Here is a 72089-nt window from a genome sequence, read left to right on the forward strand (position 1 = left end):
ACGAGAGTAAGTGAGTTGTTTTGTGATGTATAATTTTTTTTGGTCCATTTTCTTGAATTATTCAGTTTTTTTGAGTTGTCATTAGGTTTTAATTCTGATGAGTAAGATTCATTATCAATAATAATTTTTTTGGCCCTAGTGATCATCCAATTTTTATAACCTCTAGCTTGTAAGCGGGTCTCAATATTTTCTAGTTCTGCAGAATAGGAATCAGGGGTATTACAATTACGTTTTGCTCTGATAATTTCACCTAAGGGGATTGCTTTAATCGTATGTGCTGGATGATGACTAGTGGCATGTAAAATTGTATTCCCTGCTATTTGTTTTCTATATGTTTTGGTGGAAATTTTGGAGAACATTTTCCCTTCTAGGGTTAAATCCAAAAACTGGGTAATATTACGACTATGTTGGACTTTAAATTCAAGATTAAAGACGTTATTATTTAGGTAAAAAATAAAATCCTGTACGGCAGATTCATAGCCCGTCCATATGATTAACCTATCGTCTATGAATCTGCCGTACCATATTATGTCCTTTAGAAAGGGGTTCTGTGAATCGTAAATATATATTCCTTCCCACCAACTCATAGTCAAATTAGCCACAGAGGGTGAATATTTAGCTCCCATTGAGACTCCAGCACTCTGAACAAAAAACTTGCCATTAAAATAAAAATAATTGTTTAACATGAGAAATTGAACCACATTCATGATGTAATCAATAATATCCTTAGTCATATCAGAATATGTGGTCAAATGATGTTTAAGTGCCGATAAAGCCACTGCCACAAGAATGGATTGGTACAAAGACACTACATCTATAGTTAGCCAAGTGTATTGTGGAGACCAACAAATATTTTTCATGCTTTGTAAAACAGAAGAAGTAACTTTGAGATAACCAGGGACTCTACGTACCAGGGGTTGCAATATTCTATCCAACCATTCCCCCAATTGTTCACTGATAGAACCGATTCCAGATATGATCGGTCGCATGGGGGGGGGGGGTGAAATCCCTTTATGAGTTTTGGGCAGTGCATGCATAATTGGGGTTGTGGCTTCTGTTTCTTTAAGAAATTTCACCTCTCTGATATTAAAACAACCTAAGTGAAAACCCTCGTCTATGAGCCTGTCAAAATGGATTTTCAATCTATTTGTGGGGTCCGATGGTAGTGGCGAGTACAAGGTGGTGTCACTTAACATTTTCATTATCCACTCAATGTAATCCACAGTATTCATCACCACCACAGAACCCCCTTTATCTGAACATTTGATGGTAATATCCAGATTATCTTGTAATTGTTTCAATGCAAGTCTTGCTTCAACAGATAAGTTGTTATTAAATGCAATTTTTTGACATTTATCATTCTGAAGTGATAGATTACGAAGATCTCGTTCCATAGTAACTTGGAATTTATCCATGGCAGGACAACGGTCCTGTGCTGGATAAAATCTCTTGTTTTTGACTTTGGGATGGTTTTTCTCAATGATATTACAAATCTCTGCATTTGAGTCTCTGGCTAGATCGTTTAGACAAGAGAGAGTAACTTGATCCTCAAAGTTAAAAAATTCAAATGAGTTATTCTGATCCAAACTAGCAGTATCACCATCATTAATATTTGAATTATTTTCATTATAAAAATGTTTTCTCAAAACCAAATCTCTCACAAACTTATTGATATCACAAATTGTTGTAAATAAATCAAAATTACAAGTAGGGGAAAAATTTAACCCCAAAGAAAGAACTTTTTTTTGCTCATCATTAAGAGGAAAATTAGACAGATTAATAATGTCATACTTCCCTATGTCTTTCGACGTCGTGAATTGTGCTTGTGGAATACCCAGGGATCGATGTTTTCTCCCTCCTCTTCTCCTAGTTTTCTTTTTGAGAAAGTTCTGTTCCTGAGATAGTAGTTTTTTGACCTAGGGGTTTGGACTTGCTGACGGTTTCCTTGATCCAATTCTGAATCTTCAGTCTGGCTTGCTGATGTATCCGGCTCAGTTGAGCTAAATGAAACCCTGGTGGGTTGCAATTTATTCCAATTTTTATTAATGCAAGGAGTCCTCAAGATAGATCTTTGTGGATTTTCCCAACGGCCCCATTCATAAACTTGATTATTTGTATAATTGTATAGATCTCTATTGAATTTACTTTTTTTAATGTCCATAATTTTATTTTCAGCTTTATCAATAGATTTTTTCATGTTGGTTTCCAGTTCATCAATTTGTGCTTGTGTTGCATCCCTTAAATAACCCTGTTTCAATGTGTCCAGATCTTTTTGGACCTTTGTGAGTTCTTCCTCTTCATATTTTATTATAAGATTAATTAATTTAAGGGAGCAATCTGACAGTATTGTATTCCACTGTGTCACAAAGTCCTCTGAATAAACATCATTAGGGACTTTTTTCAATCTTAGACCTCTTGGAATGATTGTTCTGTCAGAATAATTTTTTAATGACGTTAAATTCCACCATAAGCGGTTTTCTTTTTCTGCTGACTTGATAATCTTGGCTACAGCACTTTCATTATCAGGATTTTTAGGGTTGTTATTCAACTTTGTAAATAATTCCCTGGCCCGCTCACTCCTTTGTTGGTGATAATCCATAATAAAGTTAAAAGTTTCTTTACCTTATAGAAGCGCTGATTGTATTAAAACCAAGAGGAGATTTTCTACACAGCGTTGTCTGGATGCATCAGAGATTTGCTGGTCGATAGGGGAGCACGGAAGGCAATGTAGAAACTTGTAATGGAATCCAGCTCACCCACGCCTGACCTCACCGCACCTCAGACACGGATCCGTCCCTGCCCCGGCCGCAGCAATGAGAAATGAAGGAAAGCAATCCAGCTGAGCAGCTGGATCGCTTTCCTTCATTTCTCATTGCTGCGGCCGGGGCAGGACCAGATCCGTGTCTGAGGTGCGGTGAGGTCAGGCGTGGGTGAGCTGGATTCCATTATTAGTATTCGTGCCTGATTAGGATATCAGTGAGTGCTTCGTAAGTACAAGCTTTCAGCCCCTTTTTAGGAGAATTTAGCAAGACACCATAGCTGCCACTAAGTCCTAGTTTAGTGATGGCAGGTATCTATGAGACACCCCTTCATCACTAAACTATAAGTGAAAGTAAATAAACTCAAACACCCCAAAAATCCGTTATTTGAAATAAAAGACAAAAAAGCCCCCTCTTTCACCACTTTATTAACCCCACCAATTACAGCCCTCAAGGTCCGACGTAATCGAAACGAGGTCCCACGACGCTTCCAGCTCTGCTACACCTGACACTCACATCGAGCGCCATAGACCATGACCGCTCACTGTGAGGGTCAGGCCACAAGTGAAGTGAGCCATGCGGGATCAGCTGTGACTTCACTCATGTGCTTTGCGGTGACAGGTGATGGACTCAGCTGTCACTGCACATCAGCTGACTGAAATCACTGCTGATCTTATACTCACCTTCTCCAGCGAGGCTGCCTACGGACGCTGGTCTCCTGCTTCCAGGCCAGCTCATGCATATGCAGTTCTGCACTCCACAGCCGACCCGGAAGTAGCAGAGCGCCAGAGACAGCCGCACGGGACACAGCATCGCGGGACACTTCAGCACCACGGACAGAAGGAGCGGGGACAGGTGAGTATCTCCCTGTGCTATTAAAATAACGCAGGGACATACCACAGCAAAACCACAGCAAATCCGCAGCAAACCGTGGTAAAACCGCATGCGGATTTCAGGTGCGGTTTGCTGCGTTTTTTTGCCGCAGGTGCGGTAATCTTTTAGAGGGTGCGGATTTTTCTTAAGAGAAATCCTTTTTCTAGTGAGCACATAGCCTAATAGATTAAGAGGAACAAAGCTACCTGTAACATGTGTCCAGTTGACCTGTATAAGCAAAGACCCGAATTCCAGTGAACTGTCACTTACTTGGCTGCTTGCTTAAGTTTTGATAAAAATCCGTTTTATCTGCTTAAGGTGTACTAGTTCTCAAAATGCTGTTGTGTATAACCTCACCCATATCACTGCTTGGCCGGTGTATACAATGAGCGTACACAAAAGCTGCCAATCAGGTGAGGTTCGGGGTTATACAGAGCTATTGGAGATGGGGGATATATGGTAGCAGGTTTACTAGTTCTTTAGTGATAATCCCCTAGCGATAATACTGTGATTTTATCAAAACTACAGCAAGCAACCCAGTAAATGACACATCATTGTAATCAGAGTCTCTGTCTGTCACGGGTAACAGACAGTTCTGTGGTTATCGGCGTTAGAAGGTCACAGCATTTGGCTGCGCAAAATAGCCCTGACTTTCTATTGTTCCTGCTGTCAGTATTCAGTGCACTCGTATCTCCTCTGCTGGGTTTTCATCCTTTTTTTTTAGGAACTAGTTGAGCTCCTCTTCCCTTCAGTTGCTAATAATATGTATTTCCTCTTGGGTTTAAATACTTTCATTTTCCCTGGACTTGTGGTGGGGATATTGTTACTTCACAAGCTCTGGAGGCAAGCAGGTGGCTTGCACACACCAGTAGGATTGTTGTTGCTTTTTACTGAACTTCTTACGGAGTCGTCTAGAGATAAGTTGTTTGTTGTTTCCCATTGTTTGTTATCCCTGTGTGTCCTTTAGTGCTTAGTGGGGTTGATGAAGAGCTCATCCCATCCGTTCCTTATTTAGACTATGTTCACACACTGCGTTATTTACCCGCATTTTTAGTGCGTTTTTGTTGCAGAAAGTTCTTGAGAAATTCTTGTAACCTTTCTGCAGACATTCCCCAGCAAAACCTATGGCAAAAAAAATTAGCTGTGTGCACACTGTGTTTTTTTCTTAAGCAAATTCAGTAGATTTTCTTAAGAAAAAGAATGAGCATGTCACTTCTTTTCTGCAGCTAACTGCGTTATTTCACTCCATTGACTAATGTAATGCAGAGTAAACACACACATGACACTCACACAGACACACACATATGACACTCACAGACAGACTCAGACATATAGAATACACATAGAAATCAAACGTACATATTAAAAATAAAAAAACAAAAAAAAATGCGTGTGCTCCGGCGTATTTTTACCATCCAGCCAGGAAAGCACACAGCGGCGGCCTGGTATTCTCAGGCTGGGGAGGGCGAGGGCCATGGTTAATGACTCCCCCCTCCCGCAACCGAGAATATCAGCCCGCAGCTGCCCCTTGACTGTCGCATCCATTATGCGACAGTCCCAGAGTGTCCCCGACACTTCCTGTTGCCGGGATGCGGTGGCAATCAGGGTAATAACGAGTTAACGGCAACCAATAGCTGCCGCTAAGTCCAAGAATAGTAATGGCAGTGTCTATGACACGCCATTACTAATCTGTAAGTGACATTAAAAACACACACACCCCCCGAAAAATTCCTTTATTTGGATTAAAAGACAAAAAGCCCCCTTTCTCCACTTTATTAAACCCCCGAACACAGCTCCGACGTAATCCACAGCGATGTCCCGTGGCGCTTCCAGCCCTGCTCCAGCCATGACTGACAGTTCTCCACGCACCCTCATTCAGTGAGCGAGTGTGAATGCGGCTCCCTGAGCGAGGCTGTGGAAACTCCAGGACATTTTTCCTGGCCGGTGATGTGAACACACTACCGGCCGCGAGAAGTGCAGTATGTCCACAAACATCATAAATAAAGCTGGAATATCTAGCCCTCTATTATGTATCTATCTATGTATCTATCTATCCCTCTATCTATCTATGTATGTATCTATGTATCTCTCGCTCTATTATCTATCTATTATCTCTAATTATCTCTATTATCTGTTAAAGTAGCTGTTAAAAGCATTAAAAAACGCAGGGACCAACCTGCAAAAAAACGCACCAAAACGCACCTGTGTTACTGGTGCGTTATTTTAACGCAGGTGCGCTAATCCTTCACTCTTAAGAAATTTCTTAAGAAAAATCATTTTTCTAGTGTGAACATAGCATATGGTTCCAGATCAGGGTCAGCATAGGGTGAGGTATCCGGCTCAGCGTGGTGAGGGAACTCAGGGCACAGCGGTAGGCTTAGTCAGAGGTTACCATCTCCCCTTTCCCTAGGCACATGGTTTCTTTCCCTTTCGCTTGCTACTTCACCGTTCATAGCGTAACACTGTCTTTACATTATTCTGATTTTTAATTAAGTAGTAAACACTTAGTGACCGAATCCAATTAAATTCACAAAACTCCAGCATAGGTATGATAAATGTTACTTCCTCTCCACCAAGAGATAGACCTCTTTTAGTTCTGGTCTCTTCTAAACCCATAATCTGAACTGTAATAAAGGTTTGTGGACAGAGACGAATGAACCTAAATAGTAAAGTTCGGGGATTGTACCAAATACAGACTTTATACAAAAAATCAGTGTTAGAGTTCGGAGTTCGGGTGCTTTATGTATCATAACCACTTCATCTAGCATCGCTGTGCTCAGGTACACGCGGTGCTCAGCACAGTGCTAGCTGCTTGCAGTGTTTGAATCGATTTCATGGGGGATAAAACCATCATTATAGGATGTATTGTGTAAAAGAAAAAAAAATTGGAAATGCTCTCTTTATGGCCGGTTGCATGTGGGCGGAGACCCAAACTGCCCAATCAGTGGCTTCCAATGGGGTTCTGGTCAAGTCCGGTTCCCGAACAGAACTTTATCTAAAGTCCGGCTGAAAAACCCGAACCCGAACTTCAACAGGTGCACTTATCTCTATTTGTGAGTAGCCGCATTAAAAAATAACCACTTGGATATCAGACATGTAAAATCCTTTCTTTGTTTATTACAACAATTATCCTTTATAAAGGGATCATTTTTTAAAATAAAGGGCCAAATTTATGAGCGGGCCACTCCTGATTCATTAAGTGGTCCATGCCTCTTCATGAATCTGGAGCGTTTGATGAGTGGCATGTGCCTCCTTGTGCCATGCTAGAAATATTACTCTCTTTAGGGACTGAAGTGAGATTTCTGGCATAGGGAATGCCACAGCTCATCATAAATCAAAGAAGTTGTGGTGTCACATCTCCGTCCCACCCAAACTCTGCCAATTTTGGAGTGAAAATGCCAAGAGCCGCAAATTGCTGGCACAACTTTCCAAATTTTTGGAATTCTTCAGAACTTAGTGACAATTTTTTTTGCCACAAAAGTTTTGAAGAATTGGGACCAGAGCGTCTTTACAACGTGCACATATCTAGGATGCAGTGCAATTCAATTCTCCCCTCACTATTTTTGTGAGCAATACCTACAGCTCTGCCTCAACTACAGAGGTCCGGAGGCAAAATCATCACATCTAAACAATAGAGAAAGCTAAGCATGAAGAATATATATATTACAAGTATTTATTAACAAAACAACAAGTTTTGAAATGCAATTAAATACAATGTGATAAACTTCAGAGTTCCTATCTCAATCTGGGGCTGCACTTTTTAGTAAATAAAGCAGTGGACAACCTAAAATTAGTGAATTATCTAAATATAATCCAGTATCAAAATGTTTCATGAATGTTCCTAAAGGCTCTCAAAAGGGCTAACAGTGTACCAGCTAAAAAAGAAAATGAATATTCACTGCTTCCCACGCCATAATCCCGCCCACCTCTAGGCAATGAAGCCAGCGCCAACCAAGAGGTGGGCGGTATTGTTAGCGTGGGGACCAGTGAATATTCCAGTAGCTGACGTCCGCATGTAACTAGGGGTGCATGGCAGTAATGTCATGCGCTGCGCCGCTTACATGCTGAAATCACTTGCCGGCATCAGAAGAGAACAACGTGCACATGAAGACCGGAGGGATGGTGAGTATAATAATTTATTTTCTTATGTGTGCAGCGTGATGGGGAAATATATACCAGAGTGGGCCCAAGTTGAGGGCCATATATACAAGGATGAGGACATATATACTAGGACAAGGGACATATATACCAGGATGGGGATCATATATACCAGGATGGGATAAAGATGGGCAACATATATACGAGGATGAAGGACATATACACAAGGATGAGAGACACATATACCTGGAAGGGGACCAGGATGGGGGACATTAGTACAGAATTGGGTCACTTTATCCCCGTAACAGTGTCAGCAGCAGATCAACCTCCTTAACAGTGCTTCATGACTACATTTTTTGCGTCAATCTTTTTCCCTATATTCCACCTTCAAAATCTAGGTGTGTCTTATGGTCCCAAAAATACGATAAGTTTAAAAAAAAAGGAAATGGTTCTTTCCCTCATCAAATCTTACTTGAGCAATAGTAACCAATTTTTTGATAAAACCCTTTGAATTATGGTACATCATGATGCCTTCTCCGATGTGACTCATCTGACAACGGGACCTGATTAGTCTTAACAACATTTGGCAAATTCTGAAAGCAAAAATGGCTGCTCCACTCTGTTGGTTTTCTGATGTCCGCAAGACTTGATTTACCAGTTCAACATTTCAATAATTCACAACATGAAAAAGGTTCCTTCCCTGTGTGGCTTCTTCACATGTTTAACAAGATCTGATTTATGAGAATAACATTTTCCACATTCAGAACATAAAAATGGTTTAATTTGTGTGATATTTTTGATGGTGAACAAGACTTAATTTCATATAAAACATTTACTGCATTCTGGGCATGAAAACGGCTTCTCCCCTGTGTGAGATTTTGATGTACAACAAGTTCTGATTTCCAATTAAAACATTTCCCACACTCTGAACATGAAAATGGCTTCTCCCGTGTGTGATTTTTCTGATATATAACAAGATGTGATCTCTGAATAATACATGTCCCACATTCTGAAAATGAAAATGTCTTCTCACCTGTGTGAGATCTTTCATGCCTAACAAGATCTTATTTCTGAATAAAACATTTCCCATATTCTGAACATGAAAATGGCTTCTCCCTTGTGTGACATTTTTGATGCCCAACAAGATCTGATTTCCGAATAAAACATTTTTCACACTCTAAACAAGAAAATGGCTTCTCCCCTGTGTGAGATCTTTGATGCACAACAAGTTCTGATTTCCAATTAAAACATTTCCCACACTCTGAACATGAAAATGGCTTCTCCCCTGTGTGATTTTTCTGATGTGTAACAAGATGTGATCTCTGAATAAAACATTTGCCACATTCTGAACATGAAAATGGCTTCTCCCCTGTGTGAATTCTTTGATGCTCAACAAGATCTGATTTCTGAATAAAACATTTCCCACACTCTAAACATGAAAATGGCTTCTCCCCTGTGTGAGTTTTCTGATGTGTAACAAGATGTGATCTCTGAATAAAACATTTCCCACATTCTGAACATAAAAAGGGCTTCTCCCCTGTGTGAATTCTTTGATGCTCAACAAGATCCGATTTCCAAATAAAACATTTCCCACATTCTGAACATGAAAATGGCTTTTCCCCTGTGTGAATTCTTTGATGATTAACAAAATTCGATTTCCAATTAAAACATTTCCCACATTCTGAACACGTAAATGGCTTCTCCCCTTTGTGAATTGTCTGATGTGTAGCAAGATGTGATTTCTGACTAAAACATTTACCACATTCTGAACATGAAAATGGTTTCTCCCCTGTGTGAATTTTCTGATGTCTCGTAAGGTTTGATTTCTGAATAAAACATTTCCTACATTTTGAACATGAAAATGGTTTCTCCCTTGTAGGAGTTGTTTCATGTTCCAGATCCCTTCTGTAACTTTTATTTTGCTTACAATTCTGTAATAAATCAGAATTTTGGTCTTGTTTGAAAAGATCAGATGATAGAGATTTCCGAAGAAGGACTGGAGGTATATCTGGGACAGCAGCATGCTCTTCATATGTAGCATGTGTGATACTTTCATCATCTGTTTTAAATTCTGAAGATATTAGATTTCCATCTAAACTCCCGATACAGTCATCTGCTAAAAAATAAACAAAATGTTATTATTTAATGATATTATTTTGAAAGTACATTTTTTTTAAACCATAACATCAGAAATTAAACAAATTATTCTGAATTTGTTGTCCAGTTTCGACATCTAAAGGGGGCTTTACACGGTAGCGATATCGCTAGCAATTTCTAGCGATAGCGACCGTGTAAGTACCCACCCCCGTCGCGCATGCGATTGTTTGTGATCGCTGCCATAGCAAACATTATCGCTACGCAGCGTCACACATACTTACATGGTCGGCGGCGTCGCTGTGACTGCCGAACAATCCCTCCTTCAAGGGGGAGGGACGTTCGGCATCACAGCGACGTCACCGCAACGTCACTAAGCGGCCGGCCAATCAAAGCAGAGGGGCGGAGATGAGCAGGACGTAACATCCCGCCCACCTCCTTCCTTCCGCATTGGGGCCGGCGGCAGGTAAGGAGATGGTCCTCGCTCCTGCGGTATCACACATAGCGATGTGTGCTGCCGCATGAGCGATGAACCACGACGCTAAACAACCCTTACCGATTTTTGACTTTGGGACGACCTCTCCATGGTGAACGATTTTCACCATTTTTGAGGTCGCCTAAGGTCGCTGGTAAGTATTACACGCTGCGATATCGTTAATGACGCCGGATGTGCGTCACTAACAACTTGACCCCGGCGACCAAACATTAACGATATCGTAGCGTGTAAAGCCCCCTTAAGAGTTACATCTTGGGTAATTGAGATCTCCCATTCCTAGCACCAGTTCTCTGGAATGTGCTATAGTAAATCTGATTGATTGTCAACAAGTGACTCCAGGATAATGAGGAACAGGGGGCTCCTATACTGTCCCTCATTATAGGGGACCCTAAGCTATTCTTAACCTATGGATTACCCCTGAAGATGGAGCTGCTGGAGTCCCGTGCCTTACTAGTCTCCTGACTAGATTTAATCTGTGATCCCCAAGGGAAGGAAGGGGAAGGAGTATGATGGAAATATAGAGTAAGACAGATGGGACACACAAACTCACAGAAATAAACAGTGAGAGACTAAGGAGAAAAGCAAGAGCAGAAAGGCAGCAACAAAAATACAACAAGGGTTAACACCACAACTGCTCACTGTAATAATGCATAACAACCACCGGTAAGTCTGGATTACAACCAGGGTCGGCTCCAGGTTTTTGTGGGCCCCGGGCGGAAGAGTCCCAGTGGGCCCCATAAACACGCAGACACACTCACACACACACACACACACACACACACACACACACATTTAAATACAAACTCACAAAAATACATATAAACAGACAAATCTATACATTCATATACACTGACATACATAGATACATATCATACATGCATACAGACAGACACACACAGCTCTGCTGCATACATACAGAGACACACACTGCTCTGCTGCATACATAAACACACACTGCTCTGCTGCATACATACAGACAGACACACACACTTTTCTGCTGCATACATACATACGGACAGACACACACACTGCTGCTGCATACATACAGACAGACACACATACTGCTCTGCTGCATACAGACAGACACACACATACTGCTCTGCTGCATACATACGGACAGACACACACACACACTGCTGCTGCATACTTACAGACAGACACACATACTGCTCTGCTGCATAAATACATACGGACAGACACACACACACACTGCTGCTGCATACATACATACAGACACACATACTGTTCTGCTGCATACATACATATAGACATACACACACATACTGCTCTGCTGCATACATACAGACAGACACACACATACTGCTCTGCATCATACAGTCATATGAAAAAGTTTGGGTACCCCTATTAATGTTAACCTTTTTTCTTTATAACAATTTGGGTTTTTGCAACAGCTATTTCAGTTTCATATATCTAATAACTGATGGACTGAGTAATATTTCTGGATTGAAATGAGGTTTATTGTACTAACAGAAAATGTGCAATCCGCATTTAAACAAAATTTGACCGGTGCTAAAGTATGGGCACCTTAACATAAAAGTGACATTAATATTTTGTAGATCCTCCTTTTGCAAAAATAACAGCCTCTAGTCGCTTCCTGTAGCTTTTAATGAGTTCCTGTATCCTGGATGAAGGTATATTTGACCATTTCTGTTTACAAAACAATTCCAGTTCAGTTAAGTTTGATGGTCACCGAGCATGGACAGCACGCTTCAAATCATCCCACAGATGTTCAATGATATTCAGGTCTGGGGACTGGGATGGCCATTCCAGAACATTGTAATTGTTCCTCTGCATGAATGCCTGAGTAGATTTGGAGCGGTGTTTTGGATCATTGTCTTGCTGAAATATCCATCCCCTGCGTAACTTCAACTTTGTCACTGATTCTTGCACATTATTGTCAAGAATCTGCTGATACTGAGTTGAATCCATGCGACCCTCAACTTTAACAAGATTCCCAATTCCGGCATTGGCCACACAGCCCCAAAGCATGATGGAACCTCCAACAAATTTTACTGTGGGTAGCAAGTGCTTTTCTTGGAATGCCGTGTTTTTTTGCCTCCATGCATAACGCCTTTTTGTATGACCAAACAACTCAATCTTTGTTTCATCAGTCCACAGGACCTTTTTCCAAAATGTAACTGGCTTGTCCAAATGTGCTTTTGCATACCTCAGGCGACTCTGTTTGTGGCGTGCTTGCAGAAACGGATTCTTTTGCATAACTCTCCCATACAGCTTCTCCTTGTGCAAAGTGCGCTGTATTTTTGACCGATGCACATTGACACCATCTGCAGCAAGATGATGCTGCAGGTCTTTGGAGGTGGTCTGTGGATTGTCCTTGACTGTTCTCACCATTCTTCTTCTCTGCCTTTCTGATATTTTTCTTGGCCTGCCACTTCTGGGCTTAACAAGAACTGTACCTGTGTTCTTCCATTTACTTACTATGTTCCTCACAGTGGAAACTGACAGTTTAAATCTCTGAGACAACTTTTTGTATCCTTCCCCTGAACAACTATGTTGAATAATCTTTGTTTTCAGATCATTTGAGAGTTGTTTTGAGGAGCCCATGATGCCACTCTTCATAGGAGATTCAAATAGGAGAACAACTTGCAAGTGGCCACCTTAAATACCTTTTCTCATGATTGGATACACCTGCCTATGAAGTTCAAAGCTCAATGAGGTTACAAAACCAATTCAGTGCTTTAGTAAGTCAGTAAAAAGTAGTTAGGAGTGTTCAAATCAAGAAATTGATAAGGATGCCCATACTTTTGAACCGGTCAAATTTTGTTTAAATGCGGATTGCACATTTTCTGTTAGTACAATAAACCTCATTTCAATCCAGAAATATTACTCCGTCCATCAGTTATTAAATATATGAAACTGAAATAGCTGTTGCAAAAACCCAAATTGTTATAAAGAAAAAAGGTTAACATTAATAGGGGTGCCCAAACTTTTTTTATATGACTGTACATACATACATACAGACACACACATACTGCTCTGCTGCATACATACATACATGCATGCAGGCATACATACATGACAGACACCTTGCTCTGCGGGGCTCACACACGCGGCTCCGGGGGCCAGCACATACGGCTTCGGGGAGGGGAGGGGGGGCAGGGCATACATTTCGTGGGGCAAAAGCCCATACAGTTCACCTGGGCCCATAAATCGGGTAGCGGGTAGGGCACATACAGATCGAGTGGGGGTGGAGGGGTGTCCCACATACCGCTCAGGTCACGGTGGAGAGGGGGCCCACACAGCGCCGGAGAGAAGCGCTGTTCTGGGGGTCGCTGGCTGGCACTGCGCCTCCATTTGTGGGACCGAGCAGGACGCTGTGCGGTAGCTCCGCCCACAGATGAAGGAGGACGCAGCGAACACTGTTGTCTGCGCGCCTTAAAGGGACGGCAGCCACAGTTTCCTACCGAGGACTGCGGTCCCCGGAATTCGGCCCGGGGGCAGCAGAACTGAAGAGGCCAAGTGGGCCCCCCCAGCTCTCAAGGGCCCCGGCATTTGCCCGGGTATGCTGGATGCTGACGCCGGCACTGATTACATTACCTCACCAGACCAGTATAGGTAAACTATAGCGGGCAATAATTAAATAGTCCAGCCATCATATACAGAACGGGAGCGAACAATAATTTCTCCTCTACAGCATGTAATCAAAGATATTAACAGGCAGCCCAGCAGAGAATAACTCTTGCTAGCCTGCCCAAGCCTGTGGTTCGACGCCTGCGTCTCCCTGCGCTGCTCACAGACATCAGAGAAGTTAACATGCAAAGTACCAGAATCTATAATTTCCACAGATCCTGACTGAAAACTTCTCCTTGAAACATTGATCCACAACAGACAAATTCAAAGAGGGTTTTTTTGAAGATGAAAATAAAGACAGATGCTGGAAATTTGTCACGCTCTCCGGGTCCCCTGCTCTGCTCCCCGGCTCACCTGCCACGCTCCCCGGCGTCCCTGCTTCTCTCCCCGATCTCCAGCCTCCATTGCCTGCGGTCTCCAGGCGGCCCGGTCCCCGCTCCCGGCGCCCGTCGGCTACTCAGCCCCAGCCCGGCTCTCCTGCTTCCTGCTCACCGCTCCCTGCCCTGGCTTCTGGCACCCGGGCCTCGCGCATGCGCATTAGGGCGCGCGCGCGGTCATTGACCCTTTCTTAAAGGGCCAGCGTCCACTGACAGGAAATTGAACACACAGGTACAGGGTATAAAGGGGTTTAGTGTCCAAGTGGGCGGGGCCTGTTCTTCGTGTTTCCTAAGCTAGGAGTCAGGTCTCCTTTGTCTCTGTGCCATACTTACCTATCTCTCTTCTAGAGCCGCTCCTGCCTCGCCATCCGGTCCTGCCGATTCCCGAACGCTGACTATCTGCCATCCCGTCAGTCCGTTCCATCTCTGATCCCTGTGGTGACCCGTCCTCTCGCTCCATCGGTTCCGGACTCTGCCTGACAACATCTCGGCCTCCGAACCTGAGCTCCGTCACCCGGACTACCATCAGTGACTCCGTGGTCCCAGGGACTTCTCCATTCCACTCTTGTGCACGGACTGTCCTGCTACCCGTAGTGCTCCGGCTACCGGACCCCTTGCCTTCATCAAGGAGTTCGGCCCAGTGGATCCACCTCCTGGGTCTGCCCGTCCACCTGGTCCTAACAGTAAGAACAGGCCATGGATCCCGCCCAAGCACTAGCGGCCTTGCAGGAGGAACTCACACGCCAGCGTGAGACCCAGACCCGCATGCTGAACTTCATGTCTTCTGTGGACGCCCGCCTGAACACGCTGCAAGCGTCGGTCACATCTTCGGCATCTCGAGCTTCCACTGGACAATCCACGGCCACAGCTCCCGTGGCAGCCTCCTCGGATGCTTCCAGACTTCGTTTGGCCTCACCACCCCGGTACGCCGGAGATCCCAAGACCTGCAGGGGATTCATAAACCAATGCTCCCTCCATTTCAAGCAGCTGCCGCACTTGTTTGCCTCCGACCAAGCCAAAGTCGCATTCATGATGTCCCATCTAGAGGGTGAGGCGCTGACCTGGATGAACCCCTTGTGGGAGAAGGAGGATCCGGTGACCACCAACATCCAGGAGTTCCTGCAGGCATTTCGTGGCACCTTTGACGAGCCTGGACGCGCCTCCGCGTCTGCCTCATCTCTCCTCCGGCTACGTCAGGGGACTCTGACGGTGGGTCAATATGCCATCCGTTTTCGCACCTTGGCTTCGGAACTCGGGTGGAACAATGAGGCTCTAACCGCCGCCTTCTGGGAAGGTCTCTCGGGTCGAATTAAAGATGAGCTGGCTGGTCGTGACGTGCCGTCCACCCTTGATGCCCTGATTGCCCTAGCGACTCGAGTGGATCTTCGTTTTCAGGAACGATCCAAAGAGGTGTCCCGTGAGAGACGTCCAATACGGCATTCCTCTCCTCCGCAGAAGCCCGCCGTACTTCAGTCAACGTCATCTGGTGTCTCCGTCCACGAGCCCATGCAGATCGACCGTTTGCGGCAGTCTGAACAACGCCGAGCAGAATGGCTCGCCAAGGGCCTCTGCTTCTACTGCGGAGAGGGCACACACCTTCTACGCTCCTGTCCAGAGAGGCCGGGAAACTCCAAAGCCTAGGGTTGGTAGGAGAGGCCACCCTAGGTGCTGGGACTCTCTCAGACCCGGTTACGTGGACAGTTCAAGTGACAACGGGAGAGACGCGGTTCACGGCCGAGGCATACCTCGATTCCGGGGCAGCAGGCAATTTCATCCAGCAGGCCACGGTGGACAAGTACCAGGTGCCTGTTACTCCACTCGACAAACCCCTAGTGATTGCCTCTGTGGATGGGAGACCCCTCTCTGACACCATCTCGTGGATCACCAAGCCGGTGGAACTACGTATCGGTGCCCTGCACACCGAGAACATCGCTCTCTACGTCCTCCCACACATGTCTCATCAAATTCTGCTGGGACTCCCCTGGTTACGGACACACGAACCCTCAGTCAGCTGGGGTACTGGTGAAATCACCCGATGGGGCTCCTCTTGCCACGAGAACTGTCTGAAGACTATTCAACCCATCCGACGACCTCTGGTTCCAGAGTCCCTACCGGGACTGCCCTCGGCCTATTGGTCCTTCGCGGACGTCTTTGATAAAAAGGAGTCAGAGGTACTGCCGCCACATCGTCCTTACGATTGTGCCATCGACCTGCTCCCGGGAACTACACCACCTCAAGGACGGATATATCCGCTGTCTCCTGCCGAAACAAGGGCCATGTCTACCTACATCACAGAGAACCTGGCAAGGGGATTCATTCGGAGATCCTCCTCTCCTGCTGGAGCAGGCTTCTTCTTCGTTAAGAAGAAAGAGGGCGACCTACGCCCATGCATTGACTACCGGGGATTGAACCAAATCACCGTGAAAAATAAATACCCCCTGCCGCTCATCCCCGAATTGTTTGATCGACTTAGAGGAGCTCGTGTGTTTACCAAGTTGAATCTTCGGGGTGCCTACAACTTGGTCCGCATCCGCTCTGGGGACGAATGGAAGACCGCGTTCAATACCCGTGATGGGCACTATGAATACTGTGTGATGCCCTTCGGCCTGTGTAACGCACCAGCAGTCTTTCAGGAATTGGTGAACGACGTGTTCCGGGACCTTCTCTACATCTGTGTGGTGGTGTATCTTGATGACATCCTGGTCTTTTCTCCGGACCTCCAGACCCACAGAGAGAACGTGCAGCTGGTACTACAACGACTGAGGGAAAATCGTCTGTACGCCAAGTACGAGAAGTGTGTCTTCGAGCAGTCTTCTCTTCCCTTCCTCGGTTACGTAATCTCCGATACCGGACTGCTGATGGATCCGAAGAAGGTCTCTTCCATTCTCAACTGGCCCCCTCCTTCTGGACTGAAGGCAATACAACGCTTTCTGAGATTCGCAAACTATTACCGCCAGTTCATCCCTCACTTCTCGGCTCTGACTGCTCCTCTCTCCGCCTTGACCAAGAAGGGGGCTAATCCAAAGGACTGGTCACCTGCGGCCGACGCCGCGTTTGGCTCTCTGAAGCGGGCATTTGCCTCCTCCCCTGTGCTCCACCGTCCGGAGTTAAACCGACAGTTCACCTTGGAGGTGGATGCCTCCTCCTCGGGAGCCGGAGCAGTGCTCCTGCAGAAGTCCTCCTCCGGGAAGATGGTGACTTGCGGTTTCTTCTCCAAGAGCTTCTCAGCGCCTAAACGCAACTACACCATCGGTGACTGAGAGCTATTGGCAGTCAAACTGGCTCTGGAGGAATGGCGCTACCTTTTAGAGGGAGCAGTGTACCCCGTGATCATTTACACGGACCACAAGAACCTGGAATACCTGCGGTCCGCTCAGCGACTGAACCCACGGCAAGCCAGGTGGTCCTTGTTCTTTGTCAGGTTCGATTTCCAGCTCCATTTCCGACCTGCGGACAAGAATGTACGCGCAGATGCCTTGTCCAGGTCATTCCTGCCCATGGAACAGGAGGAGGAGACATCCCAGCCCATCATCTGCCCTAGTAAAATCATTCCGGTGGCCCCTGTCACCCTGGCCCAGATACCGCCCGGGAAGACCTATGTCTCTGAGGCTGACAGGCAAAAAGTGTTGCACTGGGGCCATGCCTCGAAAACAGCCGGCCATGCTGGTCAGAAGAGAACATGGAGTACGATTGTACGTCATTACTGGTGGCCATCCCTTCGCACGGACGTCGCTTCTTTTGTCTCAGCCTGCTCCTCTTGTGCCAGGAACAAGACGCCCAAACATCTGCCATATGGCCGTCTTCTGCCTCTGCCTATACCCTCAGTTCCGTGGCAACACATTGCGATGGACTTTATTACAGACTTGCCACTGTCCTCCGGACACACAGTCATATGGGTCGTGGTGGATCGGTTCTCCAAAATGGCTCATTTCGTCCCTATGGCTGGACTGCCCTCTGCCCAGGAACTCGCTGACGCCTATATACAACACATCTTCCGCTTGCATGGCTTTCCATCACACATTGTGTCCGACAGAGGAACTCAGTTCACCTCCCGCTTCTGGAGGGCCCTCTGCAAACATCTGGGAGTGACTCTGGACTTTTCTTCAGCCTACCATCCTCAGTCGAATGGCCAAGTGGAACGAGTCAATCAGATCTTGACCTCCTTCTTACGTCACTACGTCAACGCCCATCATGACGACTGGTCCACGCTTCTTCCTTGGGCTGAATTCTCCCATAACCACCACGTCAGTGAGTCCTCCTCCAGCTCTCCCTTCCATGTCGTTTACGGACTTCAGCCTTCCGTCCCATTACCTGTATCCTCTTCCTCGGATGTCCCTGCTGCTGATGCTGTAGCCCGTGACTTTGCAACAATTTGGGACTCTGTCAAGGCGTCCCTTGGACGTGCTTCCCTGCGGATGAAGAGACACGCAGACAAGAGGCGTCTGGACCCTCCGTGTTTCTCTCCAGGAGATCTCGTCTGGCTTGCTTCCAAATACGTCCGATTGAAGCTACCATCCTACAAGCTGGGTCCTCGCTACATCGGGCCGTTTAAAGTCCTCAGCAAGATCAATGAGGTCTCCTACAAACTGCAGCTCCCGGCCACGATGAGGATACCCAACTCCTTCCACGTCTCTCTGCTCAAGCCGGTTGTCCTTGGTCCCTTCTCCGCTGCTGCCAGTTCGGCTCCTCCTCCTATTGCCGATGATGACATCTATGCGGTAAGGGATATCGTGGCCTTGAAAACCGTACGGGGCCGACAGTTCTTCCTGGTAGACTGGGCAGGGTATGGTCCTGAGGATAGGTCCTGGGAGCCCCGGGAGAATGTGGGTACTCCTCTGATCCGTGCCTTCCTGTCCCGGTTGCGGGGAGGGGGGCGTGGGGGGGGTACTGTCACGCTCTCCGGGTCCCCTGCTCTGCTCCCCGGCTCACCTGCCACGCTCCCCGGCGTCCCTGCTTCTCTCCCCGGTCTCCAGCCTCCATTGCCTGCGGTCTCCAGGCGGCCCGGTCCCCGCTCCCGGCGCCCGTCGGCTACTCAGCCCCAGCCCGGCTCTCCTGCTTCCTGCTCACCGCTCCCTGCCCTGGCTTCTGGCACCCGGGCCTCGCGCATGCGCATTAGGGCGCGCGCGCGGTCATTGACCCTTTCTTAAAGGGCCAGCGTCCACTGACAGGAAATTGAACACACAGGTACAGGGTATAAAGGGGTTTAGTGTCCAAGTGGGCGGGGCCTGTTCTTCGTGTTTCCTAAGCTAGGAGTCAGGTCTCCTTGTGTCTCTGTGCCATACTTACCTATCTCTCTTCTAGAGCCGCTCCTGCCTCGCCATCCGGTCCTGCCGATTCCCGAACGCTGACTATCTGCCATCCCGTCAGTCCGTTCCATCTCTGATCCCTGTGGTGACCCGTCCTCTCGCTCCATCGGTTCCGGACTCTGCCTGACAACATCTCGGCCTCCGAACCTGAGCTCCGTCACCCGGACTACCATCAGTGACTCCGTGGTCCCAGGAACTTCTCCATTCCACTCTTGTGCACGGACTGTCCTGCTACCTGTGGTGCTCCGGCTACCGGACCCCTTGCCTTCATCAAGGAGTTCGGCCCAGTGGATCCACCTCCTGGGTCTGCCCGTCCACCTGGTCCTAACAAAATTTAACTGGGTTGTCTGGGACTATAACGCTGATGAACCATCCTTAGGCTTTGTAACCAAAGCAGGTAGCAGGGACTTGCTGTCTGTGCAGATAAACATTAGGGTTCCACTTCATCAAGACCGGCGATGTACACTGAAAAATGACGTCAGGGACTGGAGTTAGATTTCTGGCATAGGGAACGTCGCAGTTTGTTATGAATTAGAGAAATGGCATCACACTCCTGCAATTGAGACCTTTGGTTATATGCCAGAATTCGAGAAGAAAAAAATATGGCCCCCCTTCTTTGGCCTGAGGAAGCCACTTTTTCAAGTGGCGATACGCGTGGGTTAGGGTAACCACGCCGGAGCCCTCCCCCTCTGCATTTTTTACTAGGTTGGGTAATTGCACTGATACTCTCTATGCTTTCCCCAGAAAAGGGAAAGAAACCATCTACTAGTATCTCTGCATCCTCATTAGGCTGTGTAATTGTATTGATACTTTCCACACTTTTCCTAGGGGAAAGGAAAAGAGGAAAATAATCTAGATTGACTATTTAATTTTTATATCTCTAGTGCTACCAGAATTATGGCGCTTTGGTTCCTGCACCATTTCGATTTCTGCCTAAACTAGTGTTTACTAGCTTTTAAAGTCTATTAGGACGTGTACTACCTAGCCTATCTTATTATACCACCTATACTATTGGTTTCAGCGGTATGGTTATACCTGTGGTTCGGAGTGGCTTTATATAATATTGCCATAGTATAAGCTCTCTCCCTTTGGTACCTTGTGTTTCAACTTCCATCACTGTATACCAGTCTGCTAAGATAATGTGTCTTTAACATAATACAACTGTGACACAGTTTAACCTGGGTGTTTTTTTCTGTGATTTCACACTGTACCTTTTGTACCCGAAGGGACAAACATGGCAATCTGTATATTCATAGATTATATTCATAGACTATTTAGGCGAGAGTGCTTTTATTACTATTATCTAAGGAACTGTTGAACATAATTTTGCCAATCTGTTCATATCTATTATACCACTAATATCAGCTTAAAATTGTATATATATCTCCGAATTTGGCGCCATTTATTGTGCCCTCTGTGGAAATATATGTATCTGTATTCATTTGCCAATTGTCCTGTTATGGCCTTCCCCTATTTTGCTACCTGATTGAGTACTGTTACCCATTATCTTCTGTCGCAGAGGGTTTTCATATAATTTATCATTTGTCATTATATTATTTGAGGGCTCTGTCTTCGTTTTCACGTCAGTCGACGTATTTTAGTGTTTTTAAGTATTTTTGCGTGTCCTACTTATGCATTTGGTGTGTTTTCATGTGCTCTGTGCTTTATAAATAAAGATTTTGTACTTTGTATTTTGCCTATACTATTGTCTGGTGATCCTTTTTTTGGTATACTTCTTTCTTCTTGAATTCTTGCCTTGTCCAGTATACCAGGAGATCCCAGTGGGTGGTGCCCTTCCTCCTCCTTGTTCCTTTGGTTATATGCCGTAATGTCAAAAAGGTCCTTAAGCAGTCCTATAATTGGCAAATAAACACTGGGGCCGGTAGGAGAAAGGGGGACTGTGCAATTGCCCAGTTCGCTTTTAAGAGACCTTTGGTTACATCATGTCACATGACTTTGAAGTCAAAGGTCCTTAAACAATCAACCTCAGAATACAACTGATGTGGTCCCTAAGAAAGTGGGGTCTTGAGAATTTGCGCAGTTTGACTCCTCCCAACGCTGACCCTGACTGTAACTAGGGGTTACTTTTGGAGTAGGGCTTATATTTCAAGCATTCTTCAAAACTCCCATAAAATCGTGCTAGGTCTTATTTTTGGACTAGGTTTAATTTTCAGGGAAACAGGGTATTCATGAACCCTCTGCAGGTCTTTTAGTTGCCTTCATAATGACAGAGAGAAGGCACTAGAAACAAACTGAAAGAAAGACAATACAGTTGAAAAAAACAAAACAAAAACAGAGCAGAAAGCCTAAAATTGTAAACACAAAATTAGTGCAGAAAGTACATGAGTAGATATCTCTTACTGGATAGAACTAGAGTTAACACATCCTCAGGAACATCGGGATCTTCTTGTTTACAGTCCTGTGGGAGAAGAGGACGGGGACATCTCTCTGGTGTTGTCCTCTTACTGGATAGAACTGGAAGAGACACATACAGGGACTGAATTCATTCCTTACATACAGATAATTATAGGCCGTGTGTATTTAGTCCTGTCTATTACCTGGTGATGTGAGGGGCTGGGGATCCTCCATCATGACGTCCTTGTACAGATCTTTGTGTCCTTCTAAATACTCCCACTTCTTCATGGAGAAATAGACGGTGACGTCCTGACACCTTATAGGAACCTGACACATACAATGATACCGTCACCCCCGATCCCTTCATAGCGTTACTGTATAATGTCCCAGCATTCCCAGCAGTGTCACCTCTCCAGTCAGCAGCTCAATCATCTTGTAGGTGAGTTCTAGGATCTTCTGGTCATTGATGTCCTCATGTATCGGGGGGTGAGGTGGAGGCCCCGTGATTGGGCTCAGGGGTCTTCCCCATCCCTCAGACATAGGGGCCTGACAGCGCTCACTAGAGGTCTTCTTCACTACTGTGTAATCCTGGTTATGGAGAGACACAGTAATAAATCTCACTCCAGACATTTCCAGAGTCCTCACCTCTCCAGTTCTGCCCATCTGTTATTCCCATAGATAAGAATGATGTAATGTGACGTCATCAGAATCTCTCACCTCTCCAGTAAGCCGGAAGAGGATCTCTAGGGTGAGGTGTAATATCCTCTCCGCCATCTTGTCCTTGTCCAGATCCATCCTGGACATTTCTGAAACAGAATAAATCCACTGAAAGGATCCGATATTATAAGGACCTGAATGGGAAGGAGAGGAGCCGATATGTAAAATTAATGGAGATAATAATGGAGGGAAGATATCATTTGGGTAGTAAAAAAAAATATCAACATGAAGTTGCAAAACCGACCCATAAAAGTATTGCACCTAAAATGGTATCAATGAAAACGTCGGCTCATCAAGCAAAAAACAAGTCCTCACTCTACTCCGATGTCGGAAAATGGAGACAGAAACCGATTTTTTTATGTTTGTTTTTTTTTTACAAAAGTCTGATTTTTATTTACTACTAGAGATTAGTGAACCTGGAGTTCGGTTTTCGGTACAAACTCAGACTTCTCCAAGATAGTAAAGTTTCTGCACCTAAAAAGCATGTAAAACGCTGGAATTTTGATGTTTCTTGGTTATTGCCATTTCTCATAGACTTCAATGTTAGCAAAATGCACCCAAAATGGCAAAAACAATCGACATGCTGCTTCTTTGAACGCACAAAATATCCAAATTAAACGCTGCGTTTTAAAATGCAAAGTGCGGACAGGACTTTGCTTTGCTTATTTTCCAGGTAGGTCTTATTTTCGAGGAAACAGGGTAGAAAGAGCTGGTGGAGCCTCCTCCCCCATACACAGAGCATATGGTCACCGCAGAGTCATTATATCAGCCCCAGTTACAAGGAAAGTAAGAAGAAAATAAAAATAAATACTGAACTGACCTCCCCCCCAAATGTGTAACATATAGGAAAATGCCACTGTCAATCCAAATCTGTTATTAGCCCCGACCAGGTAAAAAACAGCCATATATACAAAATAAGAAGTGTTACTAAATAGCTATGAAATATGTAAATGTGATCATAGACATATATTGAGACAGCGTCCAGCTTTCAGTCATAGGGGTGGCACTGATGCGGTTTTAGTCACTGTGCAGTATACCGCACTCTCGGCACTGACTGACAGCAGGTTCCAATGCTCAGCGGCTGTCAGTCAGTGTGGGGGGTGGGGTATATATGTGCTAAAAACAGACATTTCCCTTATTTTCTAAGCGGTATCGCTCGATATCAGACACAATGCTGAAGTTGGTTTCATATTCATCCAGTTTCGTATTCGGTGCCGAAGTTGGTTTATTTTTTTGTTTTGTTTTTTACAGGTTTAACACCAAACATAAAAAACCCCACAATAATAAAATACAATATACCGAGGAGCCCTGATGTGAATACACTGAAAAGCAGCAAAAAAAAAAAAGTATAAAACTGGCACAAAATGAGCATCAAAGCTATTTTTTCACAAGGGTAACATGCATACAATTTCTCCTGAGTACGCCGATTCCTCATATGTGGTAGAAATCAACTGTTTGGGCGCACGACAGGGCTCAGAAGGGAAGGAGCGCCATTTGACTGTAAAATTGGATGGAATCATTAGCGAATGCCATGTCGTGTTTGAAGCTCCTGAGGTGCCTAAACAGTGGAGTTCCGTCACAAGTGAACCCATTTTGGAAACTAGACCCCTCAAGGATTTTATCCAGGGGTATAGAGAGCATTTTGAACCTACAGATACATCACAGAATTTGATAAACTTAGGTTGCTTTATTGAAAATTTTCATTTTTTTTTCACAAAAATGTTGCTTTAGCACCAAATTTCTCACTTTTTGTCAAGAAGCAACATCAAAAAGTGGACCCCACAGTTTGTTGTCCAATTTCTTATGAGCTCAGTGATACCCCGCATGTGGCTAATAACCTCTGTTTGGAGAAACCAGAGTGCTTGTAACGGAAGGAGCACCATGTGAATTTTGGAAAAGTTGAAATAAACTGCGGGCACCATGTTGAATTTGCAAGGCCCCTAGGTACCTATACAGCAGAAACCCCCACAAATGACCCCATTTTGGAAACTAGACCCCTCAAGGATTTTATTCAGTGGTATAGTGAGCATTTTGAACCCACAGGTACTTTACAAAAATGTTGCAGTAGCGCCAAATTTCTCACTTTTAGGCTATGTGCCCATGACCTGGCGACACTGTGTCTAGGATGCAGTGTCAGACCTTCTGCAGAGATGCGAGCATTGTCCACTGGAGAATACAGCTGCCTATGCCCACCATCCAGGTTCAGGCTGCTGCGGACTTTAGCTCTATTCTCCCCTCGGACAACATTCTTGTCTCCACGATATAAATTCCCATCCTGAAGCTCAGGAAGCCGCACCGCTGGTTTTTTTATGCTATGAAAAAAAACAAGCACAGTGGGCAGGAGATTTCCAAAAATCCTTCCAATGCGGTTGTACTGCACAGCGCAGCATTTTGGACGCAGCAAAAACACTGTGTCCAAAATGCTGCAAACCCTGATCGTGGACACATAGCCTAAAAAGCGAGGATGGATGGATGGATGGATAGATAGACAGAGGTAAAACACATACAGTATATAATGTCCCACCACCCTGCATATTCTAAGCTGGCACCCTTTAGTGACTTTCATGTCGCACTAAACGGTGTTTAGCATTACATTTAGCCAAAAAAAAAACCCTTTGTGGGGTCCCCTCTATTTTTGATAGCCAGCTAGGGTAAAGAAGACGTCTGCAGCCTGCAGACCACAGTTAGCAGCTTTACCTTGCTGGTAATCTAAAATAGAGGGCACCCCACACTATTATTTTAAAATTATAAATGGATCCAAAAAAGCAGAGAAGGCGGCACTTCACAATGGAGTTTTTGCGATTATTTAATGTGCAATTGTAAACAAAGTTACAGCATGAGTGGGGAGCGGGGAGTGCAGGTCTGCCGGCGTACCTGCACTCCCCCCCCCCCCATTCATGCTGTAACTTGTTTACAATTCCACATTAAATAATCACAAAAACTCCATTGTGAAGTGCCGCCTTCTCTGCTTTTTTGGATCCATTGGACTTCTTTTTCTATGCCGGCTGAGCACCACTGGAGATTGCTGGAGGTCCGCTATCAAGCATTATTTCCACAATCCATGAGTACTCACCTGAGGCTGCAGTGCCCAGCTGCCTCTATTTACTTCTGTTAAAATTATAAATAATTAAAAGAAAAATGTGGGCTCCCCCAAATTGGATCACCATCCAAGGTGAAGCTGACAGCGGTGTGGTATTCTCAGGGTGGGAAGGGCCATGGTTATTTGGCCCTTCCCTGCCTAAAAATAGAAGGTTGCAGCTGTTCCAGAAGTGACGCATCCATTAGATGTGCCAATCCTGGCACTTCGCCTCGGCTCATCCCGTTGCCCTGGTGCGGTGGCAATCAGGGTAATAAATGGGGCTGATACCAGCTGTGTAATGTCACCTGGCATCAAGCCCTGGGGTTAGTAAAGTTGCGGCGTCTATCAGATACCTGACATCACTAACCTAGTCAGTAATAAAAAAAAAAGACAACAAAAAAAAATTATTTGACAAAACAGTCCCCAACACATTTCCTCTTTCACCAATTTATGGAAAAGAAAAAAATCCAGTCTGTCACAAACCATTTTGGAGGTCCCATGACGATTCTGAATATGTGGGCATGCTCAGGGAACACTTCCACATTTTCTGGAAGTGCAGGCACTCCATGTGAGCAGTGTGGCTGCAGTGACCTGAGAATACTGCACTCACACTCCACGGATCCAACCGAGAGCAGTGTGAGCTGCAGTAAGCTCAGTGTCACTGTGTGCAGGGAGCCGAGTGAGAGGATGAGGAGGGACCGCGGGGACCGGAGCAGCAGCAGGTATCGGGAGACCGGGGAGGACCGGGGAGTGACAGGTGATGACTTGGCTGGACCTGGGGAGGACTTTTCTGTCACATCTGACATGTCACATGTGACAGAAATCAGAGGAGGAGGATGAATGCAGCGTGCGGCCACCATCTTAGATGATCAGTATGGGGAGGGGGAATGGGGGGCACTTTGGCCAGATGGGGGACCGGGAGAGGGGATTGGGATTTATCTCCCATCTGACATGTTTGATCATTCCCAGTGGGAGATAAATCATGTTTTACTGGCGCCGCCATTTACTGTAACGTGATCTTCTATATACAGTTTATACCGGTGATCATGTCTCCGGGGACTGGAAACGACCGAATCACGATCTCCAGGGTCTCCGCTACCCCTGCTAGCTGACACCCCGGAGATTATCCGACACTGGGGGGCGGTATACACTTTTACCTTACCACCATTATAATACTGAGATATGGAAGAAGTGCCCTTCACTGCTGACGCTTTATCTGTACGGCGGTCGTAAAAGGGTTAAACTGCGTGTACAAAACAATATGAAAATGTGCCTGGTCAAGAACCGGAGTAAACTGGTCCTGAACTGGACATGAAGGGGTTAATGATAATGATGACCCCCAAAATAACAGAGACCCTGCACCTACCTCCTCCTGCAGAGCCGCACACTAGATATATAATACCCTGCACCTACCTCCTCCTGCAGAGCCGCACACTAGATATATAATACCCTGCACCTACCTCCACCTGCAGAGCCGCACACTAGATATATAATACCCTGCACCTACCTCCACCTGCAGAGCCGCACACTAGATATATAATACCCTGCACCTACCTCCACCTGCAGAGCCGCACACTAGATATATAATACCCTGCACCTACCTCCACCTGCAGAGCCGCACACTAGATATATAATACCCTGCACCTACCTCCACCTGCAGAGCCGCACACTAGATATATAATACCCTGCACCTACCTCCACCTGCAGAGCCGCACACTAGATATATAATACCCTGCACCTACCTCCACCTGCAGAGCCGCACACTAGATATATAATACCCTGCACCTACCTCCACCTGCAGAGCCGCACACTAGATATATAATACCCTGCACCTACCTCCTCCTGCAGAGCCGCACACTAGATATATAATACCCTGCACCTACCTCCTCCTGCAGAGCCGCACACTAGATATAGAATACCCTGCACCTACCTCCACCTGCAGAGCCGCACACTAGATATATAATACCCTGCACCTACCTCCTCCTGCAGAGCCGCACACAGATATATAATACCCTGCACCCACCTCCACCTGCAGAGCCGCACACTAGATATATAATACCCTGCACCTACCTCCACCTGCAGAGCCGCACACTAGATATATAATACCCTGCACCTACCTCCACCTGCAGAGCCGCACACTAGATATATAATACCCTGCACCTACCTCCACCTGCAGAGCCGCACACTAGATATATAATAACCTGCACCTACCTCCACCTGCAGAGCCGCACACTAGATATATAATACCCTGCACCTACCTCCACCTGCAGAGCCGCACACTAGATATATAATACCCTGCACCTACCTCCACCTGCAGAGCCGCACACTAGATATATAATACCCTGCACCTACCTCCACCTGCAGAGCCGCACACTAGTTATATAATACCCTGCACCTACCTCCACCTGCAGAGCCGCACACTAGATATATAATACCCTGCACCTACCTCCACCTGCAGAGCCGCACACAGATATATAATACCCTGCACCTACCTCCACCTGCAGAGCCGCACACTAGATATATAATACCCTGCACCTACCTCCACCTGCAGAGCCGCACACTAGATATATAATACCCTGCACCTACCTCCACCTGCAGAGCCGCACACTAGATATATAATACCCTGCACCTACCTCCACCTGCAGAGCCGCACACTAGATATATAATACCCTGCACCTACCTCCACCTGCAGAGCCGCACACTAGATATATAATACCCTGCACCTACCTCCACCTGCAGAGCCGCACACCAGATATATAATACCCTGCACCTACCTCCACCTGCAGAGCCGCACACCAGATATATAATACCCTGCACCTACCTCCACCTGCAGAGCCGCACACTAGATATATAATACCCTGCACCTACCTCCACCTGCAGAGCCGCACACTAGATATATAATAACCTGCACCTACCTCCACCTGCAGAGCCGCACACTAGATATATAATAACCTGCACCTACCTCCACCTGCAGAGCCGCACACTAGATATATAATACCCTGCACCTACCTCCACCTGCAGAGCCGCACACTAGATATATAATACCCTGCACCTACCTCCACCTGCAGAGCCGCACACTAGATATATAATACCCTGCACCTACCTCCACCTGCAGAGCCGCACACTAGATATATAATACCCTGCACCTACCTCCACCTGCAGAGCCGCACACTAGATATATAATACCCTGCACCTACCTCCACCTGCAGAGCCGCACACTAGATATATAATACCCTGCACCTACCTCCACCTGCAGAGCCGCACACTAGATATATAATAACCTGCACCTACCTCCACCTGCAGAGCCGCACACTAGATATATAATAACCTGCACCTACCTCCACCTGCAGAGCCGCACACTAGATATAATACCCTGCACCTACCTCCACCTGCAGAGCCGCACACTAGATATATAATACCCTGCACCTACCTCCACCTGCAGAGCCGCACACTAGATATATAATACCCTGCACCTACCTCCACCTGCAGAGCCGCACACTAGATATATAATACCCTGCACCTACCTCCACCTGCAGAGCCGCACACTAGATATATAATACCCTGCACCTACCTCCACCTGCAGAGCCGCACACTAGATATATAATACCCTGCACCTACCTCCACCTGCAGAGCCGCACACTAGATATATAATACCCTGCACCTACCTCCACCTGCAGAGCCGCACACTAGATATATAATACCCTGCACCTACCTCCACCTGCAGAGCCGCACACTAGATATATAATACCCTGCACCTACCTCCACCTGCAGAGCCGCACACTAGATATATAATACCCTGCACCTACCTCCACCTGCAGAGCCGCACACTAGATATATAATACCCTGCACCTACCTCCACCTGCAGAGCCGCACACTAGATATATAATACCCTGCACCTACCTCCACCTGCAGAGCCGCACACTAGATATATAATAACCTGCACCTACCTCCACCTGCAGAGCCGCACACTAGATATATAATAACCTGCACCTACCTCCACCTGCAGAGCCGCACACTAGATATAATACCCTGCACCTACCTCCACCTGCAGAGCCGCACACTAGATATATAATACCCTGCACCTACCTCCACCTGCAGAGCCGCACACTAGATATATAATACCCTGCACCTACCTCCACCTGCAGAGCCGCACACTAGATATATAATACCCTGCACCTACCTCCACCTGCAGAGCCGCACACTAGATATATAATACCCTGCACCTACCTCCTCCTGCAGAGCCGCACACTAGATATATAATACCCTGCACCTACCTCCACCTGCAGAGCCGCACACTAGATATATAATACCCTGCACCTACCTCCACCTGCAGAGCCGCACACTAGATATATAATACCCTGCACCTCCCTCCACCTGCAGAGCCGCACACTAGATATATGGTAGAGTCTAGATCCCAGTGGCCAGAAGGACCTCTGCTGACGTCACACCCATGTGACCGGCCTCTTGTGTGGGAGGAGCCTGTAGTTCCCGGCAGTCAGTGCACAGTTGCCGTACAAGCAGCAGGATGTTTCCCATCTTCCCTGCTTCTGCTGTTTCCAGCCCTGGGTGTGATATAACAGGAGGTAAAATCTGATGGAGCTTATCATGTATGAGCCTCAGGGGGAAATAAAAAGGGATTGTAGGTCACCGTCTCTGGGTGCAATAGTGTGCAGCAGTAGGTGTGATGCTCTGACCTTGGGAAGAGAGGGTGTGATGCTCTGCCTGTGGGAAGGGGGAGAGAGAGGGTGCGATGCTCTGCCTGTGGGAAGGGGGAGAGAGAGGGTGCGATGCTCTGCCTGTGGGAAGGGGGAGAGAGAGGGTGCGATGCTCTGCCTGTGGGAAGGGGGAGAGAGAGGGTGCGATGCTCTGCCTGTGGGAAGGGGGAGAGAGAGGGTGCGATGCTCTGCCTGTGGGAAGGGGGAGAGAGAGGGTGCGATGCTCTGCCTGTGGGAAGGGGGAGAGAGAGGGTGTGATGCTCTGCCTGTGGGAAGGGGGAGAGAGAGGGTGCGATGCTCTGCCTGCGGGAAGGGGGAGAGAGAGAGAGGGTTCGATGCTCTGCCTGTGGGAAGGGGGAGAGAGAGGGTGCGATGCTCTGCCTGTGGGAAGGGGGAGAGAGAGGGTGTGATGCTCTGCCTGCGGGAAGGGGGAGAGAGAGGGTGCGATGCTCTGCCTGCGGGAAGGGGGAGAGAGAGAGAGGGTTCGATGCTCTGCCTGTGGGAAGGGGGAGAGAGAGGGTGCGATGCTCTGCCTGCGGGAAGGGGGAGAGAGAGGGTGCGATGCTCTGCCTGTGGGAAGGGGGAGAGAGAGGGTGCGATGCTCTGCCTGTGGGAAGGGGGAGAGAGAGGGTGCGATGCTCTGCCTGCGGGAAGGGGGAGAGAGAGAGAGGGTGCGATGCTCTGCCTGCGGGAAGGGGGAGAGAGAGAGAGGGTGCGATGCTCTGCCTGCGGGAAGGGGGAGAGAGAGAGAGGGTGCGATGCTCTGCCTGTGGGAATTGGGAGAGAGAGGGTGCGATGCTCTGCTTGTGGGAAGGGGGGGAGAGAGAGGGTGCGATGCTCTGCCTGTGGGAAGGGGGGGGAGAGGGTGCGATGCTCTGCCTGTGGGAAGGGGGGAGAGAGGGTGCGATGCTCTGCCTGTGGGAAGGGGGAGAGAGAGAGAGGGTTCGATGCTCTGCCTGTGGGAAGGGGGAGAGAGAGGGTGCGATGCTCTGCCTGCGGGAAGGGGGAGAGAGAGGGTGCGATGCTCTGCCTGTGGGAAGGGGGAGAGAGAGGGTGCGATGCTCTGCCTGTGGGAAGGGGGAGAGAGAGGGTGCGATGCTCTGCCTGTGGGAAGGGGGAGAGAGAGGGTGCGATGCTCTGCCTGCGGGAAGGGGGAGAGAGAGAGAGGGTGCGATGCTCTGCCTGCGGGAAGGGGGAGAGAGAGAGAGGGTGCGATGCTCTGCCTGCGGGAAGGGGGAGAGAGAGAGAGGGTGCGATGCTCTGCCTGCGGGAAGGGGGAGAGAGAGAGGGTGCGATGCTCTGCCTGTGGGAATTGGGAGAGAGAGGGTGCGATGCTCTGCCTGTGGGAATTGGGAGAGAGAGGGTGCGATGCTCTGCTTGTGGGAAGGGGGGGAGAGAGAGGGTGCGATGCTCTGCCTGTGGGAAGGGGGGGGGAGAGGGTGCGATGCTCTGCCTGTGGGAAGGGGGGAGAGAGGGTGCGATGCTCTGCCTGTGGGAAGGGGGGGAGAGAGAGGGTGCGATGCTCTGCCTGTGGGAAGGGGGGGGGGGGGAGAGAGGGTGCAATGCTCTGCCTGTGGGAAGGGGGGGAGAGAGAGGGTGCGATGCTCTGCCTGTGGGAAGGGGGGGAGAGAGAGGGTGCGATGCTCTGCCTGTGGGAAGGGGGGGGAGAGAGGGTGCGATGCTCTGCCTGTGGGAAGGGGGGAGAGAGGGTGCGATGCTCTGCCTGTGGGAAGGGGGGAGAGAGGGTGCGATGCTCTGCCTGTGGGAAGGGGGGGAGAGAGAGGGTGCGATGCTCTGCCTGTGGGAAGGGGGGGGGGAGAGAGGGTGCGATGCTCTGCCTGTGGGAAGGGGGGGAGAGAGAGGGTGCGATGCTCTGCCTGTGGGAAGGGGGGGAGAGAGAGGGTGCGATGCTCTGCCTGTGGGAAGGGGGGGAGAGAGAGGGTGCGATGCTCTGCGTGTGGGAAGGGGGGGGAGAGAGGGTGCGATGCTCTGCCTGTGGGAAGGGGGGGAGAGAGAGGGTGCAATGCTCTGCGTGTGGGAAGGGGGGGGAGAGAGGGTGCGATGCTCTGCCTGTGGGAAGGGGGGGAGAGAGAGGGTGCAATGCTCTGCCTGTGGGAAGGGGGGGGAGAGAGAGGGTGCGATGCTCTGCCTGGGGGAAGGGAGAGAGAGGGTGCGATGCTCTGCCTGGGGGAAGGGGGGGAGAGGGAGAGAGAGGGTGCGATGCTCTGCCTGGGGGAAGGGGGAGAGAGAGGGTGCGATGCTCTGCCTGGGGGAAGGGGGGGGAGAGGGAGAGAGAGGGTGCGATGCTCTGCCTGGGGGAAGGGGGGGGAGAGGGAGAGAGAGGGTGCGATGCTCTGCCTGGGGGAAGGGGGGAGAGAGGGAGAGAGAGGGTGCGATGCTCTGCCTGGGGGAAGGGGGGAGAGAGGGAGAGAGAGGGTGCGATGCTCTGCCTGGGGGAAGGGGGGAGAGAGGGAGAGAGAGGGTGCGATGCTCTGCCTGGGGGAAGGGGGGGAGAGAGAGAGGGTGCGATGCTCTGCCTGGGGGAAGGGGGGGAGAGAGAGAGGGTGCGATGCTCTGCCTGGGGGAAGGGGGGGAGAGAGAGAGGGTGCGATGCTCTGCTTGGGGGAAGGGGGGGAGAGGGAGAGAGAGGGTGCGATGCTCTGCCTGGGGGAAGGGGGGGAGAGGGAGAGAGAGGGTGCGATGCTCTGCCTGGGGGAAGGGGGGGAGAGGGAGAGAGAGGGTGCGATGCTCTGCCTGGGGGAAGGGGGGGAGAGGGAGAGAGAGGGTGCGATGCTCTGCCTGGGGGAAGGGGGGGAGAGGGAGAGAGAGGGTGCGATGCTCTGCCTGGGGGAAGGGGGGGAGAGGGAGAGAGAGGGTGCGATGCTCTGCCTGGGGGAAGGGGGGGGAGAGGGAGAGAGAGGGTGCGATGCTCTGCCTGGGGGAAGGGGGGGAGAGGGAGAGAGAGGGTGCGATGCTCTGCCTGGGGGGAGAGGGATTGAGAGGGTGCGATGCTCTGCCTGGGGGGAGAGGGAGAGAGAGGGTGCGATGCTCTGCCTGGGGGGAGAGGGAGAGAGAGGGTGCGATGCTCTGCCGGGGGGAGAGGGAGAGAGAGGGTGCGATGCTCTGCCTGGGGGAAGGGGGGGAGAGAGGGTGCGATGCTCTGCCTGGGGGAAGGGGGGGAGAGAGGGTGCGATGCTCTGCCTGGGGGAAGGGGTGGGAGAGAGAGAGGGTGCGATGCTCTGCCTGGGGGAAGGGGGGGGGGGAGAGGGTGCGATGCTCTGCCTGGGGGAAGGGGGGGAGAGGGAGAGGGAGGGTGCGATGCTCTGCCTGGGGGGAAGAGAGGGAGAGGGAGGGTGCGATGCTCTGCCTGTGGGAAGGGGGGGAGAGGGAGAGAGAGGGGGCGATGCTCTGCCTGGGGGAAGAGGAGGAGAGAGAGAGGGTGCGATGCTCTGCCTGGGGGAAGGGGGGGAGAGAGAGAGGGTGCGATGCTCTGCCTGGGGGAAGGGGGGGGTGAATGCAATGCTCTGTCTGTGGGGGAGTCGCAGAGCAGCACCCGGTGTCCCTTTCCTCTTTTCCCATTAGAGGCATGGAGCGGGGGGGATAGATCCAGGAGGAGGGGATTGGAGCAGTTGCTGTATATAAGGGAAGCCATTGGATATTAAAGCTGGAGCCAGAGATCACAAAGGGCTGAATTCCACAATGATCTGTGACTGATACTGATGGGTTTATTAGCAGGTGATTATCAGCGCATTCATTATACACAGTTTATGGGAATTTGTGGCATTATTATTATTATTATTATTACTAATTATTGGTCATTTTTCTTTATAGAGTTCGGGGCAATGTCGGCTCCACGGAGAATTCTTCCTCATCCACTGAATATGAACGTTTCATCTATTGGAGAGAATCCCACAAGTGACATAAGAGGATATCTCTGTGTATACATTCTCTGCACTGTGTATTATATGGGGTGTACTTATATATTCTCTGTGCTGTGTATTATATGGGGTGTACTTATATATTCTCTGTGCTGTGTATTATATGGGGTGTACTTATATAATGTTTGTATTGATGCTTCTCTGTGTATATTCTCTGTACTGTGTATTATATGGGGTGTACTTATATATTCTCTGTGCTGTCTATTATATGGGGTGTACTTATATATTCCCTGTACGGTGTATTATATGGGGTGTACTTATATAATGTTTGTATTGATGCTTCTCTGTGTATATTGTCTGTGCTGTGTATTATATGGGGTGTACTTATATATTCTCTGTGCTGTGTATTATATGGGGTGTACTTATATATTCCCTGTGCTGTCTATTATATGGGGTGTACTTATATAATGTTTGTATTGATGCTTCTTGTAATCTTCTATCATGGTAAGTTGTCATTTGCTCGTGTCTTGGTGATCTGATGATTCAGTGACGGTGTTTGTTCCCCCCTCAGAGGTTGTGTGGGTTTTATAAGTAGCCGCATTCACTTTGATATTGTCATGTAAGAGCAGTCATCTGTGTGAGACGCGGTGATGGACAGGGTGTCCTTTTTTTTCCCCACTGTCTTTAATAAAGTTTCTTTTATTTAAACTGTTTCTGGATTTCCTCTCTTCTATGGGGTCTCATAGATGCTACCATCACTAATTTAGGACTTAGTGGCAGCTATGGGCTGCTATTAACTCCTTATTACCCCGATTACCATCACACCAGGGCAATCAAGATGATCCAGGTAAAGTGCTGGGATTGTCACATCTAATGGATGCAGCAATCCGGGAGGCTGCAGGCTGATATTTTTAGGCTGGGGGGGCAGGCTAATAACCATAGGCATCCCCAGTCTGAGAATACCAGCCACCAGTTGTGAGGCTTTATCTTGGCTGGGTATCAAAATTGAGGGGACTGCACGCTGTTATTTTACTGTACAATATAGACCCATCGGCGGCTGTGATTGGTTGCAGTCAGACAGCTGTCAGTCAGTGTGGGGGTGCATCTGACTGCAACCAATCACAGCCACCAGTGGGCAGGGGAAGCCGTGAATATGTATGAGCCTAATGAGCGGCTCAGGAAGAAGAATGAGAGGCCGCAGGAGCAGTGTGACAGCCGCGCCGGTGATCGGTGAGTATGAAGTGCTTGCTCCTACTGCTTTGTGCCGGATTCTGGTCCCCATAGACTTTTTATGGGGACCAGCATCTGACCAGACACCGGGGATCGATCCCCCGCTGACCTGGAGCCAGCGGGGGATTGATCTGCCAGTCCTCCAAAACACAGAAAGAAGTGACATGCTGCTGCTTTTTCCTTCCACAAAAACTGCAAGGAACAAAGAAGCGACGTGTGCACAGCCTGTCTGAGTTCTCATAGACTTTGCTGGGGAAGACAATGCATGCAGTTTTGGGCAACAAACCACCAAAAAACGTGGCAAAATACGCAGCGTGCGCACAGGGCCTAAAGATGGGATTGCTGTTCGTTAACTTCCCAGACCTGTGACAGTGGCCGGTGTGTAATGTGTGGCAGATGGACAGGAGGTGTGAGAATGGCCTCTACCGCACCACATCCTTAGCTCTTCATTGTATTACCTGGCCGGTGTGTAACGTGTGGCAGATGGACAGGAGGTGTGAGAACAGCCTCTGACCGGACCACATCCTCAGCTCTTCATTATATTACCTGGCCGGTGTGTAATGTGTGGCAGATGGACAGGAGGTATGAGAACGGCCTCTGACCGCACCACAGCCTTAGCTCTTCATTTTATTACCTGGCCGGTGTGTAATGTGTGGCAGATGGACAGGAGGTGTGAGAACAGCCTCTGACCGCACCACATCCTTAGCTCTTCATTGTATTACCTGGCCGGTGTGTAATGTGTGGTAGATGGACAGGAGGTGTGAGAACAGCCTCTGACCGCACCACATCCTTAGCTCTTCATTATATTACCTGGCCGGTGTGTAATGTGTGGCAGACGGACAGGAGGTGTGAGAACGGCCTCTGACCGCACAACAGCCTTAGCTCTTCATTATATTACCTGGCCGGTGTGTAATGTGTGGCAGACGGACAGGAGGTGTGAGAACAGCTTCTGACCGCACCACATCCTTAGCTCTTCATTGTATTACCTGGCCGGTGTGTAATGTGTGGCAGACGGACAGGAGGTGTGAGAACGGCCTCTGACCGCACCACAGCCTTAGCTCTTCATTATATTACCTGGCCGGTGTGTAATGTGTGGCAGATGGACAGGAGGTATGAGAACGGCCTCTACCGCACCACAGCCTTAGCTCTTCATTATATTACCTGGCCGGTGTGCAATGTGTGGCAGACGGACAGGAGGTGTGAGAACGGCCTCTGACCGCACCACAGCCTTAGCTCTTCATTGTATTACCTGGCCGGTGTGTAATGTGTGGCAGACGGACAGGAGGTGTGAGAACGGCCTCTGACCGCACCACAGCCTTAGCTCCTCATTATATTACCTGGCCGGTGTGTAATGTGTGGCAGATGGGACAGGAGGTGTGAGAACGGCCTCTGACCGCACCACAGCCTTAGCTCTTCATTATATTACCTGGCCGGTGTGTAATGTGTGGCAGACGGACAGGAGGTGTGAGAACGGCCTCTGACCACACCACATCCTTAGCTCTTCATTGTATTACCTGGCCGGTGTGTAATGTGTGGCAGACGGACAGGAGGTATGAGAACGGCCTCTGACCGCACCACAGCCTTAGCTCTTCATTGTATTACCTGGCCTGTGTGTAATGTGTGGTAGACGGACAGGAGGTATGAGAACGGCCTCTACCGCACCACATCCTTAGCTCCTCATTATATTACCTGGCCGGTGTGTAATGTGTGGCAGATGGACAGTAGGTATGAGAACGGCCTCTGACCGCACCACAGCCTTAGCTCCTCATTATATTAACTGGCCGGTGTGTAATGTGTGGCAGATGGACAGGAGGTGTGAGAACGGCCTCTGACCGCACCACATCCTCAGCTCCTCATTATATTACCTGGCCGGTGTGTAATGTGTGGCAGATGGACAGTAGGTATGAGAACGGTCTCTGACCGCACTACATCCTTAGCTCCTCATTATATTACCTGGCCGGTGTGTAATGTGTGGCAGACGGACAGGAGGTGTGAGAACAGCTTCTGACCGCACCACATCCTTAGCTCTTCATTGTATTACCTGGCCGGTGTGTAATGTGTGGCAGACGGACAGGAGGTGTGAGAACGGCCTCTGACCGCACCACAGCCTTAGCTCTTCATTATATTACCTGGCCGGTGTGTAATGTGTGGCAGACTGACAGGAGGTGTGAGAACAGCCTCTGACCGGACCACATCCTCAGCTCTTCATTGTATTACCTGGCCGGTGTGTAATGTGTGGCAGATGGACAGGAGGTGTGAGAACAGCCTCTGACCGCACCACATCCTTAGCTCTTCATTGTATTACCTGGCCGGTGTGTAATGTGTGGCAGACGGACAGGAGGTGTGAGAACGGCCTCTGACCGCACCACAGCCTTAGCTCTTCATTATATTACCTGGCCGGTGTGTAATGTGTGGCAGACGGACAGGAGGTGTGAGAACAGCCTCTGACCGCACCACATCCTTAGCTCTTCATTGTATTACCTGGCCGGTGTGTAATGTGTGACAGACGGACAGGAGGTGTGAGAACGGCCTCTACCGCACCACAGCCTTAGCTCTTCATTGTATTACCTGGCCGGTGTGTAATGTGTGGCAGACGGACAGGAGGTGTGAGAACGGCCTCTGACCGCACCACAGCCTTAGCTCTTCATTGTATTACCTGGCCGGTGTGTAATGTGTGGCAGATGGACAGGAGGTAAGAGAACGGCCTCTACCGCACCACAGCCTTAGCTCTTCATTGTATTACCTGGCCGGTGTGTAATGTGTGGCAGACGGACAGGAGGTATGAGAACGGCCTCTGACTGCACCACAGCCTTAGCTCTTCATTATATTACCTGGCCGGTGTGTAATGTGTGGCAGACGGACAGGAGGTGTGAGAACGGCCTCTGACCGCACCACATCCTTAGCTCTTCATTATATTACCTGGCCTGTGTGTAATGTGTGGTAGACGGACAGGAGGTATGAGAACGGCCTCTACCGCACCACATCCTTAGCTCCTCATTATATTACCTGGCCGGTGTGTAATGTGTGGCAGATGGACAGGAGGTATGAGAACGGCCTCTGACCGTACCACAGCCTTAGCTCCTCATTATATTACCTGGCCGGTGTGTAATGTGTGGCAGATGGACAGGAGGTGTGAGAACGGCCTCTGACCGCACCACATCCTCAGCTCCTCATTATATTACCTGGCCGGTGTGTAATGTGTGGCAGATGGACAGTAGGTATGAGAACGGTCTCTGACCGCACTACATCCTTAGCTCCTCATTATATTACCTGGCCGGTGTGTAATGTGTGGCAGACGGACAGGAGGTAAGAGAACGGCCTCTGACCGCACCACAGCCTTAGCTCTTCATTATATTACCTGGCCGGTGTGTAATGTGTGGCAGACGGACAGGAGGTATGAGAACGGTCTCTGACCGGACCACATCCTTAGCTCTTCATTGTATTACCTGGCCGGTGTGTAATGTATGGCAGATGGACAGGAGGTGTGAGAACGGTCTCTGACCGCACCACAGCCTTAGCTCCTCATTATATTACCTGGCCGGTGTGTAATGTGTGGCAGATGGACAGTAGGTATGAGAATGGCCTCTGACCGCACCACATCCTTAGCTCTTCATTATATTACCTGGCCGGTGTGTAATGTGTGGCAGACGGACAGGAGGTGTGAGAACAGCCTCTGACCGCACCACAGCCTTAGCTCCTCATTATATTACCTGGCCGGTGTGTAATGTGTGGCAGATGGACAGTAGGTATGAGAACGGCCTCTGACCGCACCACAGCCTTAGCTCCTCATTATATTACCTGGCCGGTGTGTAATGTGTGGCAGATGGACAGTAGGTATGAGAACGGCCTCTGACCGCACCACAGCCTTAGCTCCTCATTATATTACCTGGCCGGTGTGTAATGTGTGGCAGATGGACAGGAGGTATGAGAACGGCCTCTGACCGTACCACAGCCTTAGCTCTTCATTATATTACCTGGCCGGTGTGTAATGTGTGGCAGATGGACAGGAGGTATGAGAACGGCCTCTGACCGCACCACAGCCTTAGCTCCTCATTATATTACCTGGCCGGTGTGTAATGTGTGGCAGATGGACAGTAGGTATGAGAACGGCCTCTGACCGCACCACAGCCTTAGCTCCTCATTATATTACCTGGCCGGTGTGTAATGTGTGGCAGATGGACAGTAGGAATGAGAACGGCCTCTGACCGCACCACATCCTTAGCTCCTCATTATATTACCTGGCCGGTGTGTAATGTGTGGCAGATGGACAGGAGGTATGAGAACGGTCTCTGACCGCACCACAGCCTTAGCTCCTCATTATATTACCTGGCCGGTGTGTAATGTGTGGCAGACGGACAGGAGGTATGAGAACGGCCTCTGACCGCACCACATCCTTAGCTCTTCATTGTATTACCTGGCCGGTGTGTAATGTGTGGCAGATGGACAGGAGGTGTGAGAACGGCCTCTGACCGGACCACATCCTTAGCTCTTCATTATATTACCTGGCCGGTGTGTAATGTGTGGCAGATGGACAGGAGGTATGAGAACGGCCTCTGACCGCACCACAGCCTTAGCTCTTCATTGTATTACCTGGCCGGTGTGTAATGTGTGGCAGACGGACAGGAGGTGTGAGAACGGCCTCTGACCGCACCACAGCCTTAGCTCTTCATTATATTACCTGGCCGGTGTGTAATGTGTGGCAGACGGACAGGAGGTATGAGAACGGCCTCTACCGCACCACAGCCTTAGCTCTTCATTGTATTACCTGGCCGGTGTGTAATGTGTGGCAGATGGACAGGAGGTGTGAGAACGGCCTCTGACCGCACCACAGCCTTAGCTCTTCATTGTATTACCTGGCCGGTGTGTAATGTGTGGCAGATGGACAGGAGGTAAGAGAACGGCCTCTACCGCACCACAGCCTTAGCTCTTCATTGTATTACCTGGCCGGTGTGTAATGTGTGGCAGACGGACAGGAGGTATGAGAACGGCCTCTGACTGCACCACAGCCTTAGCTCTTCATTGTATTACCTGGCCGGTGTGTAATGTATGGCAGACGGACAGGAGGTGTGAGAACGGTCTCTACCGCACCACAGCCTTAGCTCCTCATTATATTACCTGGCCGGTGTGTAATGTGTGGCAGATGGACAGTAGGTAAGAGAACAGCCTCTGACCGCACCACATCCTTAGCTCTTCATTATATTACCTGTCCGGTGTGTAATGTGTGGCAGATGGACAGGAGGTGTGAGAACGGCCTCTGACCGCACCACATCCTTAGCTCCTCATTATATTACCTGGCCGGTGTGTAATGTGTGGCAGATGGACAGTAGGTATGAGAACGGCCTCTGACCGCACCACAGCCTTAGCTCCTCATTATATTACCTGGCCGGTGTGTAATGTGTGGCAGACGGACAGGAGGTGTGAGAACGGCCTCTGACCGCACCACATCCTTAGCTCTTCATTATATTACCTGGCCGGTGTGTAATGTGTGGCAGATGGACAGGAGGTGTGAGAACGGCCTCTGACCGCACTACATCCTTAGCTCTTCATTATATTACCTGGCCGGTGTGTAATGTGTGGCAGACGGACAGGAGGTGTGAGAACGGCCTCTGACCGCACCACAGCCTTAGCTCTTCATTATATTACCTGTCCGGTGTGTAATGTGTGGCAGACGGACAGGAGGTGTGAGAACGGTCTGGCATAACGTTACTCACTAGTGATTGATGGCCCTGACAGAAGTTATGAAGCATTGAACGACCCCCCTATTACATGGAATACATTACAAGCTGCGGTCAGACACATTTCACCTATATGGTGATTATGGCAGCATGTACATCATTGTGAATAGATTTATTTCATAAAATAACCACTTTAAAGGGAAAACAAACCTTACTTAGCAAAGTTTGTAATAGTGAGTTGAAAGAAAAAAAACATCTGCAAAGAGCGCCCTGCAACTAAAGGTCTTATCCTGATTAACTACTCATTAATTTTTTTTCTTTCCTTCGACTCCATGTGTAACACAACAAGAAACTTTAGTAAGGTTCAGAAGTGTCTTCATCAAGACATTGGTCTCTTCCAGCCAATCACTGACCTCAGCAACTCGTTCTAGCTACATCGGAAGAGCCACGGAGATCTGTGATTGGCTGCAGCAATGTTGACGTGATGTCACAGCCAAACAGCATAGAACATCACCGCAGTGAAGACGGTGCTCAATCTGGTTTGGGGGTGTACATTTACACCGCGTGCAGAATTATTAGGCAAGTTGTATTTTAGAGGATTTTGTTTATTATTGATCAACTATGTTCTCAATCAACCCAAAAGACTCATAAATATCAAAGCTTAATATTTTTGGCAGTTGGAGTGGTTTTTTTTTTAGATTTGGCTATCTTAGGAGGATATCTGTTTGTGCAGGTAACTATTACTGTGCAGAATTATTAGGCAACTTAATAAAAACCAAATCTATTCCCATCTCACTTGTTTATTTTCACCAGGTAAACTAATATAACTGCACAAAATTTAGAAATAAACATTTCTGACATGCAAAAACAAAACCCAAAAAATGAGTGACCAATATAGCCACCTTTCTTTATGATGACACTAAGCAGCCGACCATCCATAGATGCTGTCAGTTGCTCGATCTGTTTATGATCCACATTGCATGCAGCAGCCATTACAGCCTCCCAGACACTGTTCCGAGAGGTGCACTGTTTTCCCTCCCTGTAGATCTAACATTTTATGAGGGACCACAGGTTATGGGGTTCAGATCAGGTGAACAAGGGGGCCATGTCATTATTGTTTTCATCTTTTAGATCTTTACTGTTCAGCCACGCTGTGGAGTAGTTGAATGCATGTGATGGAGCAATGTCCTGCATGAAAATCATGTTTTTCTTGAACGATACCGACTTCTTCCTGTACCACTGCTTGGAGTTGTCTTCCAGAAACTGGCAGTAAGTCTGGGAGTTGAGCTTCACTCCATCCTCAATTCGAAAAGGTCCCACAAGTTGATCTTTGATGATCCCAGCCCATACCAGTGCCCACCTCCACCTTGCTGGCGTCTGAGTCGGAGTAGAGCACTCTGCCCTTTACTGATCCAGCATCTGGCCCATCCATCTGGCCCATCAAGAGTGACACTCATTTCATCAGTCCATAAAACCTTTGAAAAAACAGTCTTAAGATATTTCTTGGCCCAGTCTTGACGTTTTATCTTATGTTTCTTGGTCAGAGGTGGTGGTTTTTCAGCCTTCCTTACCTTGTCCATGTCCCTGAGTATGGCACACCTTGTGCTTTTTGATACTCCAGAAACGTTGCAGCTCTGAAATATGGCCACACTGGTGGCAAATGGCATCTTGGCAGCTTTACGCTTGATTTTCATCAATTCATGGGCAGTTATTTTGCGCCGTTTTTGCCTAACACGCTTCTTGCGACCCTGTTGGCTATTTGACATGAAACGCTTGATTGTTCGGTGATCACGCTTCAAAAGTTTGTCAGTTTCATGATTGCTGCATCCCTCTGAAAGACCTCTCACAATTATGGACTTTTCAGAGACCGTCAAATCTCTCTTCTGACCCATTTTGCCAAAGGAAAGGAAGTTGCCTAATAATTAAGCACACCTTATATAGGGTGTTAATGTCATTACACCAGACCCCTCCTCATTACAGAGATGCACATCACCTGATTTACTTAATTGGTAGTTGGCTCTCAAGCCTATACAGCTTGGAGTAGGACAACATGTATAAAAAGTATCATGTGATCAAAATACTCATTTGCCTAATAATTCTGCACACAGTGTATTTGCACAGTCAGTGTTTGCAACGTTTTGGAAGTAGCGTGTTTGTTTGCATACAGAATGCTGCGTTCTACAGTACAAGCACAGTGGATGGATTTATAGAAATCTCTTGCCCACGATGCTTCTTTTCTCTGCTCCGTAAACTTACATGTGGCGCGGCTTTCCAAGCTGCAGCATGTCAATTTATGTTCCTGTGGCCAGAATGTTCTCCATAGGGAGAAAAAAGCAAAAGTAGGTAGCACACTGAACCCTGATAGTAGGCGCGGACTGCTGCATTCTCCTGCAGAGCACACTCACATTTCCACAGGCGGGCTGACACTGCGTCAGCTGCTGTACATGCAACCTAAGAGCTTACTTTGTAGTCTTCCATATCACTTAATCTATGTGAAAAAAATGTGAACACTTTCAAATCTAGTACCACTAATATACTAATCGCATACTGATAGATGACAGACTGAACATGAGTCAACAGTGTGATGCAGCAGCAAAAAAGACAAGCACAATTTTGCAATGTATTAACAGAAGCACAGATAATAATAAGTTTTATTTCTATAGCGCCAACATATTCCACAGCGCTTTACAATTCAGAGGGGACATGTATAGACAATATAAGAATACAAAATAACAAAATTAAGATACCAGGAGGAGTGAAGGCCCTGGTCGTAAGCTTACATTCTATGAGGAAATAGGGGAGACACAAAAGGTGAATAGGGGGAGAAAAGCTTGTCATATATGGTCCAGCCATCAATCACGTGAAGTAATTATCACCCTCTACTCCTCTTTGGTCAGACCTCATCTGCAATTCTGAGCACCACGTCTTAAAAAAAGACATCAACAAATTGGAGCAAGTTCACAGAAGAGCAGCCAGAATGGTGACCGGTCTATAAACTGTCCGATGAGGAATGGTTACAGGATTTGGGAATGTTTAGCTTGAAAAAAAGAAAACGGAGAGGAATCTTAATAGCCGTCTGCAAATATCTCAAAGGCTGTCGAACTAGGGTTGACAAGGACAAGGAAAGAATAGAAGCAATGGAATGAAACTGATTGGGAAGCGTCACAGATTAGATTTTGGAATAAAAACCTTTTGACAGTGAGGGTGATCAATGACTGGAACTACAAGAGGTAATGAGTTCCCCTTCAAGGGAAGATGTAAAAAGGAGACTGGACAGACACCTGTGTGGGATGATATAGTGAATCTTGCTTTGAGCAGGGAGTTGAACCTGATGACCCTGGAGGTCCTGTCCAACTATAACATTCTATGATTCTACTGCACATAATCTACAGATACAGTAAAATAAATCCCAATTGGCATGATAACATGGTTTTTAGCCAAGTGTGTCCATTTTAAAAACGCCCCTAGGGACCTGGTCCTTTAGCCCACTAGAGTTTAGCATTTTCATAGAGAGCAGGCTAAATCCTAGTGGGCAGAAGGACCTGGTCCATTAGATCACTGAGTCTTGTATTAAAACAGTTATTGGGACCTGGTCCTTTAGCCCACTAGGATTTAGCTTTCTCATAGAGAGCAGGATAAATCCCAGTTGGCAGAAGGACCTGGTCCTTTTTTCTCCATTACGAGTTGTATTAAAACACTCATTAGGACCAGGTTCTTTAGCCCACTAGGAATTAGCTTTGTTATATAGAGCAGGCTAAATCCCGGTGGGCAGAAGGACCTGGTCATTTTTCCCACTAAAAGTCGTATTAAAACACTCATTAGGACCTGTTCCTTTAGCCCACTAGGAATTAGCTTTCTCATAGAGAGCAGGCTAAATCCCAGTGGGCAGAAGGACCTGGTCCTTTTTTCCCACTAAAAATCGTATTAAAACACTCATTAGGACCTGGTCCTTTAGCCCACTAGGAATTAGCTTTCTCATAGAGCGCAGGCTAAATCCCAGTGGGCAGAAGGACCTGGTCCTTTTTTCCCACTAAAAATCGTATTAAAACACTCATTAGGACCTGGTCCTTTAGCCCACTAGGAATTAGCTTTCTCATAGAGAGCAGGCTAAATCCCAGTGGGCAGAAGGACCTGGTCCTTTTTTCCCACTAAACATCGTATTAAAACACTCATTAGGACCTGGTCCTTTAGCCCACTAGGAATTAGCTTTCTCATAGAGAGCAGGCTAAATCCCAGTGGCTAGAAGGACCTGGTCCTTTTTTCCCACTAAAAATCGTATTAAAACACTCATTAGGACCTGGTCCTTTAGCCCACTAGGAATTAGCTTTCTCATAGAGAGCAGGCTAAATCCCAGTGGGCAGAAGGACCTGGTCCTTTTTTCCCACTAAAAATCGTATTAAAACACTCATTAGGACCTGGTCCTTTAGCTCACTACTAATTAGCTTTCTCATAGAAAGCAGGCTAAATCCCAGTGGGCAGAAGGACCTGGTCCTTTTTTTCCACTAAAAATCGTATTAAAACACTCATTAGAACCTGGTCCTTTAGCCCACTAGGAATTAGCTTTCTCATACAGAGCAGGCTAAATCCCAGTTGGCAGAAGGACCTGGTCCTTTTTTCCCCATTACGAGTTGTATTAAAACACTCATTAAGACCTGGTCCTTTAGCCCACTAGGATTTAGCTTTCTTATGTAGAGCAGGCTAAATCCCGGTGGGCAGAAGGACCTGGTCATTTTTCCCACTAAAAGTCGTATTAAAACACTCATTAGGACCTGTTCCTTTAGCCCACTAGGAATTAGCTTTCTCATAGAGAGCAGGCTAAATCCCAGTGGGCAGAAGGACCTGGTCCTTTTTTCCCACTAAAAATCGTATTAAAACACTCATTAGGACCTGGTCCTTTAGCCCACTACTAATTAGCTTTCTCATAGAGAGCAGGCTAAATCCCAGTGGGCAGAAGGACCTGGTCCTTTTTTCCCACTAAAAATCGTATTAAAACGCTCATTAGAACCTGGTCCTTTAGCCCACTAGGAATTAGCTTTCGCATACAGAGCAGGCTAAATCCCAGTTGGCAGAAGGACCTGGTCCTTTTTTCCCCATTACGAGTTGTATTAAAACACTCATTAAGACCTGGTCCTTTAGCCCACTAGGATTTAGCTTTCTTATGTAGAGCAGGCTAAATCCCGGTGGGCAGAAGGACCTGGTCATTTTTCCCACTAAAAGTCGTATTAAAACACTCATTAGGACCTGTTCCTTTAGCCCACTAGGAATTAGCTTTCTCATAGAGAGCAGGCTAAATCCCAGTGGGCAGAAGGACCTGGTCCTTTTTTCCCACTAAAAATCGTATTAAAACACTCATTAGGACCTGGTCCTTTAGCCCACTAGGAATTAGCTTTCTCATAGCGAGCAGGCTAAATTCTAGTGGCTAGAAGGACCTGGTCCTTTTTTCCCACTAAAAATCGTATTAAAACACTCATTAGGACCTGGTCCTTTAGCCAACTAGGAATTAGCTTTCTCATAGAGAGCAGGCTAAGTCCCAGTGGGCAGAAGGACCTGGTCCTTTTTTCCCCACTATTATTATTATTATTATTATTATTTATTTATAGAGCACCATTAATTCCATGGTGCTGTACATGAGAAGGGGGTTACATACAAAATACGTATACAAGTTACAGTAGACAGACTAGTACAGAGGGAAGAGGGCCCTACCCTTGCGGGCTTACATTCTATAGGATTATGGGGAGGAGACAATAGGTGGGGTGTAGGTCAGGCGGCAGCTCCGCACGGTGGTCGGGCGGCAGCTCCGCACGGTGGTCGGGCGGCAGCTCCGCACGGTGGTCGGGCGGCAGCTCCGCACGGTGGTCGGGCGGCAGCTCCGCACGGTGGTCGGGCGGCAGCTCCGCACGGTGGTCGGGCGGCAGCGAGTTCATTGTAGATTGTAGGCATTTCTGAACAGGTGCGTTTTCAGGTTCCGTTTGAAGTTTGCAAGGGTAGGGGATAGTCTGACGTGTTGAGGCAGCGAGTTCCAGGAGACTGGGGATGCTCGGGAGAAGTCTTGGAGTCGGTTGTGTGAGGAGCGAATGAGAGAAGAGGAGAGGAGGAGATCTTGGGAGGACCGGAGGTGACGTGTTGGAGTGTAGTGGGAGAGTAGTTCGGAGATGTACGGAGGGGAAAGATTATGCACAGCTTTGTAGGTCAGTGTTAGAAGTTTGAATTGGATACGGTGGAAGATTGGAAGCCAGTGGAGGGACATGCAGAGAGGAGAAGCGGGGTGGTATTGAGGAGAGAGGTGGATAAGTCGGGCAGCAGAGTTAAGGATGGACTGGAGAGGGGCAAGCGTGTTGGCAGGGAGGCCACAGAGGAGGATGTTACAGTAGTCGAGGCGGGAGATTATGAGGGCATGCACTAGCATTTTAGTAGATTGCAAATTGAGGAAAGGGCGGATTCTGGAAATATTTTTGAGTTGAAGACGGCAGGAGGTGGTGAGGGATTGGATGTGTGGTATGAAGGATAAGGCAGAGTCAAAGGTCACTCCGAGGCAGCGAACTTTGGGTACTGGCGAGAGCGTGGTGTTATTTATTGTAATAGATAGATCAGGTGGAGAGTGTAGGTGAGACGGAGGAAAGATGATTAGTTCAGTTTTGGCCACATTGAGCTTTAGGAAGCGAGAGGAGAAGAAGGAGGATATAGCAGATAGACATTTCGGGATTTTGGACAGCAGAGATGTGGCATCTGGGCCAGAGAGGTAGATCTGGGTGTCGTCGGCATATAGGTGGTATTGGAAGCCATGGGACTTTATGAGTTGTCCCAGGCCAAATGTGTAGATAGAGAAAAGTAGGGGTCCTAGGACAGAGCCTTGAGGGACGCCAACAGAGAGATGGTGGGATGAAGAGGTTGTGTGGGAGTGGGAGACACTAAAAGTGCGATTTGAGAGGTATGAAGAGATCCAAGAGAGGGCAAGATCTCTGACACCAAGGGAAGAGAGGGTCTGTAATAGATATATAAATAAATAATAATAATAATAATAATAATAGGAGGGAGTGGTCAACGGTATCGAAGGCTGAGGACAGGTCTAGGAGTAGGAGTATAGAGAAGTGCTTGTTCGCTTTGGCAGTAAGCAAGTCATTTGTGATTTTAGTCAGGGCAGTTTCGGTGGAGTGATGTGGACGGAAGCCGGACTGTAGGTTGTCAAAGAGAGCGTTAGAGGAGAGGTGGGAGGAAAGTTCAGCATGGACATGCTGTTCCAGGAGTTTTGAGGCAAGTGGGAGTAGTGATATGGGGCGGTAGCTGGTAGTAGAGGTTGGATCGAGGGAAGGTTTCTTTAGGATAGGTGTGACTGTTGCATGTTTAAAGGCAGAGGGGAAGGTTCCAGTCGTTAAAGATAGGTTGAAGAGATGGGTTAAGGCTGGAATAAGGATGGTGGTGAGGTTGGGAAGGAGGTGGGATGTCATGGGGTCAAGTGCGCAGGTGGTGAGGTGCGCTTTTGAGAGCAGACGTGCAAGCTCTCCTTCGGTGATGGTGGGGAGGACGTTTATGGGGGAGGGGCAGTGGTCAGCTACATGAAGGGGTTGTGGTGGCTGAGCAGAGAAGACTTGCCTTATTAGGTCGATTTTTTCTTGGAAATAGGTGGCAAAGTCTTCTGCAGAAATGAGGGAGGTTGGAGGGGGCAGTGGTGGGCGAAGGAGGGAGTTGAAAGTGTTGAATAACTGTTTGGGGTTGTGTGTTAGAGAGGATATGAGGTTTCTGAAGTAATCGTGTTTAGCGGAGGTGAGGACTGAACGAAATGTGTGAATTGCATTTTTGAATGTGGTGAAGTCTTCCTGGGAGTGCGTTTTCTTCCACCGCCGCTCTGCAGCCCTAGACCTTTGCCTAAGTTTTTTAGTGAGGCTGTTGTGCCAGGGCTGTCTATTGATTCGTCTCACTCTGCCATGTACAAGGGGAGCGACTGAATCAATAGCTGATGTGAGGGTGGTGTTGTAGAAAGTAGTGGCGCTGTCTGTGTCGTGGAGGGACGATATGGAGGACAGTGGGAGGATAGAGTCGGCGAGGGTGTGCATGTTGAGGTGTGCAAGGTTTCTGCGGGGATGTGCTAGGTGCTGGACAGGGGGGGTAGGTGAGGAGGACAGGGCTGAAAAGGTCAGAAGATGGTGGTCAGATAGGGGGAGGGGGGAAGTTGTGAAGTCAGAAAGGGGACAGAGGCGGGTGAAGATAAGGTCTAGTGTGTGTCCATCTTTGTGGGTGGCAGAGGTGGACCACTGAGTTAAGCCAAAAGACGAAGCAAGGGAGAGGAGTTTGGAAGCAGCTTGTTGGCGAGTGTCAGTGGGGATGTTGAAGTCACCCATGATGATGGTATTAAAACACTCATTAGGACCTGGTCCTTTAGCCCACTAGGAATTAGCTTTCTCATAGAGAGCAGGCTAAATCCCAGTGGGCAGAAGGACCTGGTCCTTTTTTCCCACTAAAAATCGTATTAAAACACTCATTAGGACCTGGTCCTTTAGCCCACTAGGAATTAGCTTTCTCATAGAGAGCAGGCTAAATCCCAGTGGGCAGAAGGACCTGGTCCTTTTTTCCCACTAAAAATCGTATTAAAACACTCATTAGGACCTGGTCCTTTAGCCCACTAGGATTTAGCTTTCTCATACAGAGCAGGATAAATCCCAGTTGGCAGAAGGACCTGGTCCTTTTTTCCCACTAAAAATCGTATTAAAACACTCATTAGGACCTGGTCCTTTAGCCCACTACTAATTAGCTTTCTCATAGAGAGCAGGCTAAATCCCAGTGGGCAGAAGGACCTGGTCCTTTTTTCCCACTAAAAATCGTATTAAAACACTCATTAGAACCTGGTCCTTTAGCCCACTAGGAATTAGCTTTCGCATACAGAGCAGGCTAAATCCCAGTTGGCAGAAGGACCTGGTCCTTTTTTCACCATTACGAGTTGTATTAAAACACTCATTAAGACCTGGTCCTTTAGCCCACTAGGAATTAGCTTTCTTATGTAGAGCAGGCTAAATCCCGGTGGGCAGAAGGACCTGGTCATTTTTCCCACTAAAAGTCGTATTAAAACACTCATTAGGACCTGTTCCTTTAGCCCACTAGGAATTAGCTTTCTCATAGAGAGCAGGCTAAATCCCAGTGGGCAGAAGGACCTGGTCCTTTTTTCCCACTAAAAATCGTATTAAAACACTCATTAGGACCTGGTCCTTTAGCCCACTAGGAATTAGCTTTCTCATAGAGAGCAGGCTAAGTCCCAGTGGGCAGAAGGACCTGGTCCTTTTTTCCCCACTAAAAATCGTATTAAAACACTCATTAGGACCTGGTCCTTTAGCCAACTAGGAATTAGCTTTCTCATACAGAGCAGGATAAATCCCAGTGGGCAGAAGGACCTGGTCCTTTTTTCCCCATTACGAGTTGTATTAAAACACTCATTAAGACCTGGTCCTTTAGCCCACTAGGATTTAGCTTTCTTATGTAGAGCAGACTAAATCCCAGTGGGCAGAAGGACCTGGTCCTTTTTTCCCACTAAAAGTCGTATTAAAACACTCATCAGGACCTGGTCCTTTAGCCCACTAGGAATTAGCTTTCTCATAGAGAGCAGGCTAAATCCCAGTGGCTAGAAGGACCTGGTCCCTCTGCCCACTGGGAAATAGCCGGCTCTGGATAGAGAAAGCTAAATCCCAGTGGAAGGAGGGACCTGGTCCTTTAGCCCACTGGGATTTAGCTTTCTCTCTATAGAGTAGGCTATTTCCCAGTGGGCAGAGGGACCAGGTCCTTCTAGCCACTGGGATTTAGCCACGACCCCGGATATATGGCTGCTCTGTGCTTACAGGACCTGTGATGATGTCACACGGAGGGGAGGAGTCAGGGTCACATGATCAGCTCCTCAGTGTATGCAGGGCTCTGCTGTGCTGGGTGTCATGGCGCTGGGTGAGGGGAGGTTATGTCAGGGGGTCACAGTGAGGTAATGGAGGCTGTATGTAGACAGGACACATCCTGGAAGCCGTGGACGGACATGGAGCAGATATCCTGGAAATCCAGGGATGAGCAGTGAGGTATGAGGGGGCAGTGGCCACAGCTGTTTCTAGATTGTTCCAGAACTATTTACCCCGGCCACAGTAAGCGAGGGTCACTGAGCTTGTGAGGGGCAGTAAAGTCTGAGGGGGCCGGTAAGGGCATAGTTTACACACAATATCATAGTGTGACACAAGAGCAGAGTTTGGAGTTTTCCTTACAAGTTTCCCATTGGTTTTTGCTTTTATCTGCACCGTTCATCCCCATTTAATAACGGCTCCATGGACAATGCTACCAGGTGTGTGTCTTGTCAGATGTATGCCTGCCTTGAGCAGCCGTTGGAGGGTGAATATGTCTGCACTCGATGTCAGCGTGTTACATATTTGGAAGCCCAGGTAACTGATCTAAATATGCAGCTCACAACACTCAGGGGCATTGCAAACCTGGAGAGGAGTTTAGAGCTCACTGAGCGGCTCTGGCTGGGGCCAGTGCTATGGAGGAGGGTGGAGGTGGGGAAGGTCAGGACCCAGAGGTAGGTAGCTGGGTAACAGAAGAAGAGGTAGGGGGAAAAGTGTCAGGGAGCCCAGTCCTGATCCGGCACAACCTAGTAAATATGCCTGTGTGGCTGATATTAGGAATGCAGGACTAGGATCACTACAGCAGGACGTTGCTCCTAGTAACCAGGAAAATGGCTGCTGTAGGAAGGAGGGAAATAGGAGAGCAGCAAAAGCCAGATGGATGATGGTGCTAGGGGACTCTATAATTAGGCGGACAGACAAGGTTATTTTTCGTCGAGACCATGAATGCCGAACAGTGTGTTGTCTGCCGGGTGCTCGGATTCAGCATATTGCGGATCTGATAGATTGCTGGGTGGGGCTGGGGAAAATCCAGCAATCATGGTGCACATTGGTACTAATGACAAAGTTAAAAGTTAGAGGCAGATGGAAGGTCCTTAAAAATTATTACAGGGAACTAGGAGAGAAGCTGAAGTCCAGGACCTCCACGGTGGTGTTTTCAGAAATACTACCAATGCCACGAGCGTCACTAGAAAGACAGCGGGAGCTTAGGGAGATAAATATGTGGCTTAGGAATTGGTGCAGAAAGGAAGGGTTTGGGTTCATGGAGAACTGGGCCGACTTCTCAGTCAGCTACAGGCTCTACAGTAGGGACGGGCTGCACCTCAATGGGGAGGGTGCAGCTGTGCTGGGGGAAAAAATGGTCAGACGGATGTAGGAGCTTTTAAACTAGGATTTGGGGGGAGGGAGGGTAGTGGAACAAATAAAGGAATAGATAGAGCATATAGAGACAGTGAAACAGTAGGGGTCAATGAAGGATTAGGGGGGTCTGGGACATGCAAGAAAAGTAGGGAGGCAAAGAGTAAGGAATGTGTTAATACTATTAAATGTCTACTGGCAAATGCAATGTCTTGCAAAGAAAATTAATGAATTGGAGACTATTTAGAGGAAGGGGGGAAGGGCACCACCTAAATGGGATCTCCGGGTATACGGATACATATGCCAAAGGGAGAAGAAAAAGAGTATACCCACAGAGGGATCACCAAGAGATTATAAAAATAGAAAAATCTTTATTACAATTAGGAATACATATGGAACTCCACGCTGGGAGTAAACACACAAAGGACAATTAAAAACATTTAAAACAAACACATATCCCCTATGCCAAAGCACATATGAAATTGGTACTGAATAGATCAATATTATACACCACCCCTTAAATAAGTACAACCAGCAGTGCTATGACCTACTGTAAACTGGACACAGTGATATTTATTACGGTGCTAGAAAATAATAATATACAATATATCCGCATCAAAAAGGCTGAAAATACCCTTAGAAACACATTGGTAAGGTCACAGATATATGAAGCACTCCCATAGCATCTATAGTACAGGCAAAAAAAAAAAAGGGTGAGTCAGGCTCAGGTTTAGCGTGTAATAAAGCACACGGTGTAACCCTGAGCGACAGAGCCTAAACCACAAGATATTATTGATAGGACTTCTGAGAAAGGCTTGGCTATATTTTAGTGAAGTATATAAACAGGATTAGACATAACATCCATTCAACAGTTAAATAAGCCAGATGAAAAATATTAAACCAGTGCACATTGTCTGTATAGATCAATCCCTGTACAGATAATCAATTCTAGAAACTAGTGCATTCAGTTGGAGCACACAAACGGCAAATAGGGCATAAAGTAAGACTTAAACACAAAAACAGCAGCACATTGGATACGTGCTGCTGCTATGTTAGCTAGCCGAACATTGATACCAAAAACCTTTTCAGTGGCCCAGGTGTTACAGAAAAGCCCATACTCACTATCCTAATAACCAGGGAATACAGACAAAAACTAGGTTGTAGGAAGGGGGGAAAGCTTTGGCAGAGTTACCCCACGCGTATCGCCTCCAAACAGGAGGCTTCCTCAGGGGAAGAAAAATAGACAGTGTGTAGTCCAAAGTGTGTCATATTTAAATCATGCAGCAAATTGGGTAATTACTCACCAGCTTGCAGCTTGAGAGAGTGCAGCATTATAGTATAAGGTGTTTCTGCATGGCGGCCGCCATTTTGGCCGAATCACATGATTCGGCTGAAAACCCTCCCTAAGTCTCTACAGCTCATGCGTCCACAAGATGGCGCTGTTTAACATCAAAACTCATATTGCTCTGATGTGCAAGTCCTTATAGATGGAACATAACGGTATATAGGTAAAGTAACACATTTTGATTAAGTAGAATAACTTTACAGGGATAGGTATATCACACTCGGCGGCGCATGCGCAGTAACCGTTTATGGGAACTTAGTGCATAACTTGAGGTGTCACAGCACACTCGTACAGGAAATATCGGTAGCCACCAATATAAAACCCTAATAGTATAGAGAGCTTATTTATGCTTATTTTCTTTTATTTTACCGTCCCACTTCGGATATATAAGGTATTATAGATAACACCCAGCAATAAGTACGTGTGGTTAGTACAGGAAAACACAGAAAAAAAAAAAAAAAATTGGTATACCCAACTTGGCGGCGCATGCGTAGTAGCAGTTTATTGGGACTTAGTGCATAACTTAAGATGTCCCAGCACACTTGCACAGGGAATACCGATGGCCACCACTCTAAACCCCTGATGGTACACAATACTTATTTATGCTTATTTATGCTTATTTTACAGCCCCACTTCAAATGTATAGGGTATTATGAATAACACCCAGCAATATATAGATAGAATACAATTCTGTTCAACAAAGGTACAGTCCGCCAGCTTATGTGGCATATGTGCAATAACAATTTTATTGGGACTAAATACATGGCTTGTCAAAGCTCCCCATACCATGTGCAGGGAACACCAGTGACAACCACTGGAATACCCCATCACATGTGAGGCTTGTCAAACAGCCTCATCAAGCCTATAAGACAGATGATAGAGGAAGTTTTAGGGATCCATTACAGTCTGATATCACTCAAGGTGCATAGTCTAAGGGGATGGGCCCAGACAGAAGTCATCCTCCAATCCCATGAAAGATAACATTCTGGTACGGCTCCGTCAGTAGAACTCTAGAAACCTTAGGGGTACATCTTGAAATAGTGTAAATACATACGATGTTAAGGTCCCCATACAAAGGCTAGAAGAAAAAAAAAAAAAAATTTGTCAAGTGCCCTACACACAAACACAGTATAGATGTAACCAACAAGGAATCAATTATAACGTCCAGGACAGTATCTTCACTCTCTCCATGACCAGAAATAATGTCCTGCAGATATAGACGAGCGATAGAATGCTCCCAGGATCCTCACTTTGTTGGAGAAGCCTCAGTCGCTAAAAGGTAAGGAACAGAAATTCACAAATGGTCAGAGATCACAAGTCTTTGTAGAATCCAGTATATAACAATTCCTCATTTAACCCATGGGGGGCCAGACTCTTGAGGTTGTAAATCCATTTGGATTCCTTCTGCAACAGCTCCTTTATAGGGTTCCCTCCCCTAATGCCTGTTTTGACTGAATCAACAATCATAACTCTCGCATTGGTATAGCGACCCCCATGGTATGTTAAAAAATGTGAGGCCACAGAGGTGAGTGTCTTCCCTTTCTTCAAATCCGCAGTAGCTGTGTTTATGTTGGAGAAGTGTTGTTGAATTCTCTTTCTTACCTCTTGGCTTGTCTGGCCTACATACAGCTTTGGGCAATTGCAGATGAGTACATAGATCGCATTTCTGGAACGGCAATTAAAATAGGCACTGCTGGAAATCCGCCTAGGAAAGATCGATAAGAGGACATGATCACTCGCCTGCATGTGCGGACACACTGAGCAAGAACCACAGGGAAAGGTACCTCTCAGTCTGGTACCCGTCCCCAGGCTCTGTACCGGTCTTTTAAAATGGCTACTGGAGAGAATGCCACCCAAATTCTGGGCCCTCCTGGCCACCAAACTCGGTTTTTCCTCCAAAAAAGGGACCAATTTTCTATCGCTACGTAGAATGTCCCAATTTGATTGAAAGAGTTCATAAAGGTCCTGCCACTGATTATTGAAGGCAGTGATCATACTCACTGTTGCTCCTTTCCGTCGAACTTTTGGCTGTAGTAGGGTCTCCCGTGTTAGGGCTTTGCAGTCCTGCAGAGCACTTGAAACCACGTTCCTCGGATAGCCTCGTTTCCGAAATCTATTGGACAAGTCAAAAGCATGTGACTCAAAATCAGTAGGCCTGCTGCAATTTCTTTTCACCCGCATAAATTGACCCTTTGGTATCCCATTTTTTACGTGGGCCGGATGAAAGCTGTTATAATGCAGCAGGCTATTCGTAGCCGTAGGTTTACGGTACAGGGTAGTACAAATTCTGTCATCCTCCCTGGACACTCGAAGATCTAAAAATTCAACTGAATCTTGCGAGATGCTCGAGGTCAATTTGATATTCAAGTTGTTATTATTAAGAGTGAATATAAAGTTCTCACACTCTTCCACAGAGCCAGACCAGAGGATCAACACGTCATCAATGTATCTGAACCATCTAATGACGTTGATTTTGAAATTGTCCATAGTATACACCTGTGTCCCCTCCCACCACCCTAAAAAAATATTAGCATAAGGTGGCGCACAGCACGCCCCCATTGCTGTGCCAGACGTCTGGCGGTAGTACGTCCTATCGAAAACAAAATAATTCTTATCCAAGACCAGATGAAGTAGGTCCAGTAGGAAAGAATCATGCTTTCTATTGCCAGTTGTCTTCTGGTCCAGAAAGAAGGAGACGGCCTGTAAGCCTAGGGTATGTCGGATTGAGGTGTAGAGTGACTCTACATCCAAAGTGACCAGAAGGGTATTGGGGGGAACCCTAAGACTGTCCATCTGTTCTATCAGGTGTGTAGAGTCCCTGACATACGAGGGAGAAGATTGCGCCAGTGGTTGGAGGTAGAAATCTAGGTAAATGCAAGGCCTTTCAAATAAGCCACCTATTCCTGAGACTATCGGCCTACTGGGAGGTTCCGACCTACCTTTATGAATTTTAGGTAGCATATAGAAGGTCGGTGTAACCGGATACCGAGTAGTGAGAAATTTCCTCTCTTTCAAGGATATAATGCCCTGGCCATGGGCTGCAGAGGTAAGTCTATCCAGACTCTTTTTGAAGGTAAATGTAGGGTCTGAGGGCAGAGCCGTATAACACTCACTGTTGGAAAGCTGTCGTTTGGCTTCTCTGATATACATGTCTGTTGGCCACAGGACAACATTTCCCCCCTTATCTGCCTCTTTTATGAGGAACTCCTTGTTCTCTTTAAGTTTTGTTAGGGTCCGTCTTTCCTCTGATGTTAAATTATTGGCCCTATTATTATCTACATGAAGCCCCTCAATCTCCCTGCAGACTTTACTAAAGAAGATGTTAATGGCTGGGCATAATGAAAACGGCAGTGTTGCCTGGGACAGCAATCGTCCAGAAAAGGGGATCTTCTTACCTTGTACATTTTCATTCTCCTCCAAGAGGCCCAAAAGATCTTCAAAAATTTGTCTGTCCTCAGGTGGCAGTGTATCCACAAGCTCTGGTTGGCTATCCAGATATTTGAACGTGAGCTGCCTACAGAATAAGTAAAGATCCTTTGTCACTGTAAATTTATCAAGCTCATTCATCGGGGCAAATGATAATCCCTTAGAGAGTAACGTACATTCCACCTTTGACAGTTGATAGAATGGAGTTCCAAACGTTATTCCTATTTGTTAGTAGTTTTTCGTTTGTGAACCCTCCCCATACACACCTATTGCCAATCCACATTATACGCATATATAGCCTGGGTCTCAGCGTCCCATACACGGTAAGTTTTTTAACTGCATGAGAGGACACACACAAGCTAGGGACCCCAACGTAGAGAAATACTTTGGCGTAGTGTTGGGGCTCTTCTGCATTGATCAATTCAGTAGCTAAATTTCTCTTTATTCATATATTCATGGCAGTAATTCAGGTTCCATTTTTCACATTTCATTCTTACTAATAGCTATTGAATTTTTCATGTCAGTATTCACACAGCAGTTTCTGCTATTCCATGTATTCCCCTTCCATAGTCACTGGTGTGCATACCTTATCTCCCCATAGTGATGTTTTTTAGGTTTTTTGCACCCAGTTCAGACATAGAATGGAGTTCCAAACGTTATTCCTTAATGTTAGTAGTTTTTCGTTTGTGAACCCTCCCCATACACACCTATTGCCAATCCACATTATACGCATATATAGCCTGGGTCTCAGCGTCCCATACACGGTAAGTTTTTTAACTGCATGAGAGGACACACACAAGCTAGGGACCCCAACGTAGAGAAATACTTTGGCGTAGTGTTGGGGCTCTTCTGCATTGATCAATTCAGTAGCTAAATTTCTCTTTATTCATATATTCATGGCAGTAATGCAGGTTCCATTTTTCACATTTCACTCTTACTAATAGCTATTGAATTTTTCATGTCAGTATTCACACAGCAGTTTCTGCTATTCCATGTATTCCCCTTCCATAGTCACTGGTGTGCATACCTTATCTCCCCATACTGCTATATGGGTCTGCATTGTACTATATGAGGACTGCTTATTGTAATATGGGGGCTGCATAGTGTCATATGGGGGCTGCATAGTGCCATATGGGGGCTGTATACTACATGAGGGTGCCTACTGCTATATGGGTCTGCATTGTACTATATGAGGACTGCTTATTGTAATATGGGGGCTGCATAGTGCCATATGGGGGCTGCATAGTGCCATATGGGGGCTGCATAGTGCCATATGGGGGCTGCATAGTGCCATATGGGGGCTGCATAGTGCCATATGGGGGCTGCATAATGCCATATGGGGGCTGCATAATGCCATATCGGGGCTGCATAATGCCATATCGGGGCTGCATAATACTATATGGAGGAATATTGAGGCTGCATAATACTATACCCCCAGAGTTGTATGTCCCTTCCACCCCAGAGCTGTATACCCTAAGAGCTGCATGTCACCCCCCCACCTCAGAGCTGTTTGTCCCCCCACCTCAGAGCCACTGCCCCCCTCTAGAGCTGTATGCCCCCCATTGCTCCATACCCCTTTCCTTAGTAATATTTATGCCCCCCCAGTAATGTGTATGTCCCCAGCCTCTCATGTGATGTGTATATACATCGGTGTTAGTGTGCTCTATGTGCGGCCATGTCTGTTAGTGACTGCCACCAATCAGCGTGGCACAGACACATGCCCAGGAGGAGTTGGATGGAGACAAGCGGGGAGGTGAATGAGACTGTTGCCGGCTTCCCAATATTAAAAATATATATAAAAATATAAAAATGTGTCTGTGTGTGCATGTATGATGTGTATCTGTGTATGATCTGTGTATGTCATCTATGTATGTCAGTGTATATGACTGTGTCTAGATTTATGTCTATTTATATGTGTTTTTGTGAATTTCTCTTTAAATATATATGTGTATGTATGCCTGTATGTGTATGTATCTGTGCATGTCTATGTGTGGATGGGGCCCACTGAGACTCTTTCGCCCAGGGCCCACAAAAACCTGGAGCCGGCCCTGCGTGTACCAGTCATGTATTCTCCTGTACACTGTGCAGGGGCGTACCTTTGGGGGGCATGCGGCATATTTGCATATTTATCAAAGGGGCACCATTGGAAAGTGTGAGGCAGCAGTATGGTGGGAGAAAATTGTAAGTAGACAGTATTGGGAAAGAAAAGTGTGAGGGGCATAGAATAGAGACTGGGTAGTGGTGGGGGATAAGCAGTATAGAGAAGGGGCGGCATGGTGGCCAGTGTGAGGCCACAGTATGCTGAGGAGGGGGAATGTGAGACGGAGGTACAGTATAGTGACTGGATAGTGAAGGACATAGGCAGTATAGAGAAGGGGCAGCAAGGTGGCCAGTGTGAGGGCACAGTATGCTGAGGAGGGGGAATGTGAGACTGAGGTGCAGTATAGAGAAGGGGCAGCAAGGTGGCCAGTGTGAGGGCACAGTATGCTGAGGAGGAGGAATGTGAGACTGAGGTGCAGTATAGAGAAGGGGCAGCAAGGTGGCCAGTGTGAGGGCACAGTATGGAGGAGGGCACAGTATGCTGAGAAGGGGGAATGTGAGACTGAGGTGCAGTATTTATATCTAAATGCTACAGTGCGTGCTCTACTGTTACGGCTAAAATTGTTAACGTTATTGGGCCCCCACCAGATTTTCTGCCCAGGGGCCCCCACCAACCTTAATCTGGCCCTGCTCCTGCCCATTTTTGCTACGCTATTTTTATAGCAAACAGTGCTGATGTCGCGGGCAGAGGAAGTGCGCTGCGCTTCTCGCCCGTGAGTGAAAAGGGGGATTTGATTGTGGGGATTTCATATTGTCCGTGACGCCACCCACGGTTGTGGTGAGATTGGTGACACCACCGCTGCTCTGGACGGGGATCCCGGGAGCGATGACAGGGAGCAGCCTGGATGTTAGTTCTCCCCTCCGTGGGTAGGGGGGATGGTTGTTCGGGGGCCCGGTGAGGGGGTAGGAAAGGACTGCAGGCGGGCTACGGGGCCTGGTGAGGTGCAGGGTCGCGGGGGCAGCGCTGTGCCGCATGGCACGGTGGTACTCACTCAGCCAATGATGAACACAGAGTCTCCGGTAAAACAAACGGCTGGATGGACGGGTCCCACAGACGGCTGTGGTGTTTCTCCTCCCGGCAGGTTGATGGTGACTGCCTTTCCCTGCACCTGTGTAGTGTGTACGGTTCCAATGGGTTCCCACCGGTAACCTGCTCCCCAGCTTGGATATGTGCTGAAGGAGCCCCTTTTGCCCGCAGGCTCTGGCCCTGGGAACTTTAGCCTTGGCGGTGACTGTGTTTCCCTCTCTCGGTTGGACTGTTGCCTTCTGTCGGGACTTGGCTGCTGGGAAACCCAGGAGGTTCCCTTCGCTAACGGATTTGACAAATTGCACGGCGACTCCTAGCCTTGTCGGGGTCCGTAAGTCCCTGCCGGATTGTGCTGGCTTCTCTTTGCGTACCGGTCCGGTACCGCCGGGCCACCGCCCATCCACGGTCCTTACGGCTAGCTCCAATAGGCCTCTCCTGCAGATGGTCACCACCGTCTGCAAACCTTGCTGTTCCGTCCGGGCCACACACCCGGACCAACTTCAGGCTCCTCAACTACCACTTCACTTTCTCTCACTTCCTACTCCAAAACTCTCTCTCCTCGACTGCACTCAACTCTATCTGCCTGCTTTTCCCGCCTCCAGGACTGTGTACTCCTCGGTGGGAGGGACCAACCGCCTGGCCCACCCCCTGGTGTGAACATCAGCCCCTGGAGGAAGGCAACAAGGGTTTTTGTTTGACTCTGGTGTGGCTGACCGGGAGTGTGGGGTGTGTTGGTGTAGTGCTTTTGACGTCCTGGCTTGCCCAGGGCGCCACATTCCCCCTTAGTAAAATGCAGACCGTCCGCGGGCTGCCCGTCCATCACCGGTTTTATTTTCACAACTGAAAAAGATAAACGGTAAAACATATAAAAACATTTTGCAATCTTCCCACATCGGGAGGCACATACTTAAACGTTGCTAATGGTAACGGCTTCCGCTCTCTCCCACCCAAGCAACCTGGCCCTGATGCTGCCCCTAAGCAAATGGGCAGCACCCTTTGACCCCAGTCCAGCACAAGTTACCCGAGCGGGTTCTGTCCTTTTCAGGGGACCCACGTCCATGGGGAACCCCTGAAACCCCCGGAGGATCGCCACCGGTTGCGGTAGTGGCGGGCCTGGGCCATCACTTCCCTCCAGGCCCATCCTCCAAATCAGCCTCTCCAGAGGCGGTAACAGGTTAGCCAGAAAAACATTTTTATTTACAGACCACAAGTTCGTGGTTGCCCTGCCAGTTCTTGGGCTTGTCCGTAGTAGTTCCTACGCATAAAATGTAGACAATCCCCACGGGGACAACAGTTGCCGGCAACGACCGGTTCTAATCAGGGTTGCAGTAAATCAGGTGAACTTCTCGGTTTATTCTTTTCTTATCATTTGCTAAACTTTCAAACAGCATTCTGGTGGTCCCAACGGGGACAACTGCAACGGGGCTCCGCTGCCATCACTCAGACTCTTCAGCGTCGGCCGGGGGAAGTGGCGCGGTAGACACTCGGGCCTCTTGGCTGCCCCTCAGCTTTGCATCCAACGCGAACCACCCCCTCTCCCCGCAGTGCTGGGTGTACTGCACCAGGTCTCCCGGCATCAGGTTGCGGCCTGGGTGCTCCTCCGGCAGATGGGCGTTGACATCCCGCCGGGCTACAAAGACTTCGGGCTCCAGGCCCGGCTCGTAGATGAAGCCATAGCCCCGGCGAACATCAAACCGCCTCACCTGCCCTTCATACAGGGGGCCCCGGACACGGAAGGTCGCTTGACGGAGACTTTCCTTTTCCCGGATCGTGCGGGCTACCAACTCTGCTTTCTTCCTCTCCCTTTCAGCGATCTCCGGGCCCAGCGGCGCTGGCTCCCTGTCCCAATACGGGGCTGCTGCAAGCTCCGGTGCACGGGTCGGGCCCCGCAAGACCTTCTGGACACTGCTCACCACCGGCAATCTGGGTGGAAGGTCCCACGGTGACTTGGCCTGGGGTGCTGCCCTGCAGCGGCAACCCGACGCAACCTCTGCCGAGGTGTGGGGGATGGGCGCAGGGGTCCTCTTCCGCCGGGCCTCCTGCACGGAGCGGCCTGTCGGCTCCGACTCGGGGGAAGTCTCCGCAGTTACCTCCGGTTCAGGCTTCGGCACCTTCCACGGTAGCTGTTCTGGTCGATCACGGGCTCCGGCTGCAGGCCAATCCGCCTGGGCGGGCGTGTGGGGTACCGCTACCGGTTGCGGTGGTAGCGGGCCTAGTGGCGGGGGGCACGGCGGCCAATACGGGTAGCGGGGGAGGTATCTGGGCGAGCGGGTGTGGACCGGGTCCCTCGGCCGCGATGACCGACCCACTAGGGGCACAGGGGCGTGGGTCACTCACCCTCCCTTCCAAAACTCCCTCTTCCTCACGTCTCCGCATGGTCGCCACAACCTCCGCCATGTCGGCCTCCCACTCCTCCAGGAGGAGCTGCATTTTGACCTGCAGCCGTTGTTGGAGCTGAGCGGTCCGGATCTCCACCCACGCCGCGGTTCCAGGCGCGGGGGCTACGGTGCTGCGGGACGGCATAAACATGGCTCTGGCGGCCTCTTCCAGGAACCAGCAATAAGATGGCCGCAGGGTCCTGGCGTCCCTGCTTTTATAGCCGCGGGCTACATGCGGCCAGACGCCATCAGTCCCCCTTAGTCTTTTTCCGGCTCCTCCTCTACAGGAGACGCTCGAGCGGGAATTTTTCTCGCCCAAGATGGCGGCTTCTCAAATTTTTCGGCCGGACACCTCAGGCGGTCACAAGGCGCACCTCTACCAGACGGCAGAGCGGTAAGATCCTGTTCGTGACGCCAAGTTGTCGCGGGCGGAGGAGGTGCGCTGCGCTCCTCGCCCGTGAGTGAAAAGGGGGATTTGATTGTGGGGATTTGATATTGTCCGTGACGCCACCCACGGTTGTGGTGAGATTGGTGACACCACCGCTGCTCTGGACGGGGATCCCGGGACCGATGACAGGGAGCAGCCTGGATGTTAGTTCTCCCCTCCGTGGGTAGGGGGGTTGGTTGTCCCGGGGTCCGGTGAGGGGGTAGGAAAGGACTGCAGGCGGGCTACGGGGCCTGGTGAGGTGCAGGGTCGCGGGGGCAGCGCTGTGCCGCACGGCACGGTGGTACTCACTCAGCCAATGATGAACACAGAGTCTCCGGTAAAACAAACGGCTGGATGGACGGGTCCCACAGACGGCTGCGGTGTTTCTCCTCCCGGCAGGTTGATGGTGACTGCCTTTCCCTGCACCTGTGTAGTGTGTACGGTTCCAATGGGTTCCCACCGGTAACCCGCTCCCCAGCTTGGATATGTGCTGAAGGAGCCCCTTTTGCCCGCAGGCTCTGGCCCTGGGAACTTTAGCCTTGGCGGTGACTGTGTTTCCCTCTCTTGGTTGGACTGTTGCCTTCTGTCAAGACTTGGCTGCTGGGAAACCCAGGAGGTTCCCTTCGCTAACGGATTTGACAAATTGCACGGCGACTCCTAGCCTTGTCGGGGTCCGTAAGCCCCTGCTGGATGGTGCTGGCTTCTCTTTGCGTACCGGTCCGGTACCGCCGGGCCATCGCCCGTCCACGGTCCTTACGGCTAGCTCCAATAGGCCTCTCCTGCAGACGGTCACCACCGTCTGCCAACCTTGCTGTTCCGTCCGGGCCACACACCCGGACCAACTTCAGGCTCCTCAACTGCCACTTCACTTTCTCTCACTTCCTACTCCAAAACTCTCTCTCCTCGACTGCACTCAACTCTATCTGCCTGCTTTTCCCGCCTCCAGGACTGTGTACTCCTCGGTGGGCGGGACCAACCACCTGGCCCACCCCCTGGTGTGAACATCAGCCCCTGGAGGAAGGCAACAAGGGTTTTTGTCTGACTCTGGTGTGCCTGACCGGGATTGTGGGGTGTATTGGTGTAGTGCTTGTGACGTCCAAGCGCTACACTGACACTTAGTGGCATCCAAAAAGTGTCTGCTATACTAACTTAGTGTCCCACTGGTGCCAAGCAAGGTCCACCACCTGTGCATTCTACCCTCCTGCCCATTTTTGCTACGCTATTTTTATAGCAAACAGTGCTGACACTTAGTGGCATACAAAAAGTGTCTGCTATACTAACTTAGTGTTCCTCTGGTGCCAAGCAAGGTCCACCACCTCTGCATTCTACCCTCCTGCCCATTTTTGCTACGCTATTTTTATAGCAAACAGTGCTGCCAGTTTTAGGGTCATAGTTGCATTGTCAGGGATAGTCAGTGTTGGTTCTTCAGCTGTCAATAAAACTAGACCACCTCTCCATTTTTGCTATGACATTTTAAGTGTCCAATCTGGTCACAAACAAAATGAGCACATTGAGATGGACAGAGCACATCGTGCACTGGGTCCTAGAAACCCGGATCCAGAGAGGCCAAGGGACATTATCTGCAGGGTACACTTCTTTCAGGTCAAGGAGAATATTATGAGAAAAGCAAGAGATAAAGGTACCCTTGATTTTAAAGGAACTTCCATACAACTTCTGGCGGATCTTTCCCGATCAACACTTGCAAAAAGGAGGGCCCTGAGACCCCTACTGGAGGTTCTACGCAACAAAAACATTGCTTATTCCTGGGGCTATCCTTTTCAACTACAAGTCAGGAAGGGTCCCAATCTGATCATATTGAGATCTCCGGCTGACCTGCCAGACTTTCTTTCGGCTCTGGATTTTCCTGGGATAAAGCTATTGGACTGGCCATATACTGCACCTCCACCCCAGAGAGTGGTCCGTCGTGGAGGTTCCTTCCCCTCTGATCAACACCATACTCAGCGACAAAGGCCTCAGAGGTCGCCGAGAACCTCATCGGCGGAGACTTGAACTCTCGGGACTTCTGGGGTATAAGAGTTGTTTGAGGAGAGGAATGAAGTTCGTTATGGCCTAATCTGATGCCAAACCAATGTTGCCCTGTGTCCATCCCCCCCTCCCCACCTCCCCCTTCCCCCTTTTTTTTTTCTTTCTCCCCCCCTCTTTTCCTCTTCCCCTTCCCCCCCTCCCCTGGGCATCACCATTTCTAATAATGCTGAGATGCTGGGATTCTCTGCCTCCCCTCTCGACATTCCCCAATGCTGAGTTGGGATAGCTGAACCTCCATGGGTATGTATGCCTCTTATAAAAACCTCACGAGTTGTGAGTCAGAGGCGGGAGTTTATTACTACCCCGCCCTTGTTATTGTAATTAATCGCATTGAGCCTGAGCTGCTATATGTTACTTTCATTTTGGTCGGGAGGGTGACCGCCTGTGGTTTTCTTTTCTTTTACCCTTTTTCGGGTATTAACTAGTTAGGTGGTGTAGCAGCCGTCCTCCAGGCGACATAGTTTTCAGTCACCTCCCACATTAGGGTGTGTTCCTAGAACACTGGTTACGAGTATTCTCTCAGTTTTGATTGTCCTCTGAGCTAGGACTCAGGAGGCTAAGTAAAGACAAGTTTTGATATTATTCTTTATTATTCTGGTCTCTTTTTCCGTCTTACTACTTTCTCTGCTCTCTTTTCTTTAATCTTCGTTTCTTTCTTCTCCCTCCCCATCTTCCTACTCTTCCCTTGGGTGTCCAGGAGATAGGGCTTCTAGGATGGCGAATCTTAATTTATGCTCTCTAAATGTTAGAGGATTTAATGTACCAGAGAAGAGATCCAAGATCCTCTATAACATGCATAAAAAAAGAATCCATATTCTATTACTACAGGAGACTCATTTTAAAACAGACCACATTCCCGCACTTAAGCATAGATATTATAATTCATGGTTTCATAGTACCAATTCAGCTGCAAAATCCAAGGGAGTTAGCATCGCTCTCCATAAATCTCTCCCAGCCCAGGTCTTATCAGTCAAGTCAGACCCAGCGGGACGATATATTTTTATCAAACTTAAGATTTGTACCAAATTATTTACTGTTGCCAATCTTTATCTCCCCAACCAGGACCCGGCCAGGACTTGCCAAAAATACTTGAACACCCTCTCTGATTTTGCTGAAGGCTCCTTAATTCTCGGAGGAGATTTCAATCTTATCGTTGATCGGACTGTTGACTCTTCCTCGGGTAGGTCTTCTGTTCCTGCAGTGAGACTGCGGGGTCTCAGGAGTAAATTACTGGATTTGATGCTTATCGACGTCTGGCGTAACCTACACCCTAAAACACGGGACTACACTTTCTATTCTCCTGTCCATGTTATGTACAGTAGAATAGACCTTTTTTTTATTAGTCATCACCTACTCTCACATGACCCGGCCTGTACTATAGACCCTATGGTGTGGTCCGATCATGCTTCGGTGTCACTGTCTTTCATTTTGACAGATTTACACCCCGGGGAATGGTTATGGTCATTGAACCCGAACTTATTAAAAGATCAGACATGTCAGTCAGCCATTAGGAAGACCATCACGGACTTCTTCGAATTTCATGCCAATGATCCAACCCCCTTACCTCTCCAGTGGGATACTCTGAAGGGGATGATCCGGGGGGCCTTTATTCAACAGGGAACCAGACTCAAAAGGGATAGAGCCTGCGAAATAGACAGATTACTGTCTTCCATTCAACACCTAGAACAGACCCATAAACGGACTCATGACCCTCAGATTTTGGCAGCCTTGCTCAAGGCTAGACTGGATTTGGGGTCCCTCTTGGATGCTGCGTCCGCCCATCATCAAGATAGAGGTAGGAGATTTATGTACGAATTCTCCAACAAGCCAGGCAGAGCTCTGGCTAGGTTTCTTAATCCTCGCCTTCCCTCTACATTTATCCCCAACATTAAATCACCTTCTGGCCATTCAGCACATAAACCTCATGAAATAGCAGATGTATTTCGAGACTATTATGACGGTTTATATAACCTAGGTGGCCCAGTGGCGGACATGTCCCCAACAAATTTCCAAGCAAAAGTTGACGATTATGTTGATGGTACCCCTCTCCCCCCACTGAACCATACGGACTCTCTCATGCTAGATGATCCTTTTAGCGAACAGGAGGTCACTGCGGTTATTAAGGGTCTGGCCAATGGTAGGAGTCCTGGTCCAAATGGATTTCTGGCCAATTTCTATAAGCAGTTTGCCTTGGAGCTGACGCCCTTCCTGACTAGGACCTTTAACTCCATATCTTCAGCTTGCCCCTTTGCCGCAAAAACCCTTGCGGCTACCATAACGGTGATTCCCAAGCCTGGGAAGGACCCATCTTTATGCTCCAATTACCGCCCTATCTCTCTCATAGGGGTAGATGTCAAGATTTTCGCCAAACTAATAGCCAACCGGTTGTCCCCGCTATTGCCTGCCTCAATCCATACTGACCAAACAGGGTTTGTCCAGGGTAGAGAGGCGCGCGACAACACTATTAAAACTCTGCTTTTGACCTCCCATATGTACAGACAAGGAACTCCAGCCTGCCTCCTATCGATCGATGCCAAGAAGGCATTCGATCGTCTTAATTGGACCTTTTTACGCTCATCCTTGAGGCAGCTGGGAATCGGTCAAACCATGTTAGAGAGAATTTTTGCCCTGTATCATAAGCCCTCAGCACGAGTCCGAGCCAACAATACTCTTTCCTCTCCCCTGCAAATATCTAATGGCACTAGACAGGGGTGCCCTCTTTCACCCCTTCTATATGTTATAGCCATGGAGCATTTGGCTATATCTCTCCGAAACTCCCCCGATATAAAGGGCTTTGACGTAGGTCAGAAATATTATAAACTTGCCTTATACGCTGATGACCTTCTTCTGTATCTAACGAACCCGGAAATCGCTTTCCCAATTCTTATTCAAGAATTCCAACACTTTGGCATAGTTTCTAAATTCAAAGTGAACTACTCAAAGACAGAGGCCCTTAATATTTCTCTCCCTACCACACAAGTCAATAGACTAAAATCCGCCTTCCCATTCAAATGGGAGATCCAATCTATCAAGTATCTTGGTATATCTGTTTCGGCCAATCCGGATGAGTTGTTTATGGCTAATTATTCCCCATTACTTAATAGAACTCTTGCTGATCTTAATAGATATAACCGGGGCCGACTTTCCTGGTTTGGCCGAATCAATGCCCTCAAGATGGACATACTCCCGAGGTTCCTCTATTTATTCCAAACAGTCCCGATAAAGGTTACCAAACAGTATTTCAGACAACTCCAAAGAGCATGTAGCAGGTTTGTCTGGGGGACGGGGAGACCTCGGATTAGATACACCACACTGGTGAGACCGAAATCCAGGGGAGGCGCTGGTCTACCTGATTTTGAAACGTACTACTAGAGTGTCCTCCTCACGAGGGTCTTGGATTGGAGATTTAACGATCTCAATAAACAATGGGTGGGTATTGAGTCCCATCTCTCCCCCTTCCCTCTGACACAACTCCTATGGGCCCCCCTTCAGCAGAGGCCGGCGGTTTCGGGGTTTCAACCTCTGACTCAGGCACTCATGCTTTTCTGAGACAGACATCTGGAGACGTAAAACTTATCCCACAGACCGGGGAGTATGAGTTCACTTTTTAATAACTTAGACTTTCCCCCTGCAATGGAGAGATCTTTCTTCTTGTGTTGGGACTCCGCGGATGGAGTTACACTAGGACAGGTTGCCAGGAGACTGTCTGGAACGGCGTCTTTTGGGGCTCTGCAGGAGGCTTGCCCCGAGAGGAGGCTATCCTGGTTGGAATATATTCAATTGACCACATTCCTAGAAAAAAAATTCACGGGGAATGCTCTATTATCCAAACCTACACACTTTGAGACCCTAATCTCATTAAATTCCGCCCCAAAACATGCCATTGCATTGATATACAACCTCTTGTGTACAGCCCAGTATAAAGGTACCCCAACGTATTTGGAGGCATGGCAAAGAGAGCTCCAGATCACGCTGTCGGAACAGGACCATCTCAAAATCTTTACACTCTCTCATAAAATGTCCATTTCTTGTAGTGCACAGGAGAAAAAAATTTAAAATTCTTACACGCTGGTATAGATGCCCTGACGTACTGCATAAGATCTTCCCCACAGTACCAGATACCTGCTGGAGATGCGGAGTCGAAATTGGTACTATGAAACACATATGGTGGGATTGCTCCTTGGTAAGGACATTCTGGGATTCAATTTTTGAAGTATACTTTCAGATGTCGGGTATTCGGGTAGCCCCTACACCTCAAATAGCTTTGTTGTCCCTACTTCCTGGGTCTCTCTCTGTGACCAAAAGAGGTATCCTGCGCTTCTTTCTCATCGCTGCTCGTATGATTATCCCAAGACATTGGAGAACAACTACAACCCCCTCTGTGAGGGAATTTTTGGAGGAGATGAATAGACTGGAACGTATGGAGTCCCTGAAGGCAGACGATAGTGACAAATGGGATAAACATGCTGGCACCTGGTCTTCCTGGTTCCTCTTCCGAGATACTCCGGGCTATATGTCTTGGCTCAGATAGGGGGCTTTACATGGGTCTTTCCTCCTGCAGGTTCCTGTAGCGGATATTTGCAACATACAAGAGGATGCGTATATCTGTGCGGCGGAGCTCTCTGGACACCCGATCCACCCCTATCTATCCCTGTCTTTCCCCCCCTCCTCTCATACCCTCTTCTCTTTCTTGTATCTATCTTTTTCTTCTTTCTTATCTCTTACTGACCTTCACTCAATCTTTATAGTTAATATAGTTATCCATAATATTGTTATAAGATGCCATACCATAATAAGGTTTAACCTAAGTTGATATGTTTTATCTGCTTTGTTTTCTTATTTGACTATTCTTATCCTTGTGAAAATATTCTTATAGTACAGTATTATCTGACTGATCCAAATGTTTGGATTAATTTCAACTTCTGTACTACTACATCCTATATGTGTTATAAGCAGTACTCTGTTCATTTTACCTTTAAGCTCAATAAAATTATTTACTGAAAAAAAAAGAAGGATGCCGCAGAGCTGGGGTCGTAGAGCTCACTCTTTCACTGTGAGGGTGATCACTGAGGGTTGTGGGATCTCACAACCTGGGAGTTCCTTTTGGGGGACATTAGGGACACTTCAAAAAGTTTTGGTACTGGATTATATTTAAAAAATTCACTAATCTGCGACTTTTCACTGTTTTAGTAAATAATAAAGGCAGCCACAGATTTATTATAAGCACTATTTAGAGGGAAAATCATCTAACACATTGCACTAGAAACTGGGGGATATTACCCTTGTAACAGAGTCAGCAGCAGATCCCCCTATAAAGCTGGAATCACACTTATGAGAGTAAAATCGGTCCGAGTCTCATGCTAGAAAGTAGCATGAGCTCTGTTCACGTTATGATCAGTGTGCAATGCAACTGCAATGCAATTCTGTGATTTTTCAATTGATTGTAGTCCGTGTGCAATCCGTGTTTGATGCGTATGTGATCCGTTTTTATTCTCAGCAGCTATGTCATCTGCCATTCAGCTCTGCTACATGGCCGCTGACAGCAGACACAGACATAGCCGCGCGATCAGAATGAAGTCAGATGAACTTCACCCGACTAAACTGTCATCCCGCGGCTCTGTCTTTGTGTCATGGCCAGATTTTCGGTCACCGGTGAAGGTATCACCGGTGACCGCAGTTTCCCTGAGTGACTGCAGTGATCTCCGCTATCAGCGGTGCCATCACTGAGGTTACCCGCGGCCACAGCAGAAATCCTCTCGCTGAGATCTGTGGCCGCGGGTAACCTGAGTGACGTCATCGCTGATAGCGCGACTCACTTCAGTCGCTGCGGGGAGCTCACAGAGAGCGGTCGTGGTCTGTGACCGCTCTCTGTCAGCTTCCGATGTAGCAGAGCTGAAATCGTTGTGGGACCTCTGTGGATTATGTCGGACATGGAGGGGTATTTGGGGACTTTAATAAAATGGTGAATGAGGTTGTTGTTTTTTGTCATTTATTACAAATAAAGGATTTTTGGATGTGTGTGTTTATTTTCTTTAACTAACAGGTTAATCATAGAAGTTATCTTGGGGAGACGCCTGCCATGATTAATCTAGGACTTAGTGGCAGCTATGGGCTGCTGCCAATAACTCCTTATTACCTTGATTGCCACCGTACCAGGGCAATTCGGGATGGCCGGGTACAGTCCCGGGACAGTCGCATCTAATGGATGCGGCTATTCCGGGCGGCTGCTGGCTGATATTGTTAGGGTGGGGGGCTCCCCATAACGTGGAGCTCTCCATCCTGAGAATACCAGCCTTCAGCCATGTGGCTTTACCCTGGCTGGTATCAAAATTGGGGGGACCGCACGCCGTTTTTTTTTAATTATTTATTTATTTATTTTACTTCATGATATAGACCCGCCCACTGGCAGCTGTGATTGGTTGTAGTGAGACAGCTGTCACTCATCGTGGGGGCGTGTCTGACTGTAACCAATCATAGGCGCAGGTGGGTGGGGAAAGCAGGGAGTACGAGGAGCGGCCTGCTTTTTCAAAAGAGGAGAAGCCGCCAGTGTGAACGCTGTGCAGCGCCGCGCCGGTGATCGTGGATCGGTGAGTATGAGAGAGGGGGTGGGAGGGAGAGACCGACATGGACAGAGAGAGAGATAGAGCCAGAGAGAGAGACCGACCGACCGACAGAGAGAGAATAGAGACCGAGAGGGAGACACCGACTGACAGAGATAGATTGGCCGACATTGTCAGACCTCACTCATTTACCAGTGTTTTCTGAAACATGCGATAAATGTATTTAGAAAAACGGATGTCACTAGGATGGTGTGTGTGCCATCCCTGTGACATCCGCTTATTTACCCGCTCCCATAG

At 48.1% G+C, this 72089-nt stretch overlaps 2 protein-coding genes and 2 long non-coding RNA genes across 4 annotated transcripts in view; 1 reads left to right on the forward strand and 3 right to left on the reverse strand.

The window, feature by feature from the left end:
• Nucleotides 1-6741: 6741 nt before the first annotated feature.
• On the reverse strand, nucleotides 6742-26266 carry LOC142313120 (uncharacterized). Its single transcript, XM_075352105.1, has 4 exons — nucleotides 26250-26266; nucleotides 24827-24999; nucleotides 21977-22090; nucleotides 6742-9846 (listed from the first exon to the last, which is right to left on the reverse strand). The coding sequence occupies exons 1-4, from the start codon at nucleotides 26264-26266 to the stop codon at nucleotides 8795-8797; spliced, it is 1356 nt and encodes a 451-aa protein (XP_075208220.1). The 3' UTR covers nucleotides 6742-8794.
• Nucleotides 26267-30264: 3998 nt separating this feature from the next.
• Nucleotides 30265-35067, forward strand: LOC142312462 (uncharacterized). Its single transcript, XR_012754389.1, has 2 exons — nucleotides 30265-30349; nucleotides 34313-35067. It is a non-coding gene; the product is annotated as an uncharacterized LOC142312462 (long non-coding RNA).
• A 19351-nt stretch (nucleotides 35068-54418) lies between these two features.
• On the reverse strand, nucleotides 54419-55928 carry LOC142312463 (uncharacterized). Its single transcript, XR_012754390.1, has 3 exons — nucleotides 55830-55928; nucleotides 55431-55533; nucleotides 54419-55100 (listed from the first exon to the last, which is right to left on the reverse strand). It is a non-coding gene; the product is annotated as an uncharacterized LOC142312463 (long non-coding RNA).
• Nucleotides 55929-57103: 1175 nt separating this feature from the next.
• LOC142313121 (uncharacterized) overlaps nucleotides 57104-72089 on the reverse strand; it is a 25333-nt gene continuing 10347 nt past the window's right edge. The window contains exons 5-7 of the mRNA XM_075352107.1: nucleotides 66797-66875; nucleotides 57224-57342; nucleotides 57104-57138 (exon numbers count right to left, since the gene is read on the reverse strand). Coding sequence (XP_075208222.1) covers nucleotides 57104-57138; nucleotides 57224-57342; nucleotides 66797-66875 — 233 coding nt within the window. The remainder of the gene's footprint in view (nucleotides 57139-57223; nucleotides 57343-66796; nucleotides 66876-72089) is intronic.

The sequence above is a fragment of the Anomaloglossus baeobatrachus genome, chromosome 5 (assembly GCF_048569485.1).
Source record: "Anomaloglossus baeobatrachus isolate aAnoBae1 chromosome 5, aAnoBae1.hap1, whole genome shotgun sequence".
Taxonomy (NCBI): Eukaryota; Metazoa; Chordata; class Amphibia; order Anura; family Aromobatidae; genus Anomaloglossus; species Anomaloglossus baeobatrachus.

Bases quoted from the DNA above. Each gene is read 5' to 3' on its own strand.
- LOC142313120 (XM_075352105.1), bottom strand. The intron at 22,091-24,826 runs GTCTGACACTGC...TGTCTCTTCCAG, and splicing joins TGCTCGCATCTCTGCAGAAG to TTCTATCCAGTAAGAGGACA. The intron at 9,847-21,976 runs GTAAGAGATATC...TTTATTTTTTAG, and splicing joins GTTAACTCTAGTTCTATCCA to CAGATGACTGTATCGGGAGT.